This window comes from Akebia trifoliata, chromosome 8 (genome assembly GCF_017979445.1).
Source record: "Akebia trifoliata isolate Shusen 1 chromosome 8, ASM1797944v1, whole genome shotgun sequence".
NCBI classification, from domain to species: domain Eukaryota; kingdom Viridiplantae; phylum Streptophyta; class Magnoliopsida; order Ranunculales; family Lardizabalaceae; genus Akebia; species Akebia trifoliata.
The window spans coordinates 17670520-17742608 of record NC_141382.1 but is presented as its reverse complement, the minus strand read 5'-3'; the positions used below and the strand labels follow the sequence as shown (position 1 = coordinate 17742608).

Genomic DNA, 72089 nt, shown 5'->3' with positions numbered 1-72089 from the left:
CTCCATGGATATTTTAAGATTAGGGGTATTTTGATCATTTTTTACTTATTTTTATCATAAAGCTTTTTTTTGTCTGCAAGATGATGATTTCTGTTTTTTTTGGATTATATTTTCCTAGCGTGGCGTAGTTTCTAAGTTTTGTTAGTTTGAGATATCTTATCCGAATTTCTGAAACATATCTGGTAATAAGCAGAGCATTGGAATAACCATCCATCATTGGAAACCGTTGCGATCGAGTTGATAAGTTGATTAATTAGGCAAATGCGAAAATGGGGTGTTTACAACTGGGTTTTCTCTTTTTCCATCGGAAGGCCATGTAATACAAAAATGCCAATCCTACTAGAATAACGAAGGTTATTTGGAACACATTATACTTGTATAAATATTTAATACCTCAGAGATACTACAATATGTGGCCCTCATATCATAATTTGTGTGTGCAAAAGATACAAACTTCAGCCACATAATACAAGCAAAAAGCAATAATGTGATGCCAAATAGAACAACAGAATCAAACTTGAGAATTGTAAGTGTAAAACCCGAGTTTTCGATTCGTATTTCGAGAAAAAATAAATAATGAAATTTTGAAAAAATCCTGAAAAGTGGGACTTAGGGGTAAAACTTTAGGATGTTTTTTATTATTTTTAATGGAATCTGACCTCACCATTAGATTCAAAATGATCAAAAAATATATTTTAGCTTGCAAACAAACTCAAATGCGAGTCTGAGAAGAAAAGTTACAAAATCAACGATTATTGATTCGGACCAGGCTAAAATAGTGACTTTTTGCTATAACAAGAATTATTAAGATTAGATTACACCATTGGTTTCATAACGAAAAATGATTGAATATGGACTATTTACTTATCATTTTTTGAGCCCAAAAATTCGTATTATCGTTAAAAATGAAAATGACATCAATTTTAAGGGTCACCTCAGGTCAAAAATGTAAATTTTTGTTAGAGATAGAATTTGTAGAAATTGACCACACCATTAGATTCGAAATAAAAAATTAGACGAAATAGAGTATTCAATTGTTAATTTTAGAGTCCGGATGGTTAAGTTATCGTCGATTGAAACAGTAGGTAAAATACCGATTTCGTCCCAAGAATTTATATAAATAAATTCTTAATTTTTTTTCACTATTCATCTTCCCATTTCGTTAAAAACCAGCCGCGAACCGTTTACCGTCGACGTCCGACGTAGAAGGGAGAAACATCCGTAGTCTCGTTCTCTACAAAATCCACCCAAATTCATTCCGTTTTTTAATTTTTTTCACCCCATATCGTAAAAAAATAGCCGTATATATATATACGGGGGTTTCGTAACTTCGACCTCGGATTTCATCCATTTCGGGGTCAAACCGTCCTCCACCGTAGAAGGGAGAAAGGACGACGACATCGAGATCTTTGAAACCACTGGGTCGGTTTCGAAAATCAGCCACCTCGAAGTAAGAGTCACCACGATTTCTGTGCCGATCACCTTGATTTCTGCGCACGTGCTTCAATTTTGTCGCCTAGAGATTGTAAGGTCCCTCAATTTCTATTGATAACTATAGATTGTGAAAATTGCATTTAGGATTTTATTAAAAAAAATTGTGGTAAGTTTCCAAAAATATAGAATTCAATTGGTTATTTCAAATTCACGTCAAAACTTGCATATTTTATATGTTTAATTGTATTTTATAATAAATTATATGTGGGTGGGATATTTCAACGGGTTATTTTCATCAGTTGGGTCTTGTGCACTACTCGGACCCCATTTTGATCTCTATGTTATTGATAAAAATGAATTTCATAGTTTGTAAAATAATTTAATATTCAATGAAATTATATTGAGTTGATGAATATCAAAAAGTAGATATTTTTTTTGAAAGATTGAAAACTATAAAAATAATCGAAAAGAGAAAAAGGGTATGAAACGGTAAAATGTCAAAGTCACACCGAGGGGTGATGTCTGCATTTTACATTGTTGTGTTGTGTGTAGGTTGGTGAAAGGATATCCAGGGATAATATTACTGGTTACATGTTTATTTACTTTCTGTTAGCGCGAAACGCAGTTTACTTGTCCGTTCAGTCATATATTTTATGCCGAGTGGCCACAGTTGTATGGTAGGAAACTGGATATCCATTCTCAACCTTGTATTGTTAATTTCTCCTTTGTTTTCAAATGAAATAATATATATATATATATATATATATATATATATATATACATATATATATGTAGCTATTTTCTGAGCTGTTAAAGAGTTTGTGAATGCCTAAAAGGATAGTGCGTCATATCATCCGAAGTGGTGTACTATCCTGGGATATACGGTAGAGACCACCAAGCTCATACGTGGTGTGGGACGCATATGAGAGTGGAGTTACAATTGGAATCCGGGTTTATTCCTTTCTATCTTTACCAGTGAATTTGTAATGTAAAGGTAGTCGTATACGAATGGTTTGTATATTTGGGAATCACATGCACGCCTGATAGGCATAGACGATGATTAGTCAGTAATCACTAACAATCTATACTAGTCGAACGTTCTGACACATCGAAAAGAGACCCATTGCTTACGGTCACGTCAAACGGTCAGCCTGAGCCGGATAAATGGTCTCGCAAGTGTGGTAAATAGCGACCAACCACAAAATCAGGAACTAATACTTTATTATGAAAATCATGTCCCGACTGGGAGCGATCCAGCCGTGAATCTCAACTCTCTAATTTCACTACTCCACCATTATGTATTATGTATCTGTTGCCTTATTTTGATATCTAAAATGAAATGCATGTTTAATGTTTTCATTTGATTAATTAGATTAGTATAAAAAGAAAATGTTATAATGAGTACTGTTAATGATGTAATGTGAGTTTCAAAATGTTTAGTTGCTTATCCCTAGTTATATATACCAGTTAATCGTAGTTTCTTTTGTAAAATTTTACATATGTTAAAATGATTTAGTATGTTTATTCATTCATATTAGGAGAGGTTATTGACAAATATTATTTGCTTCCCTACTGGGTAACTATTGTTACTCACCATTTCCTTCTCCATTTTTTAGTTTCAGATTCAGAGCTTGGCGAAACAGGTGTAGAAAACGAGTGAAAATCATCTGGTGGGTCAAATAGACAGGCAGAGTTCGTCACTTGGTGAGTATTGGGATTATACTTCCTAGTGGTGTCAGTTCTTCCAAGTAGTCTTATGAATTTTTTTTTAGTGTTAGGACTTCTGTTAGAGTGATGAGTTTTGTATAATGTTGTATTTTGTTTATCCTTCCGCACTCTGATCTATTGTCCATTATTAGATATATATATATATATATATATATTATATATATATATATATATATATATATATATATCTATATATATATATATATATATATATATATATATATATATATATAGGCTTTCGCTGGTATTATATTTTGTATGTATATATGCAGGATTGTATGTCGTTTATCAGGTGCTGGTTGAACACCTTGAAATGCTAACATAAAGAAAGGAGACCATGCCGAAATTTCGAGGTGCCACCTTATACCTCGAGATTTGACATGGGACTTTGTGTTAGCGTTTGGCGGGGCCCCACAATAAGAATTAGATACAAGATTGTAGTTGTAGTAATCACTACATGAAGAAAAATAATCATTGGTTCAAAAATGAACTTATGATATGCTAGCTTTTTAACCGCAAAAGAATCAAGAGAAAGAATAGGTAGGGTGAGACAACAAATAAAAGGTGGCCAATCTCTCAATGATTTTGAACTAGACCAAAATCTAGATCTGATTAATAAGCCAAACCTCATTAAATTCTCAAGGATAAGCTTGCTATTCACCGCAACAAGCAAAACACTACAAAGGTTGAATATACCTGCATGACTTTGTTTGAAAATCAAGTCAAGATTGAGATGACTCTCCTTTACTCTACGATTAGCAGGAACAATGTTACGTACCTACATAAATCGGATCACAAAAAATAATAAAAAAGAAAAAAAGATTGAGATTGATCTCGTTCGAGGGAGATCGAACCTCTTAAGCCACCAATTCGAGATGGTGAATCTCCAAATCCCAAAGGACTTTTAATAATAATAATTCTCTACCCATTTTCATTAATATTACAATTAATTTAAATACAAGATATACACTACCATAACTACCCACTTCTTCATATTCATTGAAGGGCCTATCTGTAGACATCCCATTTTTACACTCACCTAATTAATCAACTCGTCAACTCGATCACGACGGTTCCCAATGACGGATAGTTATTCCAGTACTCTATTTTGTTCCTAGATATGTTTCAGAAATCCAGATGAGGTATCTCAAACTAACAAAACCTTAGAAAGCACGTTATGCTAGAAAAATATGACCCCAAAAACATAGAAATCATTTCGCACAATTTTTTTTATAAATGACACAAACTAATATTCCCATTGAATTCCTTACAAAAAATCGATTCCAAAATATCCTGAAACTTTGAAAAATGACTTAAAAGCAAAAAATCTTCTCCGAGTGCAAAACGGTAATTTTATAATTTTAATAATTAAAAATTTTAAAATTAATAATTAAAACATTAATTAATGTAAAGTGAAATCCTAATTAAAATTAATTTTTTTTTAAATCTAGTCAATCAAGACTTAGGTCAAAATCCTAAAATATAGTCAATCAAGTGAGACTTAAGTCAAAATCCTAATAGAATTCTAATTAAACTCTAAAACTATCTAAAAGAATTCTAATTAAACTCTAAACCTAATAGAATTTTAATTAAACTCTAAAACTATTTAAAATAATTTGAATTAAACTCTAAAACTATCTAAAAGAAACATAATTAAACTCTAAAATTATCTAAAAGAAACATAATCTAACTCTAACTCTATCTAAAAAGCTCTTAAAAATCTATAAATAGGGGTCGCTACAACCTATTTTGGTATTGAAGAGAAAACCCTAGAAAAAGTAGGTCACAAAGCCTCCCTAACCTTCTCAAAACTCTAATTTTGAAGTCCTAACCCCTTACTTATCATCCAACCCCCATCTTTTGCTCAAAAAACATCCAGAAATTCTTCAAAAACACCCAGAAATCTATAAAAAAATTAGGAAACACTTAGATCTAAGAAGAAGATACTTCATCTTGGAGATCCGAAGTAGATCCAGTAATGGAAACGAAACAAGAAATCACAAGCAAGAAATCTCTTCGCCAGCTCTGAGGGAACTATCGTTTATTTAGGTCTCTTAGAAATGTAGTTTTATTTGGGAAAAGTAAAAAAATCGACGTTTGCCAGACGGGGTTGGTGCCTAACACCTTCCAATCCCGTAATATGATCCCCGGACCTGTATTTTCTTTCATAGATTAGTGTTACTTTCCTTTTAGAGTCAATGTTCGATTCATAGACCGTAATAACTAGGTGGCGACTCCCAAACCTCAAAAATCAAAAGCGGATCTATGCACTCTGCGGATCGAGGGCGCTTTCAGTGGTGACTCTGCTGGGGATTATTGAGGATCAACTTGAAATGCCCCAAATATGGGAGCATTGTCATTTAGTCCTAATTTTGTTTATGTTTATTTTTAGTTTATTTGATTCGTTTATTTTTGGGATTGTATTATATTCTCTTGGCATCATTTTTAGCGTATTATTATGGAATATTATTTGCTATGATTCAATTTAGGGTCGTTTGAGATGAACCTAAATAATGTAGGATATTGAGAGGATGATGATGTGGAAAAATGGGTGTTGACTCATTTTTATTTGGATTCTTTTTTGAGTTTATATTATCCTTTATTGGTATCATTTGCTTTGATTTTGGATACTTTGATTTGACATATAATTTTTTTTTATGGTTTAATCTAGGGTTATTTGGGATGACCCTAAACAATGAAATATTCAAATTAATATATGAATTGAGGATGGGATGATGCTGAAATTAGTTATAAAAATTTGGAGAGCATATTCATAGATGTTTTTTTGTGGTCCCAATTAAAGGTTGATTTGGGAAACTCCCAAATAATGTAATGGTTTAAAGGAAAATAAAGAGACAAAATGGAATAAAGGTTGTTGGATCATAAAGATTTTTTTTTAAATAAAAAAACTTTTTATTTATTTATTTTTATTTTTAGTTTTAAGTTTTTTTTTAGGGTACATGCATTGATCTTTGATAGTAAATTAAAAAAAAAACGTTCAAAAAAAATGTTTAAAAAAATAAAAAAAAACGTTTAAAAAAATTAAAAAAAAAACTTCTAAAATTAAAAAAAAAAAGTTTTAAAAAAAAGTTTTAAAAAAAACGTTTTTCAAAAAATTAAAAAAAAAACGTTTAAAAAAAAAAAAGAAATTTCTTTGTTTCAAATTTTTTTTATTATAAACAATATTCAATTTTTCTCTTAAAAAAAGGGAACAATTTTTTTTAAAAATTGAATTTGGTTTTTTTTAATTAAAAAAAAAAGTCATAACTCTTCATCTCTACAATTATCAATCTACCTTCAATTCAATCTTCACAGAAATCTCAAATTATTTTGAGTCACCCAAAGTGATCAATGATTGATATTATTTTCATGCTATTCTAATTGATTGATCATCATTGCTCTTTGTTTCACTTTTCAGATTGATTGCTATTAGATATGCCATGATTCTGATTGTTATATACTTTGATGTGTATGTCTTGATGTGGATCTCGATGCTATAGATTTTATGTGATGTTCATATTTTGATTGGTTTGATCTGGCCTATGGGCCCATTTGTTTGAAAAAGGCCTCGGGTACACCCCACCTTATATTGCACACACCACAAGCACGTTTACTATTTTGCACGCTTGCATGTCCCAATATAACCAATGTGGCACTAGTGCGTGGCCCGATCTCTTCAGAGATGCGACGTCATTCATGAAAACCACAACTCCAGTAACGTGCCTTAGGGTATATAAAACTAGGGCATCAGTACCGTTTGATTATGTGATTCTAGAAGGTATATCGATGCACCCAGGCTGGAACGACCTAAGCCTTGGCTTATTGTGAGCCACACAGTCACATGTCCCGTTTGCCAACGTAGTACTAGTACGTGGTCGGTCCCCTTGTGGGATGCCAAACTATTTATGAAAGCTACAACCTTAGACTCGTACATATACGGTACATCAAAGATAATCCAAGTTTATCAATTGCACTTTTTTGTCAAAATCAGTGCTTAAGCAAGATCCTGCCTCGCTGTACCCTACTATACGAGGGGGATAAACTACGTCTATTCTAGAAAAGAGGTAATTTAAGAGTGCCTTTGCTCAAGCATCGCGCACCACCTTTGATCTGGGGATTAAACTGACTGCTTTTGACTTTAGAGAAGTGGATTGGAGTCTTAGATTATCACCTATACGGTATATCAAACCAAGTCACCACGTATCAAGAGGTATATAGGTGTACTTGGGTAAGGGTGGCCAGATAAATTGCATTGCACGTAGTAAACCTAGAGTCTAGAAACCTCCCTATAGGTCATGACTCGAACTTATCATTTGTGTTCTTGGGTTGGTTGTTGGAAATATACTTTACAAATGTTGAGATCAGGAAGTTATAGTTTTGTCATCAAGAGACCAAAATTTTGTTTAATTTAGCTCAAGGCTATCATATTGCTGGGTGCACCAACCCAATTAAGAATCTATTTTCATAATGACCTAGTCCATTTCGGTCCAACAATCATGATGGGTTAGACCATTCAAATCAAAATGGTATTCAAACTTTTTGCTGAATCTGGGTTTCAATCCATTTAAAAAAAAATGTTCTCCAAAAGAAAAATATTTTTCAAAGAAGAAAAATATTTTTTGGAAGAAGAATATTTTTTCAAAAAAAATGTTTTCTAAAAGAAGAATATTTTCCAGAAAAAATATTTTCTAAAAGAAAAGAAAATGAAGGAAAAATGATTTACAAAAGATCTATTTTTGCACGAAATTTTTTAAAATATGTTTTTTACAAAAATCTATTTTTTGCATGGACCTTGAAAAATTACTAAAATATGTTTTCCTAAAAAGAAAATGACTGTAAAAAATAATTAGATTTGTGAAGGTTTTTTATTCAATAAAAACATTATTCGTTAATAATTTTCAAGAGTGTAATAAAATTATTTTCCTTCTGAATAATCATTACATAAATGAATTGTTTAATGGATTAGTGCACAGAATTCGATAAAACCTTAAGATTCATTAAAATGTTATCAAGGGGGTAACACTGAAATTGACCTTCGATTAGATTTCAAGGTTATCATAGTACCTAAGCTCAACCGTCTATCATCTAGTTAGGGTTGTAAATCCGGTCAGGTAGAACAAACATCAATATCAAGTCAACAGTCAGAAATGACCTCAAAATTTCTCAACATTGTCCAGTTGTTCCCTAAAGATCATAGTGCTTCAGTCTTTTCGGTTGTAAGTAATATCTCGAGTTCGTAGTCAGTAATCAAGCCCATTGTGGGTACTTGTCTTGAGTTTTCATGAGTCATTTGGGTTAGTCTGAATCCAATTTATTTTTATCAATCCATCAATGACATGTTTTTTTTTAGATCGAGTCTATTCTTTCTTAGTTAAGTCGAGTTAGTTTATCAAGTTTATAGAGGTGTCTGTCACCCCATCTGAATTTGATTAGATAAAGAAACTTTTTAAATACCTCAAATGTATTAACGGATTAACTTCAAGGATAGATTTCTCTCCTGAAAAAGAAGATATGAGTTGGGCTCAACTTTTAATCAAGAAAGCAAAGGTCATTGACTTCGGTACAGAAAATAATTCCTAAAGAGATTCAAATAGAAATCCTTCTATCCGTAGAGGAACATGAGGGAATAATGAATTTACTCAGAAATTTTAAAAAACTTGTTCACGAGGTCTGATGAGGATATGTTAGGTGTAAGCTTAGGTGTTGTTCAACACGGAATAGATACTCGCCCGATAAGATAAAAATATCGATAGAGATGTTATAAAATGTATCAGTGCTATCCATACTACATCTTGAGTTGCAAATCACATATTATCAGTCAATATGGGGGTACCTTTTGAACTGATCTCTGATAATGGGTCGTACTTCAAAGCTTAAGTCATTACTCTGTGTTCAAAGTTGAAGATCCGGCATCACAAATCATCCCCCTACCGTCATCAGATTAATGGAACGGTTGAAGCAACTAGTAAGAGTCTTAAGATAATCATCGTGAAAATGTGTCAATCGAACCAAGATTGATCAAAAAAGCTACCATTCACACTATGGGGGTGTTGTACTTCAAATACAGTTTTTCATTAGAACTATTCCCCACTCCTTAGTATATGGCATGGAAACAGTCTTACTAGTTGAAAGGGAAATCCCATATCTCAAGGTATTGATGGAAAGTCAATCGATAGAAACATACTAAGTCCGTTATCGATACAAAGAACTGAACCTGATTGAAGAAAACAACCTAAAAGTTCTGTACCACGCGTAAACTTATCAGAGAAGGGTCACTCACACGTTTGACAAGTAGGTCAAAGTTTGTTATTCACAAGTCGAGGATTTAACCATCAGACTTCAAAGAAAATTAAGCACCCCTCCTCGACCATAAGAGGAAGTCTGAACCCAATTGGAAAGATTCATACTTCAAGATCATGATAGAATTGAACTACCAGAGTCAACCAACCTTGACCAGATCAAGCGGTACTACATTTAAGGAGACCATCTTTGACCAAATCAATTTTTCTTGCTACCCAGTTCAACATCTTCTTTCTCCGCCCTTTGCAGCCTTTTTCAAAAAAGAAAAAAAAAACTTTTTTTTCTCAACCCGATTACTTAATTTAGGGGAGGGAAAAATTCGAACTACGTTTTGGTTTGATCCCAAAATTCTAGGATACGTAGGCAACCTGAGAAGTTACTTCAGGCCCAACCACATCAAAATGAAAAAATAGATTCCCCTAAAAAAATTCAAATAAAGAAATATTGTCAAAGTGGGGAAGATAATTAAAAAAAGAAATTTTTTAAAAGAAATGCCATACAAGGGGTATTTGGGTTTTTGAGCCTCAAAATTCCTTTCTTTTTATGCCCAGTCCTAAGCCTACCTATAAAAGTCCTCCTAAGTACTGTGTGAAAAAGTCAAGGAATGTAGGAAAGCATGATCAGATAGTAACTCCAGAAGTTCAAAAAGAAAAGAAAATGAAAAAAAGGGGCCTGCTTGGTTGAAAACCCGAAAAGGCGATTTAGGAAAAAATTGAGGCAAGCTCGCAAGGTTGAAAATCCGAAAAGACGGCCTTGGCAACAATTAGAGCAAATAAAAAAGCCTAGGTTGAAAACTCCAAAAGGGTGACTTAGGCAAAAATTAAACAAGCTCGCAAGGTTGAAAATCTGAAATGACAACTTTGACAACAATCAGAGTAAAGTAAAAAAGAAAAATGCTCGTTAAATCGAAAATCTAAAAAGACGATCTAGGAAAAAGCTAGAACATGCTAGCTAAATTGAAAACCTGAAAGGGTAATCTAGACAAAAGTTAAGCAACAAAGAAAAATGGAAGGAAATCTCCATTGAGTTGAAAAGCTAAAAAGACGGTCCAAGCTGAAATATCAGAAGTTCAAATAACCAAATTCAGGACTCAGCTTAAACCAAGCAAAGTCTCAGAAGCCACAAATATCTTGTCTATGATTGATCTGAAAAAATTTTGCTTCCCTAAGTGAACCAAAGGGAGAAGGGTGAATTCGATGATGAATCTCAAAAGAAAATGTTTTGTTCTCTTGAGCCTGACTCAAAATCTTCAATATAAATAAATCAAAATTAAAAGTTAAATCTTTATTGCGCTTGTGGTAATCAAATATTTCAAAGAAATGGTATTTTTTTATAGCATGTAGTGTTCCCCTTTACACTAGGGGTATTTATTTTTCGAGTTGTGTTTAATTATCTTCAGTGCAATGTTTCCTATTAAACTAGGGGCATTTTGTTTCTAAGGTTGATCAATGATAATCCTAAAGGATAATGGGAACCCTGAATTCAAGGTTACCCTCTTAATGGAAATTTTATTTGAAAACCCTTGAGGTTCAAAAGAAGTTAAAATTCATAAAATTTTGAAAGACTTTGAGGTTCAAATAAAAGAGTTTCTAATTTCATATTTGATTTTGCCCAGAGATTAACTCATTATCCTTTCACCTAGAATAAGAGATAGGGCATTCTTTCTTTCTCAGATTCAATCATTCTTTCCCAGATCTATTCAGTCCCAGATTCAATCATTATTTCCCATATCTATTCATTCCCAGATTCAATCATTCTTTTCCAAATTCATATTCAGTCATTCTTTCCCAGATCTATTCATTCCCAGATTCAATAATTCTTTTTTCAAATCTATTCAATCCCAGATTCAATCATTTCTTTCCTAGACTCATTCATTCCTTCCCAGTTTTACTCAGTCATATGTCACCGAGGGTTTTCTTGAAATTATGCTCAGATGCTGTCGAGGCTTATCTCGGATTTTGTTCAATTACCGTCAAGGGTTATCTCGGATTTTGCTCAGATGCTGCCGAGTGTTATCTCAGATTTTACTTAGTAGCCGTTGAGGGTTATCTTGGGATTTTGTTTAGTTGCAGCCGAGGGTTATCTCAAATTTTACTTAGATGTTGCCGAGGGTTATCTCGAATTTTGTTCAATTGCCGCCGAGGGTTATCTCGGATTTTGCTCAGATGTTGTCAAAGGTTAACTTGGATTTTGTTCAGTTGCCGCCAAGGGTTTTCTTTGATTTTGCTCAGATGCCGCCGAGGGTTATCTCGGATTTTACTCAGTTGTTGCCAAGGATTTTCTTGGATTTTGCTTAGTTGTCGTCACGGATTTTCTTGGATTTTGCTCAAATGCCGTCGAGGGTTATCTCGAATTTTGCTCAGTCGCTGCCAAGGGTTTTCTTGGATTTTGCTCAGATGCCGCCGAGGGTTATCTCAGATTTTACTCAGTTGCCGCCTTGGGTTATCTCGGATTTTGCTCAGTTGCCACCAAGGGTTTTCTTAGATTTTGCTCAATTGTCGCCGAGAATTATCTCGGATTTTACTCAGTTGCCGCCAAGGGTTTTATTAGATTTTGTTCAGTCTTAGATTTTGCTCAATTGTCACCGAGGGCTATCTCAAATTTTGCTCAGATGCCGCCGAGGGTTATCTCGGATCTTGCTCAATTTCCACCAAGGGTTTTCTCGGATTATGCTCAGCCAGTTACTACCGAGGGTTTTCTCGAATTATGCTCAACCAGATACCGCCGAGGGTTTTTTTTTTATTTTGCTCAGATTTTACTCAGATACTTCATTACTCTTTCACCCCGAGTAGGTATAGTAGAACTTTTATTTCACCCCGAGTAAGTAGAGTAGAACTTCCAAAAAATTAGTTCATTACTCTTTCACCCCGAGTAAGTAGAGTAGAACTTCCAGAAAAATAGTTTATTACTTTTTCACCCCAAGTAGGTAGAGTAGAACTTCAAGAAAAATAGTTTATTACTCTATCACCCTGAGTAGGTAGAGTAGGACTCCCAGAAAATTAGTTCATTACTCTTTCACCCCAAGTAGGTAAATTAGGACTTGAAAAAAAAAAAAAAATTTATTACTCCTTCACCCAGGGTATGTAGAGTAAGATATTCAACTTTTACTCAGATAATGCTCAGATTATGCTCAGATATGCTTAGATTTTACTCAATTTTTGTATAAATTTCACTCAGATCCTCTGAGATTTATCTCAAATACATACGTGCACATTTGTTCCATTAGTCAAGGAGAATTTCCTAAAATCGAGGACCTGACAACTTTTAGTTCGAAGAGAGTTTTATGCTCAAGGATCTGATCCTGTAACGTGATTCTCGGACCATTTCTTTTCATAGATTAGTACTTTTGACTGATTTTGAGTCATGTTTCAGTTCTTCAACTATAAAATTAGGTGGCGATTCCCAAACACCAAAAAAAGAGGATCTGTAACCTGCGAATCGTGGGAGCTTTCAGTGGCAACTCCACTGGGGATATTTTTAAGATCAAATTCGAAAAAATCCCAAATTTTGGTGCATTGCCAAATCGACGTAATTTTATTTATTTATTTATTTTTATTTTTATTCTTTTGGCTTGATTGTAGATCATTTGTTTGGATTTTGGGTATGTTATTTTTAATTTCTTGTATGGTCCAATTGAGGGTCACTTTTGATGACCTTAAATAATTCAAGATTTCAAAGGTTAATGAAATAAGGATGGAATGATGGTGGTTGGGATGAGAAGCTATGGATATATTTTTTTTAAATAAATAAATAAATAAATTCTTTTCAGTCGGTGTTGCTATGCGTGGCATGCTGTTAGTAACAGCAAAAATAATTTTTTTTTTCTTTTCCAATTGATACAGTTTTGCTTAATAAAAAGACCTCAAAGAGAAATTTTTTTAATAAAAGGTCTTTTTCTCTCTGCGATTCTTCATTCCTCTTCTGAATTCTTTGACATTCTTGATTCTTCCTCCACTCTCCTTCTGTGATTTTTGATTATCCTCTCTTTCAATCATAAAGACTTGATGTTTTTCATGATTCTCTCCAATCACTTGGAATATCTTTTGGGGGCATGATCTTCTACACTCTAAACCCCAATGGATTTTAAGGAGAAACCACAGTTCAAAATTCAACTTTACACGGTGTAAGTTCTCGCATTCAGGCAAGTAATCTTGAAACTAAGAGAATTCTCATACAACTATTAGTTCTGATTTCAATTATGAAGAAACTTGTTTTCTAAGAAAGGTTTTCAAAGAGAAGACAAGTATCATGGAGGATGCTTATGAGCTCTTGATAATTGTTGTTCTTACAATGTTTGTGGAGGCTCGGTTTGTAGGTTTTGATTTTGAAACAAAAAAAGAGAATGAATGGGTTTCATCTTCCGAAACTTTGGGCCTCGAATTTTGTTATGATGTCTGTTAGGAATACGGTTCTTGGTCTTCTTGATTCTGATGGGATTGCCATTGAAACAATGGTTCTGAAGTTTCAAATTCTAGGGGGCGATATTTTTGCCAGATTCTCTTCTCTTAGGGCTTCTTCATCTTCGATTACAACTACTCATTCTCTTCGCCATCTCGAGCTTCGCATGGATAACTTTCTAGAAAAGGTGCTTCTCTCCAAGATCCTTTAAAGTTGGACTACATCGACTCTTCATGAGAACTTTTGGAGTCTTTGAGGCTCTGGGGTGTCCTCTTGATTCGTTCCCCTAACTGGGGTTCCTTCAAAAAGTTATGTAGTCTTGAAATTGTCAGGATGAGATTGAAGGATACTTCACTGTCTGATGCATTTCAAGCTTGCCCAAATCTTATGAACTTGTCTTTGCTTGGATATGATGGGTTACGATCTGTTTCGATTGAATTAGAATAGCTGGAGCAGTGTAGATTGGATTTTTAGGGGTTGGGTAATTGTTCTATCTTTTTAAATTCCCCCAAAATTCAAGTTCTTAAGGCCCAAGATTGTAATTGGATTCGAGTTAATCAGACCCATTGATTAAAAAAAATCTCTCAATCGCCAATAATACGGGTAGAATTTGCAAGGTTGATTTTGGGAAATTTGAGGCTCTAAAGTTCTTGGCCATCAGAGGGGTTCAATGGTTGTTGTGAGTGTTGTGGGTTGGAAACAATAAAAAAATAATAATAAGATGATGTCATGCACATTCGTTGTGTTGTGAGTGTTGTGCTGGCAGCAACACATTAAAAAAAAAGATTGCTTTCCTCACTAGTTAGTAAGATTTCAAATCTTGCTAAAGGTCATTGACCTCACCGCGTGGCATCCAAAAGTGATCCAATGCCACGTGCTTGTGGCAGATGAGATTCTAAGAACTTTTTTATAAAAAAAAAATTTAAAGAAAATTCTTAAAAATTAATCTTCATTTTGAATTTTGATTTAAAATTTGATTTCATAGCCACTCATTTTCAAAACATTGGATCAAAGTTAAAAAATGTGAATTTCACTTTTGGATCCAAGCTTTTCCATTAAATCTAGAAGGTTGAGACATTGGATTGCCGACATGATAAACCACGTTGGTTTAATGACCCTTAACAAAATTTTGAAATCTTATTGTGTTAGCCAAGCTAATTTGGTTCTCACCCAAAGTGTTCTTTGGTAACAAACTTGATTAAACGGGGGAGTTTTTGGGTTAAAAATGCAACAAGTCTGCTAGGTAAATATAAAAAAATTCTTTTCTTTGAAAAAATCAATTTTTTTTTTTAAATAAAAGAAGAGAAATCCTCACTCCCTATCTCCACAACTATCTATCTATCCTCAATTCAATATTCATTGAAATCTCGATTTGTTTTGGGTTGCCCAAAACGATTTTTGGTTGGACCACAAAAAAAAAGTTTTCCTTGTACTGATTGGTTGTTGATCAATTATTTTTAATGTTGTAATCTTTTGCCTATTTGATATGCCATGATCCTGATTGTTATACATTTTGATGCACATGCCTTAATCTTGATATTGATGCTTTGGATATTTATGTTGTATGATCATATTTTTTTAATATCCATATTTTAGTGATGTGATCTGGCCCACGGGCCCATTTATTTGAAAAATGCCCCAGGCCCAACCCACCCTATTTTACACACACCACTAGGATTTTTATTTTATTGCATGGTATGCTTGCATGTCCCTTATAGCCAATGTGGCACTAGTACGTGGCCAGGTCTCCTCATTAGACGCAACGTCATTCATGAAAATCACAACTCCAGTCATGTACCTTTATGGTATATAAAATTAGGGCATCAGTACCGTTCGATCAGGTAACTCTGAAAGGTATATCGATGCACCCACGTTGGAGCGACCTGAGCCTTTGTCCTATTGTAAGCCACAACGTCACATCTCCCGATTGCCAACATAGTAGTAGTACGTGGTCGGTCCCCTTGTGGGATGCTAAACTATTTATGAAAGCTACAACCCTAAATTTGTACTTATATGATATATCAAAGCTAATCTAAGTTACACTAATTGTACTTCTTGGTCAAAATCAGTGCCTAAGAGAGATCCTGTCCCGCTGTACTTCCTGTACTAGGGGGATAAACGACGTTTATTCTAGACGAGAAGTAGCTTAAGAGTGTTTTTGCTCAGCATCATGTGTCACCTCTTAATTGGGGATTAAACTGGTTGCTTTCGACTTTAGAGATTTGGGTTGGAGTCTTAGATTATCACCTATACAGTATATCAAATCAAGTTAACTCGTACTATCTGATTGATTATACTTGAGAGGTATATAGTTGCACTTGGACAAGGGTGGCTAGATAAATTGCATTGCATGTAGTAAACCTAGATTCTAGGAGCCTTCGTATAGATCACGACCCTAACTGATTATGGGTGTTCTCGGGTTGTTCTATTTAATCGAACCAACAGGTAAGTGGGCGGACTGGTCCAAACCATTCAAACTAAACCCGCAATATCGGTTCAACCCAATCGGTGAAATGTACCGATCAATTTGAACTAATTACACCAATTGGCCCCATCGACAAATGGATCAAATTGATCAACACCAAACTGGTTGGACCAATTGATTTTACTTTCAAAAATTCAAACTATTTTTTACCAAAAAGATTCAATCTTAAAGTCAAATTAATTTGTCTGATCAAAGATTTTATCCCAATCAGGGGTAGATCCGTGACTAATCTTTTTCATCTTCTTGGTAGTATAGACTTATAGTGCATTTTAATTCGATATTTTCTATCAAACTTGGGCTAATTTATATCAAAATATTAATCATATGGCTAAGAGTCAAACCTTTAGAATCAATGGTTAATCTTGGTTTATTTTCAATTAAGTAATAATTGCTCCTACACGTTCTAAATCGCCATCTGTGCCACTTTGGATCCGTCAAAAGAGTCGTCTTTCCAGAGTACCAATGCCAAGTCCAAGTAGTCTACTCTTACACCATAATATTATGCCCATCCGCCCAGAAGGACCTCCCTGCTTTATAGATAAACGTCCCTGAGTTTCCTTTTAGTTCCAGTTCAGTTTTCATCAGTCTTTAAATTCAGTTGGTCATTTCAGTTATGTTAATTTTTGAGTTTTAGTCGAGTTTGTCAGTTTATGTTTTTTTAATTCCAATAAAATAAAGAATCTTCTAATTATTATGTGTGTAATAACGATTTGAGCATATTAACAAACATGAAGAATGACTTAGAACTCACTAATCGTACTTGATAAATATTGAAATTGAAGAGTATACTTAAGAAGTACAAATTGGTACTACATTATTCTCAGGGGAACATGAGAGAATAATAAATTTACTTGAGAAATTCAACAACATTCCTACATGGCCTCATAAGGATATATATTGATAGATTGCATCAAATAGATCAAGACATAAAATCAAAAGGTGATTTTCAAAGTCAAAGTTTATCGATCAAGAATGATGTAGTTGAAACCATCTATAAGGGATTCATCATGTTTTTCACTCAAGAGGGAAGAGATCTCATTCGCAAAAGAATATGATTTTTTTTTTAAGTTTGGAAAGGGTTGAACGAGTCAATGTCAAATACAAAGAACCCAGTCATACTCAATTTCGTAAAAGAAGATTGAAGATTCCTCCTTCTCAGAAGAAGACTTTACTCGACAGAGTAATCAAAATATTGAGTTCGTAGGACCTTGACCAAATCAAGTAGCATTTCACCAAAAGGGCCCTTCTTTGATTGAACCATTTTTCTGTCTTACCAAGAAAAATATAATCTTTTTAGCCCCTCACAGCCTCTGAAAAATCAATAGCCTCTTTTTTCTAAACCACACCAACGAACCTCAAGAGAGAAGTCTAGGTATGAACTACGTTTTGACCTAATCCCAAAAGAGAAAAGAAATATTTTGAGTATGTATGCAACCTGAGAAGTCACTCGATGCCCGATTATGTAAAAAAAATATTCTCTTAAGAAAAGTATCATCCAAAATGAAAATCCCTTATGGAAAGGTTCGAAAGAAAATAATGTCAAACAAGGAGCATTAGAAAAAGAGAATTAACAAAATTGATAGAAAAGAAAAGAATGTCAAACTAGGGGTATTAGAAAAAAGAGTCAAAAGAATTTAGAGTAAAGAATGTCAAACTAGGGGTATTAGAAAAAAGAGTCAAAAAAATTTAGAGTAAAGAATGTCAAACTACGAGCATTCAAGGAAGTCGAGCTTTATACTTTTTCTTTCTACACCATGTCCTAAGCCCACCTATTAAGTCTTCTTGAATGCTAATTGACTTGGTTAAGGTCCAGGGAACCAAGAAGTTGTCGAGTTGAATATTCAAGATTATCAAGAAAAAAAGTAAAGCTTACTAAGTTGAAATCTGAAAGGATGACTTAGGCAAAAGTTAAGGCATAACCATTAAAAAAGAAGGCCTGCTAAGTTAAAAACTGGAAAAGACGGTTTAGGCAAAAATCAAGGTATCCTCAGAAAAAAAGAAAAACAAAACCCACTAGATTGAAAATCTATGAAGGCAACTTAGGCAAAATTAGGGTATACAAAAAAAATGAAAAATCTTATTGAGAAGAGAAATACAAAAGGAGGTTGTTGAGTTGGTTATTCAAGATCATCAAGAAAAAAAAAGCCCATTAAATTGAAAATTCGAAAAGACGACTTAGGCAAAAGTTAGGATATAATCATAAAAAAGAAAGCATGCTAAGTGGAAAACCTAAAAAGGTAACTTAGGCAAAAATCAAAACATCTTCAGAAAAAAAAAAACAAAATCCGCTAGGTTGAAAACCTAAAAATGCAACCTAGGCAAAAATTAAGGTACCAAAAAAGGGAAAGGAAAAATCCCATTGAGAAGAAAAATTCAGAAGAAATTTTACTAGAGAATGTAGAAAATTATTCAAGCCACAGCATTCGAGAGCTCACATCCAACGAAAATAATGTTGAATTTGACAAAACTCGAAAGTCATCTTGAGCATTTTTTATTTTTAAGAATTTGTTTACTTGTCTAAGTGTTCACTAAAGGAAAATGTAGAACCATTGACCACATTGAAGAAAAAATCTTCTATTCCAATAATTATCAAGATTTTAAGTCCAACTCAAATATTTCTCAAAAGAAATTTGAATGAAAATGATCAAATTCCTTATTGCACATATAATAATCTTAAGAGTCTTGAATTTAAAAGAATGTTGATTCTTCTATCACTCATTTATTAAAGTTCATGGTTGCTCGTTTTCAAGTGCAATCCATTCTATCAGTTTCATAGTCAAATTTTAGTTAGAAGGCAACCTTGAAATTAGGGGTATTTCTTAAGAATAATTGTGATTCCAAAGTTTTCATTATTAATCTCATGATTAAAAAGGAAAATCTTATTCAAAAGTCTAAAAGTTCAACGAAGCCTAATGATAATTATGAATTTAGATGCATGATAAGCTAATAACGGCCCAATCTCCCAATCTTTGAGTTCGATAATATCGAGTCTTTTGCTAATCCAAGCATGAGAAACGTAGTTCTAATAAGTTCAAGTCCGAGAAATGAGACTCCAACTTAAACATGATTTTTTAAGTTCCTACAAACCTTAGCCCGAGAAGTGTGGCCTCGATAAGGTCGAGTCCAAGAAACGAGACTCTGACTTTTTTGAATTATAGAATGAGTTGGATTTTTTAAGTTCCTACAAACCTTAGCCCGAGCAGCATAGCTCCATTAAGTTCAAGTCTACAAAACGAGACTCTAACTTGAATATGATTTTTTAAGTTCTTGTACACCTTAGCCCAAGAAGCATGGCTCCAATAAGTTCTAGTCTAAGAAACGAGACTCCAACTTGAATAGGATTTTTTAATTTCCTATACACCTTAGCTTGAGAAGAGTGACTCCAATAAGTTTGAGTCCGAGAAGCAAGACTCTAACTTGAATAGGATTTTTTAAGTTCTTGCAAATCTAAACCCGAGAAGAGTGGCTCTAGTAAGTTCGAATCCGAGAAATGAGACTTCAACTTTGGTAGGATTTTTTAAGTTCCTACAAATCTTAGCCTGAGAAGGTGGCTTCAGTAAGTTCGAATTCGAGAAACGAGTCTCCAACTTTGGTAGGATTTTTTAAGTTCTTGGAAATCTAAGCTCGAGAAGCGTGGCTCCAGTAAAACGAGAGTCAAACTCTTTCGAACTCTAAAAAAAAATTTCAAATAGGATTTAACGAAGTTCTTACATCACTTGATTTTGATAATGTTATGACTCTAATCTTGCTATAATTGCATTATTATTTTCATCGCATAAGTGTACTTTAATTTGAATCATTATTGTTAGTGAAAGAAGATCTCTAGGACCTAACACTTTTTAATCGATGAGAGTTTATTCTCAATGAGTCGATAGAATACTCCGCAGGCATCACATCATTACACACACGTGCACATTCATGACATTTGCCTCAATCAGGGAGAATTTTTAAAAATTCAAGGATCTGACATCGTCAGTGAGAGTTTAGGCTCGAGGACCTAACAAAATTTTAGTTCGAGGAGAGTTTTACCCTCCAATCTGAACGTCTCGATGAATTACTAAAACAAGCTACAAAATAAACTCTCATAGCTTTGACATTAGGATATCGCACTATCTACCAAAGTAGATTTGCACCCCATTTTTGCACTCGCCTAATTAATCAACTCATCAACCCGATTGCGACAGTTGCCAATGATGGATAAATATTCCTTTGTTTTTTATTTGTAACTAGATATGTTTCAAAAATTTGAATGAGGTATCTCAAGCAAGCAAAACTTTAAAAATCACGCTACACTAAGAAAGTATGACCCAAAATCTAAAAATCATCATTCCTTAGTAAAAAGAAGCTTTACGAGAAAAATCACTATAAATAATCAAATTACCAAAATACCCCTAATATCAAAACATACCTAGAGCCTACGTTATGCTTTGAAAAATTCTTTCGAACACATAAAACAATAAATTAAAACCAAATAAACTGTTTCTCCAATTTTTATAAAATTTGACAAAATTATGAAAACGTTCTAATAAAGTCCACGAACATTTCACGCAGAGAAAATCTATAAATGACACAAACAAATATTCCCATTGAATTCCTTACAAAAAATTAATTTTAAAACATCCCAAAATATTGAAAAATGACATCTCAACTCAAAAGTCTTCTTTGAGGGCAAAACGATAATTTTTCTAATCCTAAAAATTAAAAATAAAAAACGAATAATTAAAATATTAATGAACGTAAAGTGAAACCTTAATAAATTAAATTTAAAATTTTAAATAAATAAATTTAATTAATTAAGTCCACGGGCCAAATTTTAAGTGGTGGCCCACTTACTGAAGTGGAGCTCACATAATATTTTTTAAAAGACCTCTCCATTTAGGGGTCCCAAAGAATTAAAAATAAGGGTTCTCCAAAAAACTTAAAAATATTCATTGTACGTAAGATTCAAAATCCTAATTAAACATCTTAACTTTATCTTAAAGAAACCTAGTCAAATTGAAATTTTTTCAAAAAACTCTATAAAAAGGAGCTTCCACAACCTAATTTGGTAGGTCAAGAAAAACTCTAGGAAAACGAGGTCAAAAACTCTCTCCAACTTTTCCAAAATTCTAAATTTGAAGTTCCAAGTCCCTACCTAACACCCAAATACCTAAAAATCCTCAAAATACCCACAAATCCTCAAAACACCTAGAAACATCAAAAATATATTCAGATCAAGGAGGAGAATATCTCATCTCGAAAATCAAAAATGCAACTAGTGACAGAGACAAAAATAGAAAGATTCATATGAGGAATGCACTCCACCAGTTCTGAGGGAATCAACCTTTGTAATTATACAAAAAAACTATTTTATTTAATTATTTTATTCTTTTTAGGTCATTTTTTACAATGAAATATTTTAGGGTATAATAGAGATCGACGTTCATCAGACAGGATTGGTGCCTAACACTTTTCAATCTTGTAATGTGATCCCCGAACCTTTTTTTTCGTAGATTAGTACTTGTAATACCCCAGATTTTTGACTCGTATCTCGAAGAAGCCAAAAGGTGATATTTCGAGGAAAATGCCAAAGAAGAAAATTAAAGTAAAACACTCAGATATTGTTTCGATCATTTTTAATGAAAACCTACTCTGCCATTAGATTTAAATAGGTCGAAATATGTACTTTAGCCTGTAAGCAAGTTCCAATTCGAGTTCGGATGAAAAAGTTATAAAATCCTTGAATTTCGCGTTAAGTGGGACCAAAACAGTGAAATTTTGTTAGAGAGAGAATCAGGAAAATTTGACCTCACCGTTAGGTTTGTAACAAAAAATTATTCGAAATGGAATACTCACATGTTATTTTCGAGTTCGAATGGTCAGGATTTCGTCGAAAATAGAAATAAGTAGAAAAATACAAAAATGCCCTCCAACTTTTGTTATAAATAGAAACAACTCATTTCTTTTATTAACTTTCTACTCTCCAACTCACAAAAGGTCAACCCATTCTCCAAACTTAGGGTTTCAACCCTTCCCATCAAGATCTATTGCAAACGAGTTCGAGTTGAACCTCGACGAAAAATGAAAAATCGTCGGTGTTGTCGAGCTCCACGTTCTCACCCCATCCAACCTCCATTTTCTTTCATTTCTCTTAGACTCCCACTAAAAACCAGCAATAGGGGTTTTGATTTTACCCACTTGGAGTTCAACCTAGTTTGAAGAAGAGTGATCCATTGTTATTGAGGGAGGAGGGACACCTCTATTGAAGGTTTCACAACTAACCCGACCGTTGGACCCCGAAGTTCAACCTTGAGTCCTTGCTGCCAATCCTTGATTTTCGAGTTAGTTAAGTGTGTCCAACAACCACAACCAAGTAAGGGACTCTCGATTCTTATTAATAACCGTAGATTTTGAAAAATTGCATTTAGGGATGTTTCGAAACTTGTGTATGTTTTAAATTTATAGAATGTCACTTAAATTATTTCAAATTCATGCTAGAAATCGTTATGTTTGATGTGTTTTATCATATTTTAAGTATTTAATTTGTGGGTGGGTTATTAGAATCGAAAACAAGTGAAAAACGAAGAAAAAATAGAAAAATTCATGAATTTTCAACGTTCTGACGGTGCCGTCGTACTCTAGCCATGGTGCCACCGTGAGCCACTATGAAAATCAAAAAGTGCCCGAAAAATTTTTCTGATATTTTTTTTGGATTCTTCATGCTTTTAACATGCCAAAACGACTACTTATGGCCCTCGTAACTCTAAACGAAGCAGAAAAAAATAAACAAATTCGCGTGATATTTTTTGCATTACTTTTAATTAGGTTACAAAATTACATGGCCCTTCTTATGTTGTCGAGGGCCTCCATTTATGAAAATCCATTTTCAATTTCAACAATTTTGAAAAATTGAATTTCTGACACTTAACCAAATTTTCATTAATTTTTCTAGTTTTAGTTTTGGCAGTTTGCCTTCTCATACCTATTGGGACCTCATTTTGAATAAACCTTGATGGTTTTCGATGGAAAGACCAAAAATGACTTTGGAAGATTGAAAATGAATGGTTTGATTTGAAAAGACGAAAAGTGAGAATGTCGAGAGAATGAAAAAATGGATGAATCGGTAAAATGTCAGAGTCACACCCGAGAGGTGATGTTTGCATTTTACATTGTATGTTGTATGTGTAAGTTCCATGTTTTGTCAATCCCGAGACACATGTTGAGTATCGGATCGATTTGCCATTGAAGACATATGAAGACTCCATTAAAGCTGCTCAACCGTACATGCCTCGACAAAAAGCTTCCATGTGTGTGCACAAAGCCTAAGAGGTAATGAGACTACCTAATACCATTTTCCAACACTTAGATGATTGATAGGTCGACCCGTTGTAATTAGGAAAACTCTTTCCTCGACCCGTTCGCTCATCGGACCTTTTGGGAATCGAATATGGACATAGAGGGGACATTAAAGATTTGACCACCCTAAAACCATTTTCAGTCATTGGTGTTTTATAGGTGTCATTATATAGGTAAAATCTAGCACACCTTCGAACCGTTTCGACGTCGGACTTCCCGAAAGCTCGTTTTGACAAAAAATGATAAAAAGGGTATTTTGGTCATTTTATCCATTTTATCATGGCCCCACCCCTTGGTGAAAATTTGGGGATATTCTAAATAGTGATATCTATCAGCTCCCCGAACGGTATACAAATCGGAGCTACCATTTGAAAGTTATGGTCAAAACACTCTGCGGGGGCATTTTGGTAATTTACTGATGTGCCTTACTTGTGGCTGACGGTGCCACCGACAGTCCTGACGGTGCCACCGACAGCAAGCGCTCAAACGGTCATATTTATGACCGTTGAGCCTCGAATTTGCTCTCTTCTCATATATAACAACTCCAACTCTTTCATTTGGGTTGGTTGAAGCTTGAGAGAAGGAAACCCTCCATTTCTACATACTTTTAACCCTCTCTCTAGCCATGGAAGGGCTCAAACTTCATTGAAAATCCTTTTGACCCTTAGCCCTTCCTTTGGATCAATCCTAGAGAAGATTGCCTCTCCTTTCTTCACATTTTGAGAGTCTTCTCTACTTTCATGAGAGTCTAACTTAGGTGAACCCTTCAACATTCCTAGACTTCTCATTTGATCCCTCTCCGCCCATCAAACGTCACCTTGCACACACATTGGTACATTCATAGAGCAAGGAGCAAAAAGAAGATGATGGTAGGAGTAATTACAAGTAGCCGACAAACTCGAAAGCTTGATTGGAAGATTCAACCGTCGAGACGTACTTGTAAGCTCAAGGACTCCAAGAACTCAAGATCTCCATTGACAAATCTTTTGAAGTTGAGTGAGTCTTTGATTTTGTTTTTAATTTTAAAAATATATGTATGTGGTTACTTGGTTCAGCCCTCAAAAAACCAAGCTCTTGATTAGAATCGAGGATTCTTGACAAGAGTAGAGGTTTGTGAGTTTCCGAGGAGCAAAACTCACAATTTCGAGAGAATGCGTTCTTTCGATCTTAAGGTTTTAGAATTTAGCCTATGTATAAAAAATTCTATGTAAAAGGTTTGAGGTGAACCATAAACCCCTTTGATAGTGAACACCAAGTTCCTAGGTAGGAATCTTGAGAGTGGATGTAGGCACGTTGCCGAACCACTATAAAATGCTTGTCTCGTGTTGTGTGAAAATGCTTCTATTAGTTTATACTTAGATGAATGTATGCTATGAATGAATACTATGCTAAGTATGTCATACGATGAATGTTTATATTCTAAGAAAATTTCAATTGCATTACAAACTAGAGACTTGCCATAAGAATGGATGTAAGCACATTGTCGATCCATTAGATGACGTATGTTTTGTGCATGTGTTTATAATTCCGCAATTTACACTTGAATGTTTTGAATGTCATGCGATGCCATAAAATGCCGAATAGGTAAATCGTATATGAATGTGTCATTGAATGACATGATTAAATGAATGATTAAATTTCAAGTGTATTTTCATTAAATGCATCTTAGAGACATAGTTCCAATCGAGGCTAAGTGAATGACTTAGAACACATAGTCAAATTATCAATCTAAGTTAAAATTGGTGAGAAATCGAAAGAAATTTTAATTATCCTATGTCACCCCCCCTCTAGACTAGATATGGTACGAAGCACGTATTTTCAGTATGTAGGTTGGTGAAAGGATATCCAGGTTATTAATGAAAGGGTTGCATGTTTATTTAAATTTATGTTGACATAGAGGCTCCAAGTACTGTTGTTTATTTTAGACCGGGTGGCTACAGTTGCATGGTAGGAACTGGATATCCATTCTCAACCCTGTTCTGTTAATTTCTCTTTTGTTTTAAATGAAAAATAATATATAAATATATATATATATATATATATATATATATATATATATATATATATATATATATATATTGTGAGCTGTTAAAGGGTCTGTGAATGCCTGAAGGGATAGTGTGTCACATCATCCGGATGGATGTACTATCTTGGGATGTACGGTAGGGACCACCAAGCTCATACGTGGTATGGGACACGTATGAGAGTGGAGTCACAACTGGAATCCGGGTTCATTCATTTCTTATCTTTACTAGTGAACGTGTATTGTAAAGGTGGTCGTATACGAATTGAGTGTTTATTTTGGGAATCACATGCATGCCTGATAGGCATAGCCGAAGATGATTAGTTAGTTATCACTAACAATCTAGTAGTAGTCGAACGTTCCAACACATCGAAAAGAAATCCATTGCTTACGGTCACATCAAACGGCCAGCCTGAGCCAGATAAATGGTCTCGCAAACGTGGTAAACAGCAACCAACCACAAAATCAGGAACTACGATGTTATTGAGGAATATCATGTCCTGACTGGGAGCGATCCAGTCTTGAATCCCAACTCTTTAATTCCAATACTCCACCACTTGTACTATGTATCTGTTGTTATATTTCGAAGTATAAACAGAAAAGCATGTCTATTGTTCCAATGTTGTTATTTAAATTTGTATAAAAATGAAAATGTATAATGAGTATTGATGATTGATGTGATGTGAACTTTTAAATTGTTTAGCTGCTCATCCCTGGCTATATGTACCAGTTAATCGTATTTTTCTCTTGTAAAACTATACATATGTTGAACTGTTTAGCATGCTTACTCGATCATGTTTAGGGGAGGTTATTAATAGGAATTTGTTGTGGACTTACTAGGTAACCATCGTTACTCACCCTTTACTTCCATTTTTTTTAGTTTCAGAGGTTGCATTCGAAGAAGTAGCCATAGAGCCGTCGAGTGAGGATCATTTGGTGGGTCATACCAACGATCAGGGTTTGTTATCCGAGGAGCATTGGGACTACATTCACTAGGAGTCTGTTCATCTCAAGAGATGTATCTAGCTTTTTGGGGTTGAGTAATTAGTTTCATGTTAGGGCGAAAGTTTCTTTTTGTAATCCTATAAATTGTAAACTTCCGCACTCTGATCTAATTTCGTATTAGATATATTTAGTCTTCTGTTGTTATCTTGTGTATTTTTTTGGTGTACAGGATTTGTTATATTTAGACTATCAGGTTTTTGAGTTCCGTGGAACACTAACATAAATAGAGAGAGCCATGCCCAAATTTTGGGGTGCTACCTAGTACCTTGGGATTTGGCCTTGGGATTTGTGTTAGCATTTGGGGGGACGTCACAGTACTTTTGACCGATTTTGAGTCATGTTTCGGTTCCTAGATTGTAAAACTAGGCGGTGACTCCCAAACACCAAAAAAGTGGATCCGCAACCCACAGATGGATGACACTTTCAATTGTTTGTACATAGGTCTAACTGAGACCTATTGGAGTATGATAACATAGATAGTTGTAGATGCTTCCTTGACATATTGCCTCCTTCATTATTTGTTTGAGTAAATTGGACTTTATTTTCTTTTGAGAATACTTGGGGACCTTGATGCTGATTATGGACTTCCATATTTGATTTGTACGACTGGTGTTTCCAAGTCATATTATAGTTGGGAAGATAGTGTTAAGGATGTGAAGGATTTAATCTTGAACATGATTTATAGTGATTTTAAAGGGAATCCTAAGGAGGTTTGGCTGCCAAAAAGTGATAGAAGGATACGAACCCATAATGGTGATGACCTTTAAGATATTTAGGCTTTCATGACAAGTTATCATCCAAAATTTGTTATATTTCGTTGTGGTAATATTTGTGACATGAAAATGTACAGTTCTCATAGGTTTACGTATCAGTAAGGTTTTCGTCAACTCTGATTCCTTTTTCAAGATCTATGGATATATTAAAATTACATAGTTTGTTCTTTGACCTAGATAAAGAGCCAAGTCAAATTTTTTATTTCTCAAAAAATGAAAGACATGATTCAGCAATTTGATCAAAGTTATAAAGATTGGTGGGCGTAAGACGTAGTGCCTTATTTGGATGTACTTGATTTTTGTTTTCTTGAAGATAGTGTCTCTATTCAGAACTTTCATTTTGATGGGAAAGAAGGGGTTGAAATTTGTGATGCGCATCGTACATTGCTTGTGAAATTATGGGCTTTGTACCGTGTTTAAACCTAGAGGGGGTGAATAGGTAAATTAAAATTTATATTTTAATATCACCCCTCGAAGTTAGATTATGTCTCGATTATGCTACGATGATGGAAATGCACATGATTAATTTAATTTAAGGCATGAAATATTCTCAAATATTAGATATGCATGTCATGGCATCATGTAAATTCAGACATAGTGCATAATCGTAAATAAGATACGAGACTTATAGTGGTTCGACAACTTGACTACATCTACTACCAAATACCCTACTATCAAGTTCTGGGTTCCATTATGAAAATGGAGGTTTACAATTCACCTCGGTACCTTGCACATAATTTTTTAAGCCTAGGAAAAAATTTAAATCTTAAGATGGAGAGAATGACTTTCTCTCAAAATGAAATTTTTTTATTGGTAGAATCCCCAAACCGATTTGTTGAAATGAGGTACTACCTCATTCAAACTCTAAGTTTCGTTCTTTGGGAAACTTAGAACCTTGTTTTCTAGAGTAAAGTCCTTAACTCTTCTCCAGATTTTGATTTTGGGATGGAACCAAAAAACTCTTTTTGTTAAAGAAAATGAAATTTAATAAAAGATATACTCACAAGGACTAGACTCAATGGATTGATCTACTAAGATGTTGCGTTGAGTTCTTCACGTCCTTGAGAGAGTCATCTTCATCTTGATGTACTTCTTCCTTCAAATAGATGATCCAATCTTCTTTGGATTCACCAATGTGTGCATAAACAATGATGAAGTTGGATGAAGAGGTTCACCTTTGAAGAGGCTTGGGTTGAAGGTTATTCAACTAAGTGTAGAGCTTATTCAAACTTAAACAAAGCATGGGAAAATGGAAATGAGGTGTGGGCTTTCTCTAGAGGAATAGCCGTAAGAGAAATGAGCTAAAAATTACTTTTTTAAGCCATTTTCGAACTCCAAACGGCTATACCGGTAGAACCGATTTTTAAAAGCCTTCTACCAGTATTATTTGGTTGTTGCTGCCAGTGCTACCAGTTTTGGTAAACAATGTTATCGGGCATATTATAGAAATTCCTTTAGGAGGTATTTTGGCCATAACTTTCAAACGGTAATTTTGTTTTGCATGCCATTTACAGATATGATAGATATTACTATGTAGAACATCCCCAAACTGCCACCAAGGGGTGGATCATGGAAAAATAGGTAAAAAGATCAAAATACCCTTTTTGCCTTTTTTGATCAAATTGAGCTTTTGGGAAGGCCGGTGCCAAAATGATTTGGAGGTGTACTACATATTGCTAGATATTATCTATATAATTCCATCGAAAAGACACTAAGGACAAAAAATGGTTTTAGGGTGGTCAAATCTCTAATGTCCCCTCTATTACCATTTTCGATTCCTGAAAAGTACGATGAGAGAATAGGTCAAATAATGAGTTTTCCTAATCACTATGTGTCGTCCTATCACTCATCTAAATGCTGGAAAAATATCTTAGGTGGTCTTGTTACCTTTTGGGCTTCGTGGACACACATTAGAGGTTTTCATCAAGGCACGTGCAGTTGAGAAGCTTTACCGAAGTCTTTATTAATCTTCAATGGTAAATCGATCTGACACTCAACATATGTCTTAGAATTGACAAAATATAGAATTAACAGCTTGCTATACAAAACCACCTTGAAAAAAAATAATAGAATAAACATAAATTGAAGAAACGCAAAAGATTGTTACGAAGCCTACATTGAAATTATGTTTCAAAATAACGCTGTTAACTTCAACAACTATTCAAATATAACAAGGCAATATTCTTGGGGTTGATATTGTAAAATAGACTATTCATGATTCAAGCACTGCATTTCCATTGAAGCTGTTGTTCAAACTAAGCCTAATAGTACAAGAACGACTCTAGGTAGGTGATGTCGTCATCATCTCATTAGAAATTAATATATTTTTTACTCTCCTTATCTTGTGGGCAAGTAAGGAATCGAACCCAAGAGAAAAGGGGAATGTTACCAAGTTAGCAAAATGAAGTTAACCTAAGTTATAAATTTAAAATCTACTTTTGTATTTTTGTGAAGCAAAATGGAGAGTAGATGTTGCTAGAAAGTAAAGCAATAGAAAGGAGATTTATACTAAGAAAACAAGAGAAATAAAACCATTAATGATTATAGTAACCTATAATTAACAAATAAAATTGTAATTAAGTCTATCATTCTTTCCACTCAACCTCAAGAGTTTGGGGTGAACTCCTTGGTTGGAAGATATAGCATGAAGCTTAAAAAAATAATATAGTTTAGACTCATTTATTCATTAATGTGTGAAGTCCTTATCACCAAATATCTAGATTAAGCATATTCTATCTTGATCTTATCCAAGCATAAAATATCTAAGTTAAACATATGAGGTGTAGAGATTCATCTAAAGTTTTAATCTATTAGAGTTGGATAAAACCTTGAAAAGAATCCTATAAACATCATAAAAATATGGAAGGATAAATAAATATCACCGAATTAAATCTTTGTCCTAAGCTTCCTCCTCTCATTAATGGATGGAGTTTAGTCTATGGTCATTGTAAGGATACAAGAAGTAATGTGGTTACCAAGATACATTATTTCTTTAAGAAATTACAAAAGTTGTTGAAATAAAACCTAACTATAAAATGAAAATTATAGAAAAAATGACAAGGGCACTGGGGGAAAAAAAGAGAAGGGACAATGGCCCAATGATACTTTCCTAATTGGGAAAATATATTTATAGACTTGAGATGCTCTAAAAGGATCCAAAAATAGTCACCAACACTCTTGCGTATAATCTCACATGCAAAGCAAACTAGAGAATTGCTAAAGCGATCCATCCGAGGTGGACTACGCCACAATGCTTTGTGACTACGCCATATTTATCTAGAAGCATCCAGATCTCTATTTTTGTATGGTTGTTGGATTGGTCTTCTTGATAGATTGATTTGATATTCATTTCGATGGGTTGATCATTGACTTGTACAATAAACACACGCTATCAATTTTTTGAAAATTACAATTATTTTGTGTAATTAAACCTAATTAGAATAGTATAACATGAAATGTGATAAATTGAGGTTTAATATACTTAATTACCTAATTTAATGAAATAAGGATGAAAATCTAGATAAACGCCTGAGAAAAATATGGATAAATCAGTGTTTTGAGGCATTAATCACACCTCCAAACTTATCTTTTTCTAGTCCCTTAGAAAATAATTATGCCACTTTCACAATCATCTTGACTGCATTTAGCTAATGCAGCAAGCCCTTAAATCACTTGGTTGCCTCTAGTGGATGAGTTTGACTTGTAAGGATTTGTAGAGAATATACTCACAAAATTCAAAATAACTTTTAAAGTAATAATGGTAAAAATTAGTACTATATCCAAAAATACAAGTTCATTTAATATTTTTCAATCATTTGGAAGTAATTCCTAGTATAGAGTCTCAACTCTTATTTATCTAAATTGACCTTTAAGATATTGTAATTCTAACTTAGAAACTTTAGAGATTCGATTTCTTAGAGTAAGTTTCAACCTTCTAACTAGTTTAGAATAATTGGATCAACCTATCGACAAGTTGACCATTTATTTCTACTAAATTTTATGCAATCTTTAACATATGAGATCAATTATGGTTTTTCTTTTAGAACCTACCATTTTGGTTCCAAATCAGTAACTATTCCCAATGAGGGAGATAGCCAAGTTCTAGGCCTAATTAAAGCGAAAAACTATAGTATTCATCTAAAACTACTAAAATTACTAAAAACAAAAAAAAATAATGGATTGCCTCCTAGAAACGCTAAGTTTAACATTTTCAGCCAAACGAAAACTATATTAATTTTAAAAAATTAGTTCATCGAAGAGAAGAACTTCCTTTAGAGGTACATACTCGATATACGATTTGAGATTCTAGCCATTCATTTTGAAAGTAAATCCGACCTTAGGATTAAGAACTTCAACAACATCATGGTAGTAAACTATTTGAATAATAAAATGGCTAGTTTAGTGAGACTTAAAGTTTCTTGGAAAAAGGTGGAGTTTGTTGTTATACAACAAAACTATTTGACTAGATTTGAAATTTTATCGAAGAATATGCTTATCTTAATAAAAAATTTACGCTCTTTGTAGCATTTAGTACAATCATAAGAGTTATTTCTGATCTCTTCTAATTCATCGAGCTGTAATTTATGATTTTCACCAGCTTTATCGAGATTAAAGTTGAGGTACTTTATCGCCCAATATGCTCGATGCTCAAGTTGTATAGGGAGATGATTGGCCTTGCCAAAAACTAATCAGTAAGGGGACATCCCTATTGGTGTTTTGAAAGTAGTTTAATATGCCCATAATGTGTCATTTAATCTCAAAGACCAATTTTTTCATGAAGGATTGACTATTTTTTTAGAATGATCTTGATTTTCTTGTTAGAATCTCTACTTGTCCACATGTTCATGGATGGTAAAGTGTTGCAATTTTGTAAGTTATGAGGTATTTTCTCATCAACGATGTAAATATTTTATTATAGAAATACGAGTCACCGTCGCTTATGATAGTTCGTCGAGTACAAAATCTTAATAAGATGGTCTCCTTAACAAAGTTGATCATTACCTTGTAATCGTTCATTCTACATGCCACAATTTCTATCCATTTGAATGCATAATCAGCGACAACAATGATATATTGGTAACCCTAGGAGATAAGAAAGGTTCTTATAAAATTTATACCCCAAACGTTAAAAATCATGATGATCAGGATAGGATTAGGCATTTTATTTCTCTTGAAATTTTTTCCTAATTTTTGACATCGATTACAAGATTTGTTAAACTTGTAGGTAGTTCAAAAAATAGATGACTAGAAGAAACCGCATTACAAGATTTTCGCAGTGGTTTTCTTGCCACTAAAGTGCCTTTAGCAGGCATGATTATAACAAAATTCTAAGATATTGGCTTTCTTGTAGGTTGGAACACAACGTCTAAGGATTTAGTTGGGATAATACTTGAATAAGTATGGTTCGTCCCAAAAATACCATTTGATTTTTGAAAAGAGAAGAAGTTTCTCTTGCCTAGTCATTGAGTCTAGCAATTGACCTGTAACTACGTAGTTGACAATGTCAACATACCACAGAATATTGGAATTATAAACTTGCATAAGTTGCTCATTGGGAAATGATTCAGAAATGGGTAAATATTCCTTAGACGGCTCAATAACAATCCTAGATAGGTGATTAGCTACGACATTCTTTGTACCTTTTTTTATGTCAAATCCCGATATCAAACTCTTACAAGAGTATAATCCAAATAATTAACCTTGCTTCAGCATCCTTCTTATATAGAAGGTAGTTCAATGCAGCATAGTCTTTGTAGACCACGACTTTCGATCCTATTAGGTAGGAGTTGAATTTATCAACAACATAGACCACTTCTAGCATTTCCTTCTCTATTGTAGAGTAATTAAGTTGATTATCACTGAGTATTTTACTAGCATATTGGATAACGTGAGGATGTTTATTGATTCGTTGACCCAAAACAGCGCCTATTGCATAATTCGAAGTATTGTACATAACTTCCAATAGAATGTTCCAATTTGAAGGTTGAATGATAGGTGCCTAGCTTAACTCGGACTTAAGTTGTTTAAACGTAGAAAAACATGACTCTAAGAAGTTGAAAAGAACGTCCATGCCTAAGAGTTCACATAAAGGCTTCAAGATCTTCCCAAAATCTTTAATGAATGTATGATAGAAACTTGCATGGCTTAGGAATGACCTAATTTCTTTAACTATTCTAGGAGGTAGTAACTTTTCAATTAAACCTACATTTGTTTTATCTACTTTATTCCCTCTAGTAAAAATAATGTGCTCTAGAAAAATTCTAGATATTACCATAAAATGGCATTTTTCCCAATTGAGGATTAGGTTGACTTCTTTACAATGAACGAGAACCAAAGTCAAGTGATAGAGATATTCCTCAAAACTTGATTCGATTACTAAAAAATTGTCAATGAACACTTCGAGATATCTTTCTATCATGTCTAAAAATATACTCATCATACACCGTTGAAAAGTAGCTAGTACATTACACAACCCAAAGGGCATGCGACGATACACAAAAATTTCGAAAAGATAAGTAAAAGTTACTTGCTTTTAATTGGTGAGAGAAATGAGTATTTGATTGTACCTGGAGTATCCATCCAAGAAATAATAGTGGGAATGTCCTGCTAGACGCTTTAACATTTGGTCAATAAAAGGGAACAGAAAGTGATTTTTGGGATTTAATGAGTTTAGTTTCTTATAATCGATACACACACTCCATCTGATTTGAGCTCGAGCGAGAATTAACTCGTTGTCTTGTTCACTACCACAGTGATACCAGATTTCTTAGGTTCAACCTAAATGGGACTCACCCAATGACTATTAGAAATGGGGTAAATAATACTCACATCTAATAGTAGTTTCATTACTTCACTCCGGACTACATCTTCCATGATAGGATTTAGCTATCTCTGAGATTCTAAGAAAAACTTAGCAAAATCCTCTGGATGAATCTGGTGCATTATCATAGATAGCCTAATTCCCTTAATGTCAGTTATGGTCTAATCAATAACTTTTTATGTTCCGTAAAAATTTTTAACAACTTTTCCTCATAGACTATATTAAGGTGAGAGGAAATTATCACAAGCAAATTTTGATTTTTACCATGAAATTTGTATCTCAAAGTCTTTGGAAACACTTTGAGTTTTAATTTGTGAGGCTCGATTTAGGAAAGAACTAGAGTGGAAGTATGATCAGGAAGATTTTCAACTTTTGCGTGTCAACGCATAGAGTCTAAGTAAGAATCAAATTCAAGAAAAGCATTGAATTCGCTTATGGACTCTTCTATGTCAAAATCTTGACCAAAATGGGCTAAACATCTTTCTTGGGGATCAAAATATCATATATCTTGACACGTTCGATTGACAAATGTATTTAACATGTTCACTTCCTCCACATCATTATCTAGATCAATTCTTTGAAAATTGTGGAAGACGTTCAATTTGACTTTCATATCCTCGAATACTAAAGTCATAATCTCATTTGTACAATGAATGACTACGTTAGAAGTTATTAAAAATAGATATTCTAAGATTATAGGAACATAACTAGACGGATTGATAATTGGTTTTGTGTCTAAGACAACAAAGTCAACTGAGAAATAAAAATATTTGACTTTCATTATCACATCTTCAACTATAACCTTGAAAACCTTAATGCACCTATCGGTTAAACTCAACGTGATATCAATGGGTTCTAAAACCCCCAAACTTAGTTGTTTATTAATCGGGTAAGGTAAAAGATTCACACTTGCTCCTAAGTGTAAAAGATATTTTTCAACCACTTGATCTTCAATGTTAATGAAAATCGTATCCAAGATCTTTAAATTTTGGTGCAACCATTTCTTGGATAAGAGACGAAACTTAGACTACCATGATAGCTTTTCGAGAAAATGGTGTTTTCCTTTTAGTTGTTGTCAAATCTTTAAGGAATTTTACATAAGAAGGTATTTGCTTAATGACACACAAGAATAGAATATTGATATGCAAAATTTGGAAAACTCGAGGATACCATGAATTGCTTACTCTTCTTATTATCTTTAAAATGATGAGAAAATTGAGCTTTTGGAATTGGTGAGATAATAGGAAGTTTCTCCAAATCTTTTTCTTTGTCCTTAGAAGATTTTATTATTTCTTTTACTTGAATTTTATACTTTTCTGGGACATCATCTTTCTTGTCAATGGGTTGGACATTGTTGTCACCTTCTTTTCTAGTGTCAAGGTATGGATAGCTTTGATGTAGTCTTATAAATTTTCATAATGGCTTCCTACCTTGTATTAACCCTTCACTTTGTTGGGAACTGTAAGTTGACTTTTAGGGTTAGGAATAGTTTGATTGAGGAATTAACCTTTCCCTCTCCCTCTAAGGTAAAGAGCTAACTAATGCAACTGAACTTCCATCTTATCTATGGACTGAGTAGTGACCTGATTAATCTAAGATTGATTTTGATTGGTTTACTATTGAGTTTGGATAAGTTGGTGTTGCTACTTCATCAACTTACTATCATAGATCTAAAGATGACTATTGTTGGCTAGGTGGATTATAATTGGGCATGGAATATGAAATTATGGCTCTATATTTAGTAGATTGCAGAGATTGATATGGTATTTGTGGAACAATGGCTTGGTTAATTGTACAACCATTTTGTTTATTGTAACCTAGCAGACCACTAGATTGATAGGTTTGTTTTGTTTATACGAAAAATTAGGATAGAACCTATTATCCGGATAATATATTTGGCTATATGAATTCTGGGTGGACTTCTTAAAAATATTGTTGCTATTAACAACATTGGCTTATTCGGCCTTTGTGTATGATAAGTTGGGATAACATTCAACTAAATGGTCGTTATCGTTGCACAAGACACATAAAGAAGTTTGCTCGACCGAAACTTGTGCAGCTGAACAAGATTCATAGTGAGGGTTAGATGTTGAAATGGTGAAATCATCTAGCTTCTTTGTAAGACTATGCATACCACTCACAAAATTGGACATAAAATTTTTGAGATCAGAGTCTACCTTCATCTCATACATTCTTAACTTTTAACGGTATCTTGTCTATCAAACTCTCTGTTATTAATACTCTAATTTTGACCTTTCTCAGCTAGCTTAACTTGGAAAATCATAAGTTTGGTTGGGAATCTGGTTCTTTAATTGACCATTATGCATAGACCCAACTAAAGTACATTGATTCTCTGTTAATCTTCGATAGAAATATTGTACCAACTATATTTTGTCAATGCCATGGTGAGTGTATTTGACTAACAAATCATTGAATCTCTCCCAAGTTTGGGAGAATTCTTCATCCGGACGCCCTTTAAAATTTCTAATTACGTTATTCATTCTCTCAGTTTTGGCCACAGGATAAAATTTGGCCTTGAATTTCTTGGATAGAACATCCCATGAATTCATAGAATTGGGAGATAGGGAGCTCATCCACGTAGCTACGTGATCTTCCAAAGATAATGGAAACAACATGAGTTTAATACTCTCTTCATCTAAATTCTGATTTCTAAATGTTTGAGATATTGTTAAGAATTGATTGAGGTGGGTGTAAGGTAGTTCACCCTCTAAACCGTGAAATTTAATGACTATGTTTATGGTGGCTACCCTAATTTCAAATTGAGGTGTAGTCTTTAATGGTAGAACATTGTATGTAGGTGGGGTAGCGAAAGTAGGAACGAAGAACTCATTTAGAATTTGCTCTCGATCACCCATCATATTTAATGAAGATTTATTATGAATTCTAATGATGGTACACTTGATCTCGGGATCAAATAGTTTTAATGTGTTACTCCTAGATTATCTACCAAGCATGGAAATCACATAGTATTTCAATCAATCACAAAAAAAAAATGGACCTAGATAGGTTGCCTAACTCTAGATAGCTCCTAACTGGTTATGAATTCTACAACTAGCCTTTCAGCTTGGTTCTATGAAATCAAATTTGGATCTCCATATTAAAGGTAACGCATAATGCATAAGCAAGGGCACTCTTAAAACACATTAATTTTTTGAATAGGCTGAGTCTATCTGTAGACACCCCATTTTTGCATCCGCCTGATTAATCAACTCGTCAACCCGATTGCAACGGTTCCCAATGATAGATGATTATTCCAATGCTTTATTTGTTACTAGATATGTTTCAGAAATCCAGATGAGGTATCTCGAACTGACAAAACTATAGAAACCACACTACGCTAGAAAAATATAACCCCAAAAGCTTAGAAATCATCATTTTTCAGACAAAAAGAAGTTTCACGATAAAAATAACTAAAAAATGACCAAATTACTAAAATACCCCTAACCTTAAAACATCCCTAGAACATACGTTACACTTAGAAAAATCCATTCAAATACTAAAACAACAAATCGAAACCAAGTAAACCATTTTACCAATTTTTACAGCATTCGACAAAATTACAAAAATGCCCCTCATAAAGTTCACAACCATCTCGCACAAAAATTTCATAAATGATACAAACCAATATTCCCATTGAATTCCTTACAAAAAATTGATTCCAAAACATCCTAGAACATTGAAAAACGACTTAAAACGCAAAAAATCCTCTCCGAGGGTAAAACGAAAATTTTACAATTTTAATAATTAAAATTTTCAAAATTAATAAATAAAAAATTAAATAATGTAAAGTGAAACATTAATAAAGTTAATTTAAAATTTTGAACCAAAAAATCGATCAATCAGGCTTTTAGGAAAAATTGTTGATGGTTGTTAGGATATTTATTTAAGGACCCCTCCATCTAGGGGCCCAAAGAATTAAAGATATAACAAAACGGGGTTCTCTAAAAATTAAAGTCAATCAAATAAGACTAAAGTCAATTAAGTATGACTAAAGTCAATCAAGAAAGACTAAAGTCAAAGTATTAAAGTCAATCTCATAATACTAAAGTCAAAACCCTAATCTAAACTAATCAAGTCAATCTCATAAGACTAAAGTCAAAACCCTAATTAAAATCCTAATCAAGTCAATCTCATAAAACTAAAGTCAAAACCCTAATTAAAACCTTAATAAGACTAAGTCAATCTCATAAGACCAAAGTCAAAACCCTAATTAAAACCCTAAATGAAACGTAATTAAATATTAACTCTACCCAAAAAAATTTATAAATAGAAGCCTCCACACCCCATTTTCGTATCCAAGAAAAAAACCTAAGAGAAGTAGGTCAAAAAGCTTCCCTAGCCTCCCAAAAATCCCAATTTTGAAGTCCCAACTCCTTACCTAACACCCATACCTCAATTTTAACTCGAAATACACCTAGAAGCCCTTCAAAAACACCAAGAAATCCATAAACAAATTCGAAGAATTTAGATTTAAGAAAGAGATACCTTGCCTCAGAGATCAGAAATCAGATCCGGAGACAGAACGAAGCAAGGAGTACTATACAAGGAGTTACTCTATCAGATCTTAAGGAATAGAATCATTGCGTTCAAAGGTAAAATTCTTTTATTTTTTATCTAGGTCTTTTTGTTAGAAATGTAGTTTTATTTGGGATAAGTAGAGACCGGTATTTACCGGGCACCTTCCAATCCCATAATTTGATCCCCGAACTCAGTTATTTTTTTAAGTAGATTAATTATTTTTATCCATTTAGAGTCGATGTTTGATTCCTAGACCGTAATAACAAGGTGGTGACTCCCAAACCTCAAAGGTCAAAAGTGGATCCGCGCACCCCGCGGATCGAGGGCACTTTCAGTGGCGACTCCACTGGGGACCTTGAGGATCAGACATGCAAAATCCCAAGTATGGGAAGTGTTGCCAGTAAAGAACTTTTTATTTTTTTTATTTATTTCTTTAGTTTGTCTATTTATTTTTATGACTTATCTTTCTTTTGGCTTTATTATTGATCGTTATGTTGAATCTTTTGTTTGGTCCATTTTTTTTATGGTTTAATTTAAGATCATTTGGAATGACTCTAAACTATGCGATATTTCAAGATAGATGGTTTTATTAAGGAAAGGGTAGTGATTATTGGACCATTTTTTTTATTATTACGTATGTAGATTTTTCTTTTTTTTAGGTATGTTTGGTATGTTTGGCAATTTTTTTTTATTTAAAATTTATATATATATATATATATATATATATATATATATATATATATATATATATATATATATATATATATATATAATAAACTCTTGTTTTGTTTAGTTTTATAATAGGAAAGTTGTTCTGTCCTTCAAACAACAAATAAAAAAGAAACAAATTTTTTTTTTTAAGGTTCTGTTACAGCAATAACGTGCTGATGGGGGTTGGTGTGCCATGGAATAAAATTTTCTTTTTATGTTTACACCACCTTAACAGCAATAACATGATGATGTGTTTGGTGTGCCAAAAGTAGAATCATTTCTTTAAAATGTACACATCATCTCCTTCATGTTTTATACCCAGTTCCATCGTCATATCCAGTAGAGATTTGGAAACCTCTCAGCCCGATCGATTTTTCACCCATAAATCTAATCGGCTTTTGATTGTGAGTGAAATTTAAGATATCGATCGAAAAAAAAAATCCTTTTGATTTGTTTCGATATCTTCGCGAAAATCTGATTCGTAGGTTTCGAATCTGAACCAAGAACTATGCTGTGTTTCTATTAAACATGAAATTTGGCAATCGATAATAGAAGTGAACAAAAACCGTGGCCAATGGATTGGGTTCCATGAGTGTTTTTGCATCAATCTTGAGCTCTAACAGAGCGTTAATGGTGGCTGTTTTTTGTGTGGAGAGGAGGCAGCAGAGAGACGTTTTTTTATTTTCGTTTCTTGTTCACCAGTAAGGAAAAAAGGCAGCAAAGAGAGATAACTCTCTCTCTCTATCTCTTTGTGTGTATGCATGTTTGGAGAGATTTCTTGAATTGAGATCGATTAGGAATTTAGGATGTAAGTATTTTGTTTAATCTGTCTCAATTATTTGAATCTCTTAAAGATTGCGATTTCTTCATGATAGTGGTGGGAAGTGATGGAGTTTCATGTTATGATCATCGTGATCATTAAGGTTCTGTTTTGAGAAACTTGAAGAACAAAGGAGTAGAAAAGTTTGGATTCATCTATGTGGAGAAACAAAACCAACTTGTTGGTTTAGTTGAAAACCTTTAATCAGGCTATTCGAAGCCTCGGATGAACGATAAGAAATCTGGTTTGGACCTTTTGAGATTGAAAAGGAATTGTTTTTATTCGGCAAGTTTGTTTAAAAAAGAAAAAAAAAACTGATTTTATGCCAATTTGGACCAATGATTTCAATCTCACGGTTTCGGATTTCTATTAGGAACGTTGAACTCGACAGATTTTGGTGTTTGTTTTTTTTTTTTTTAAAAAAAATAAGAAAAGAAAGGGGGCTAGTTTTACTAATTTAGTAAGGTCTCTTCCTTACTAAGGGTTATCAACTTCGCCACGTGGCATCCAAAAGGGTGATCTAATGCCACGTGTTTGTGGCAAACAAAACCACAACATTTTTTTATCTACAACGACGATTTATAACGGCGGATAGTTTTATCCGCCTCTATAGATACATTTTTTGCAGTGGATAATTGTATCTGCTACTATAGGGACCTGCGCATACGCAAAAAAATTCACACTAAATAGTTTCATGTTTATTCATGTGCATATAGCAGCGAAAAAATATATCCGCCACTAAAAAAATCATTTTTTTTATATAAAATACTCGGTTCTCTCTATTAATTTTTTTTAATTGCATATAGCAGCGGATTATATTATCCGCAGCTATAGAATACAATTGTTCTATGTATAAAACTCGATTTAGTGTGTTCTCTCTATAAAATTTTTTTTAATTGAATATAGCAGCGGATTATATTTGTCGCCGCTATAAAGTAAAATTTTGACATAATTTTTTTTAATTAAATATAGCAGCGGATTATATTTTCCGCCGCTATAGAGTACAATTTTTCTATATAAAAAATTTGATTTAGTGAGTTCTCTCTATAAATTTTTTTTTTAATGAATATAGCAGCAGATTATATTTTCCGCTGCTATAGAGTATAATTTTCTATATAGAAAACTCGATTTAGTGAGTGTTCTCCATAAATTTTTTTTTTATTGATTATAGCAGCGGATTATATTATCTGTAGCCATAGAATATAATTTTCTATATATAAAACTCGATTTAGTGAGTTTTCTCTACTTTTTTTTTAATTAAATATAGTAGCGGATTATATTTTTCGCCGCTATAGAGTATAATTTTTCTATATATAAAATTTGATTTAGTAAGTTTTCTCTAATTTTTTTTATTAAATTAAATATAGCAGCGGATTAAATTTTCCGCTGTGATAGAGTATAATTTTTCAATATAAAAACTTGATTGAGGGAGTTCGCTCTCAAATTTATTTTTAAAATTTAATACAGTAGCGGATTATATTATCGGCCGCTTTAGGACCGTTCATACGCGCTAAAAATTGCGCAAAATAATTTCCCGCTCATTATGTACATAGAGCAGCGGAAAAACGTATCCGCTACTAAAGAAAATTCAATTTGTTTTTTACATGAAAAACTCAGACGTCTCTCTCTCTCTCTCTCACACACACACACACACACTCTGCCCTCTCTGCTCTCTGTTCTCTCTTAATGAAAAGTTCCAAGTTCGATGGCATGGTTTGTGTGTTATAAGCCGTCAAATTTTTGGAAGTTCAATTTGATGAGATCGATGCTTCGATCCTGTCACAACGCTTCAAAGAAATATGATTCGAAGGTTGATGAATAGAAGAGTTTGCTCTCTCTCTCTCTCCCTGGTTTTTCTCTTGGAGCTCTTACAAAGGGTATCATCGCCTCCATAGGGTATATTTCTCAATGATTTCAAGTAGAAACCCTTCAATTTCAAGATTTTTGATCAGAAACTCCACAATTTCTAAGGGTATCTTTCTATTGAAGGGATTTCTACGATTTCTAATGGTATTAAGCTCCTCCATAGAAATAAACCCTAGGGTTTTTCTCCTTTTTCCATCGAATTGCTTATAAAGGTTTGCTTTCTCCCATTTTTAATTTCATATTTGGATAAGATTTGGTCTTTTTAGTTTTGGAGGAATCTATTGTTGGTGATTGGGGATAAAGGTATTTCAAGCAAAATTCTCAATTTTTTTTTTTACATGAATCTCTGTTTTTGGTTAAAAAATATTAACTTGTTATATAAATTTGTTGCAAAATGCTTCATTTTCAGTAGAAATTCATCTGTTTCTCAATCAATTTTCTTTGTTTTTCAATTTTTATACAATTAAGTTGAAGAAGTAAGTTTTTGGTCAAAATTGGATTCAACTTTGTAGTTTTATCATTTTATAAGTGGACTGAATCATTGCTCAAGTTTGAAGATTGTTATATTTAAATCTCTAAGAGGTAAAGATCAAAATTGAATCTATTCTAGAATTTTATTTAGTCAAATTTGCTATAAAATTTATCAACTAAACTATTTTACAGAGCATGATCTACGTTGCTCAGCTGACATATATTATTTCTAGGTAATATAGCAATAGAACAATATATTTGATCAGTGAGAACAACATTATAAAATAGAAAAGAAAAGAGGAAGACATCATAATAACATAACCAAACTCCAATTACCTTATGGTTCATGAGACTAAACTCCAAGTGAGTACTTGGATGGGTTACTTTGCTTTATAAGGACTGTTTTTTATTTTCATATGTGCAATGATGCAAATTCTTGTGTCGGATTCTTATTTTCTAGATTTTTTACTTCCATTTCCTTAATATTGAGTTCCATTGCTTCTTTTTGGTGTGTTAGCAAAAAATTTCCATCAATGACCAAGTATTTCCAGTTTCCTTATTACATATTAAAAAAATGCAATATGTAATTAAAATCTGCCATGGAGAATTCAATTAGCAAGAAAATTAAAGAAGGTATTTTAAAGCTTAATCCCAAGTTGCAAGTTATTCCTAAAGAAATCACCATAAATGAGATTGCTTCTTTGAATGTCATATTTGTTAATGACCCTTTATTGGGTGATTCGTCCACTGGATTTGAGATTAATGGGTTATTCACACCAACAGATAAAGTTACAAATCCCAACTATTACCACAAGAGCTCCAACTTTCAATATCTTGCAAGTGTCAATCAAAGATGATTGTCATTTCATTAGATGAAGTTGTATTCAACTCCGGGTCTGTCGTATACTTCAATGTAAGTTTTCATATCTATTAGTCTCAGTTTTTTATTTTTATGTTGCTTTGGGTATTTACTTTAGTATTATTTATCAAAAACAGAAAAAGAAGTATTTACTGAATTACAATTATAGAAAATATTAAGTATGTCTACATCTGTACCTAACAAGTGCTTAATTACTTATTGAGTATTGAACTAAGAATGGAGTTTTTCTTCCTTATGATTTCTTTATCTGCTCTAAGTGTGGAAGTTGACTCCTCCCTTGCGAATTCAGATGGCCTCAAAGAAACAGCCTCTCGAAAACGGTATGTAGTTCTTTCACTCTCTTTAGCTACTTAGTCAGAAGTTCAACACATTGACCATTCAAGTGAGGCTGATAAAGGTCATTTTGAGAAGTAACTTGGGTTGCTTTCTCAGAACACCTTGGTCATCCTATTGGAACTTGGGATTCCTGTACTAGATTATTGGATTATGGGAAAAAATGGTTTTTAATTTGTTTTTAAAATATCCTATCATTGAAGAATGACATTAATGAGAACTGCCTTCTCAAGCTACTTTATTTACTGTCTTATGTAATGAATTTTGGCTTCAGTGGCAAACTGTATAGAAAAACTTTAAAGAGAGTTCTCATGGGATTCTACAAGTACTAAATTGTTGATTAGAGCTTAATCATTTTGAGAATTTTGGTTCATGAGATGTTCCATTATTAGTCATAATGGCCACAATCAGAAACCCATATCATAAAAGAAAAAAAAATTTCAAGTATTGCAAGATGATGTAGTGTTCATAATGGTCACAATCAGAAACCCACAAGCAACCCATATATATACTTTTATTTACGAAATCTGCCTCAAGGTGCATGAAAAAATTGCATCTATTACTATTTATAGAGGCTATTCTGGCATGGAGTCTGAACAGACTTGATAGGAGAAATGATTTTCATGTAACAAACATGTGGGCATACCATTTGCAAAAGGATTCCAACCTTACTAAGGGTACTTGGGCTCAATATGGTATGTGACAGCAGTATAACAAAAGTTGTATGTAGATTAATATTCTACTGAAGAATTTTCAAGGATGAGAACTTTGAAAATTTTATATCTAAGGAGACATAACAATATGCTTCAATTATTATGCTTGAAGTGTTCCACAAAAACAGTGAACTTGATTTAGCTGTACATATTTTTAAAAAAATATTTAGGCTGCCTGTTACTATTTATCAAAATATTCTACCACAAACTTGCATTTTATGCTGTCCATGAAGCACAAGGACTAGCCCTAGCAGTGCACAATTGAAGTTCTTGTGTGGTTGATTATCTTCCCCTTTTCTCCTTTATTGCTACCATTGTTATTAATAATGTGGATATCCCTTTACTACTCTGTTATTATTCTGTTGCATGTGGTTCTTTGGGCTTTCAATTTTATGACTTTAGATTGAAAAAAAAAAACAAAAAAAAAAAAAAACAAAGAAGAATGTGTTATAAAAAAAAAACAGCATATACAACACTCTCAAGAAGAGCTTCTCATACATATAGCTCAGTTGAAAAATTGGCCAATACCTTAAATAATTTAAGAAATTTGGGTGTAATAAGTAAACTTTGGGGTGCCAATAACGTCTTTCTTTCCCATTTGGTGGTCATTGAGATTTTTTGGGTGTGTATCCTTAGGATCTTCAGCGATCTGGTCTTTTATGAATGTTGCTGCCACAAAATCTGTCATGGGTGACATTCCTCTTTTGAGGGTATGCCAAGTTCCAACCATGGCAATTAAAAGTCATTTTGAGATTAATTTGGGTATGATGTGAGCAGACATTCAATGATTCATACATTTTTCTGAAATAGTTTGCATTTGTATAGAAAAAAGTCATTTGCCATTGGAAATTATTATATAAACAACTTCTAGAAGCTCATTGCATTACAGAAGGGATACTAGATTATGTTGGTTCTGTATATATTTTGACATGTAAATACTATCTATCTTTTTTGTTTTGGATGTCTATAAGTTTGGTTGAAATATTGCAATGCAAGGTGGTGGGTTCTAGTCATGGTTTGTGACATTGATATTGACATGAAGTGTCAGACACATGGGCAGCCACAAAACTGATAAGCCAACATCTCTATATAGTCTATTCCTTATGTTTGAGAGATACTCTTTAGAATAGTTTAGTTCAATTTAATTAGAAAATAAAGGAAATATAATCCCCCTATACCAGATATCTGGAAATGATTGCTTAAATCCTGGAATTACGTGCCACTTATGAACAAATGGGGAGATGAACTCGTGTTATTGATAGTTCCTATGATGATGATACATTTTTCAAACTGTCAACAGAGACCCTATTTTGACTATGAAATTTGTTTAAATGTTGTTTTCAAACTGTCAACAGAGACGCTAGTTTGACTATGAACTCATGTTATGGCTTTGATGATGATGAGTAAACTAATTCATTTGATGACTAATAATCTCTCTCTGATAAATGGTAAATTTACATGTCATCTAAGAATTTATTAGCACTCATAATTTTATTTATTTTTGTATAACCTACATATATTTGTGTGGTGTAAGAGAAAAGGGGATTGAGTTGGGTGTGTTTATTTTTTATTGGGTCCATTTGTTATATAGTAAAGATCGCTTAGGTGGGTCCATGGGTCCCATTAAATTTGGACTATTCGATCTTACCAAGCATCTCATGGATAAATATTCTCATAAATACACACTTCTGTAAGTAGAATGTATAACAGATCATAGGCATGTGCACACAAATTTTTCACTCTATGTCATGTTTTGTAATGGATCTAATCTTTTATAATGGTTTATTGATCTTTGTAGATCCTTGTTTGGTTAGAAATAATTGAATTGTATTTGGTATTTTGATTTGTAGAATCCTTGTAAAGGTCACCTTGATTAATCTAACAGACTGATTGAAAATTACAATAGCAAAGATCAATGAAGGAGAGACTATCTATCCACCTTACGCCTTGAAAACTTTTTGGGGTTTCTCTGCTTTTCAAAATCCAAGTAAGGGTGCTAAAGGATCATGGTAGCCAGCTTGGTAGGTCCTTGACATTTTCAATTCCTAGATATAAGTAGTAAATGTGAAAGAATTATTTACTTGAAACTTATGCGGTGTTTCGATGTCTTCTTGATGTTGAGGTTTTATAAGTAGTAAATGGGCAAATGAAGTTGTCGTGGGCATGTAATGGCATAATGAATGGGAAATAAGTGGGACAGTGATGTGGCAAGTGGCAAAGAAGAATTAACAGTATAGCTAGAGGTGGCAATGGAATGGGGATAGCAACTACTATTTCTTTGGCTTAATGCATTGATGGCAGGTTGATGGTTGCAAGGTGGCAAGCAAAATGGCAATAGAAGTGGGGACAACAGCTGTGCATGTAGGGCAGCAGCTGTGTGCTTTCTAGTATAGCTCATAATCGATGTTACCATGAGCAGCCATGTAAAAAAAATGGGGAGGGAAATGGTAGCTGCTGCTGTTTGTGAGAAAGAGGTGGCATTGTGAGGAATAATAGAGTTGCTACTGTTGTGGTATTAATAAGAGATGGCATTATGAAAGGGAAGCAACTGTTGGCTCATGGAGTCCAGCCACAGATTCGGACGTTCATCTGACTTATAAACAGAATTTACTTTCATTGTAACCAACTGGGTTGTGAAAATCTTGTGGATCCATTGGCCAGTTTCCGTGAAAAAGGGTTCTGTTGGCTTTAATCTTGAAAACTTCACCCTACATGATACACCGAGTACATGGAGAGCAATGGAGGAATTGTATGATTCTGGCAAGGTTCATGCTATTGGTGTAAGCAATTTTTCATCAAAAAAGTTGGGGGATTTGTTAGAGTAGCACGCATGCCTCTTGCCGTCAATCAGGTTGAATGCCACCCTACATGGCACCAGACGCAGCTACGTGCATTCTGAAAATCAAAGGGAGTGCACCTATCTATGTGTATACAAGCTTTAACAAGACTTTTGAGTTATTAAGTTTGTTTGTTATTTTATCCTTAATTGGGAAAATTTCTTTCAATGGTCTTTTATAGGGGTATTCACTGTTGGGTTCTCCAGGAACAACATGGCTCAAGAGCGATGTCTTTAAGCATCCAGTTCTTAATATGGTTGCAGGGAAATTGGGCAAGTCAACTGCACAGGTTGCTCTCCAATGGGGAATCCAAATGTGTCAGTGTACTGCCTAAGAGCACGAATTAGGTAAGACTCAAGGAAAATTTTGGCGTCTTTGGCTGGTCCATTCCCGATGAGTTGTTATTGAAGTTCTTTGAGATCGAACAGGCAAGTACTTTCTGTTGTTTTACTTCTTTGTTAGAAATGCATATAAATTATCTTCATTGAACATACTTGTTTAATTGTAAGAAGGCATATTCGCATTTTAATTATGGAGTCAGATCTGTTAGTGCATCATTATGCATGGAGTCTGACCAATGATGTCATTCAAGATAATATGGTTGCATCATCATGTCTGTTTTGATAGCAAAGCTAGACTTAATGAAATCTTATCAGGGATATACTGAAGTTATGGTTGTTAATCATGCAGGCAAGGCTACTTTTAATATACTGAAGTTTAGTTGATTTTTTAATATTTACTTTGCTTTTATTACCAATGAATATTCCAATAGTTAATGAGTCTTGTATAAAGATAAATTAGACGTGTATGAACCAATGTGATGACAACTGGTGGTTAGATTGATGATTTAGTTTGAGTGAGTGGATATTTGCATCTAATTCTTATGAGAAGTTAATGGGTTGAATCATACAGTCAGCTATTTATTAATTGTAGCAGTTGTGGCTAATGAGTGGAAGGATGACAATGATAAAGTCATGCCCGTTTAGCAATGGCTTGATGAGATAAGGTTCTTGCAGATATTCTTTTATCCAGAACTAGGTTGGATCCACATATAGATAGTCCTAATTATGAACCGTCTTGAATAAAGATGTTAGTTTAAACTATAAACATGTGCAGTTCTTTGGTGATTTACTTATGTATTTGTGCGGGATTAATAAAAGTTAGTGTGGCAATAGCAACTCTCTTATATTATTTATTTTAAAGTTTTCAATCTGTACAGGTTGGAGGACATAGGTTAAATGTATATATATATATATATATATATGAATCGGGTTCCGTAGACACATAAAGCTACTCATAAAGCTACAACGTTTTTGTCTTATATGGTTAAAAAGGCTCGAAATGGGCTGATTTTTCGTGAGGATGATCTCTATGGTGAGGGGATCATCCTTGCAAAAAATCATCCCATTTAAAAACTTCTAACCCCATCAAAAATGATTTACAAAAATTGGACGATCTAAAAATTTTCAACTTGTAAACATGGGGCTAGAAGTTTCATAATGGGCTGATTTTTGGCAAGGATGATCTCCTCACCATATAGATCATCCTCACAAAAAAAACAACCCATTCCAAACATTTTTTCCCATATAAGACAAAACACGTTGTAGCTTTATGAGTAGCTTTATATATGAAAAAAAATTACAGTAGTGGATACAAATTTCGTCTTTATATATTGTTTTTTAAGCATATATAATAATTTTTTTTTAAACAAAAAAGCGTATAGCAGCGGATTTTAATATCTGCCGCTATATGTGTTATATTTTTTTTAATAAAAATTGACCTATTGTAGCGGATCTTAATATCCGCCGCTATATGTGTTTATTTTTTTTTAAAAAAATTGATCTATTGCATCGGATCTTAATATCCGCCGCTATATGTGTTATATATATATATATATATATATATATATATATATATATATATATATTATCTATATATATCTATATATTTTTTTTTTTTAAATTAACCTATTGCAGTGGATCTTAATATCCGTTGCTATATGTATTATATTCTTTTTGTTAAAAATTTGACCTATTGCAGCGGATATTAATATCCGCCGCTAAAGGTACTACTTGCAATAGCGGAATACATTATCCGCTGCTATAGTTAGCAACGGAGGAAACAACGACGGATTTTTGGTTCCGCTGTGAAAGCGCCCTCGATCCACGGGGTACACGGATCCGCTTTTGACCCTTGAGGTTTGGGAGTCGCCACCTAGTTATTATGGTCTAGGAACCAAACTGACTCTAAAATGGATAAAAAAACTAATCTACTACAGAAAATCTGAATCCGGGGATCATGTTACGGGGTTGGAAGGTGTTAGGCACCAACCTCGTCAGGCCGATGCCGGTCTCTACTTATCCCAAGTAAGACTACATTGCTAATGATCAAAACCTAGATAAAAAAATAGAAAAATGTTACCTTCGATACGCAAAGGTTCTATTCCCTCAGATCTGATGAAACTGTTCCTTGTACCGTACTCCTTGCTTTGTTCTGTCTCCGGATCTGATTTCTGATCTCTGAGGCAAGGTATCTCCTTCTTGGATCTGGATGCTTTTAATTTATTATGGATTTTTGGAGTGTTTTTAAAAGGTTTCTAGGTATTTTTTAGGCTACAGTCGAAGTAGGGGTGTTAGGTAAGGAGTTGGGGCTCCAAAATTAGGGTTTTGGGGAGGTTGTGGAGGCTTCTTCACCTACTTTTTCTAGGGTTTTTTCTTTGATACGAAAATAGGGTGTGGAGGCTCCTATTTATAAAGTTTTTTAGGAGAATTAGGGTTTGATTAGGATTTCTTTTAGGGTTTCAATTAGGGTTTAGACTTTGGTCTCATGAGATGGACTTAATCTTTAGGGTTTTAATTTAGGGTTTTGACTTTGGTCGTATGAGATTGACTTGATTAGTTTAGATTAGGATTTTGACTTTAGTCTCATGAGATTGACTTGATTAGTTTAGATTAGGGTTTTGATTTAGGGTTTTGACTTTAGTCTTATGAGATTGACTTTAATATTTTGACTTTAGTCTTTCTTGGTTGGCTTTTAATATCTTGACTTTAGTCTTTCTTGGTGGCTTTTAATATCTTGACTTTAGTCTTACTTGATTGACTTTAATGTTTCAATTTACGTTATTTAATGATTTATTTATTAATTTTAAAATTTTTAATTATTAAAGTTGTAAAATTACCGTTTTGCCCTCGGAGAGGATTTTTTACGTTTTAAGTCATTTTTCAATGGTCCAGGATGTTTTGGAATCAGTTTTTCATAAGGAATTCAATGGGAATGTTGGTTTTTGTCATTTATGAAATTTTTTGTGTGAAATGGTCGTGAATTTTATGAGGGGTATTTTCGTAATTTTGTCAAATTCTGTGAAAATTAGCGAAATGATTTATTTGATTTCGATTTGTTGTTTTATGTGTTTGAATGGGTTTTCCTAAGCGTAATGTAGGCTCTAGGGTTGTTTTGATGTTAGGGGTATTTTGGTAATTTGGTCATTTTTAGTGATTTTTATCGTAAAGCTTCTTTTTGATCTGCAAGATTATGATTTCTATGTTCCTGGGGTCGTATTTTCCTAGCATAGCGTGGTTTCTAAGTTTTGTCTATTCGAGATACCTCATCCGGATTTCTGAAACATATCTAATAACAAAATAAAGCATTGGAATAAACATCCATCATTGGGAACCGTTGCGATCGGGTTGACGAGTTGATTAATCAGGCGAGTACAAAAATGGGGTGTCTACAGATGCCCCTCTTTGGCAGAGGGTTGAAGCAAACTATATAGCAAATCTATTTCGGTAGATAGTGCGATATCCGAATGCCAAAGCTAGTGACAGTTCATTTTTGCAGCCTGATTTGGTGGTTCGTCAGGGCGTCCAGATCCTTGAAGGTAAGTTCTCCCTGGACTAAAAATGTCAAATCCTCGAATTTTGAAAAATTCTCCTTGACTTATGCTAACATGCACGTGTGTGCAATGGTGTGATGCTCACGAAATAATCTATCGGATCATTGAGATTAATCCCTCCTCGATAACAACAAATGTCAGGTCCTGGAGATCTTCTCTCGCCGACAATGATGATTCAAACTGGAATGTATATATGCAATGAAATCAATCATACGATATTTGAATTATGACAAGTTTGAAAAAATGAGATAATCATAACACAATCAGAATCAGGTGATGTAGGAACTTCATTAAATCCTATCAAAATTCTTTTTTTTTTTAGAGTAAGAAAAAGTTTGAGTCTCGTTTATCGGACTCGCGTTAAGGTTGATAGGAACTTAAAAAACCTGTTAAAAATTGGAGTCTCGTTTCTCGGACTCGAACTGAGGTTTATAGGAACTTAAACAATCCTATTTCAAATGGTTGGAGTCTCGTTTTTCGGACTCGAACTGAGGTTTACAGGAACTTAAACAATCCTGTTAATTCATTCTATGATTCAAACAAAGCTGGGGTCTCGTTTCTCGGACTCTGGCTAAGGTTTATAGGAACTTAAAAAATCCTGTTAATTCACAGTTGGAGTCTCGCTTGTCGAACTCGAACTTTGCTGGAGCCACGTTTTTCGGGCTAAGGTTTGCAGGAACTTAAACAATCCTGTTAACTCATTTTATGATTCAAAAACGGTTAGAGTCTCGTTTCTCAGACTCGAACTTGCTGGAGCCACGTTTCTCAGGCTTGGGTTCGAAGGAACTTAAACAATCCTATTAACTCATTTTATGATTCAAAGGAGCTGGAGTCTTGTTTCTCGGGCTCGAACTCAATGGAGCCACGCTTCTCGGGCTTGGATCAATTAAAGATTCAGTATTATCGAACTCAACGATTAAGAAATTGACCTTTTATTGGCTTATCATGCATCTGGATTCATAATTATGATTAGGCTTCGCCGGACTTTTAAGCTTTTGAATAAGATTTTTCCTTTTGATCATGGGATCAAGAATGCAAATTTCATAATCGAAGTTAGTCTCAAAAATGCCCTTAGTTTCAAGGTTGACTTACATCTGAAACTTGACTGTGACACTGATGGGTTGGATTACATTTGAAAAGTATGGAAAAGGGACTACGAACTCCAATAAATGAAAGACAAAAGAATTGACATTCCTTTAAATTCAAGACTCTTGAGATTATCATATGTGCAATAAGGAAATGATCATTCTCTTTCGAATTTCTTTTTGAAAAATGCTTGAGCTGGGCTTTGATAAATATTGAAATATAAGATCTTCCTCTTTAAAGTGGTCAATGAATCTACATTTCCCATTAGCAGACGCTACTAAAGATCTTGCAATGTTCAAAAGAAAGGCTTCTGAGTTTCTTCAACTTCAACATTGTCTTGAACATTTTCTACATTCTCTAACTTCTGTGTAAGCTTTTATTCTGAATTTTCTTTCTTGGTGGGATCTTTCCTTCGATTTGATGATGCCCTAATTTTTGCCTAGATCGCCTCTTCAGGTTTTCAATCTAGCGGGCTTTGTTTTTCTTTTTTCTAAGATGCCTTGATTTTTGCCTAGATCGCCTTTTCAGGTTTTCAACCTAGCAGTCTTGGTTTTTTTTTTTTTTGTTATGCCCTAACTTTTGCCTAAGTCGTCTTTTCGGATTTTCAACTTAGCGGGCTTCTTTGTTTTTGATGATCTTGGATACTCAACTTGACAACCTTTGGTTCTCTGGACCTTAACCAAATCAATTAACATTCAGGAAGACTTAGTAGGTGGGCTTAGGACATGGTTTAGAAAGAAAATGTATAAGGCTCAACTTCCCAAAATACCCCTAGTATGACATTATCTTTTTTAGACAACTCTCTTAAGTCTCTTTCTTTCTAATGCCCCTAGTTAGGCATTTTTGTCATCATTTTTTTATTCTTTTTTTTCAATGCCCCTAGTTTGGGTTTCTTTTCTTTTCCTTCAATTCTTTTGATTCTCTTCTTCTAATACCCCTTTTTTGGTATTATTTTCTTTTACACATTTCAACAGGGGGTTTTCCCTTTCGATGACACTTTCCTTAAGAGAATGTATATTTTATTTTTTTGTTGTGACCGGGCCTGAAGTAACTTCTCAGGTTGCCTACGTACCCCAAATCATTTTTTTTTCTTTTTGGGATCAGGTCAAAACGTAGTTCATACAAGATTTCCCTCCCAAGGTTAGTTGGTATGGTTTAGAAAGAGAAAGACTATTGAATTTTTTTAGAGGCTGCAAGGGGCTAAAGAGGGTCATTTTTCTTTCTTGGCAAGATAAGAGAATAGTTTGGCCAAAGAAGGCCTCCTTTAGTGAAAGTTACTTGATCTGGTCAAGGTTCTGGGAACTCAATGTCTTGATTACTTTGTCGAGCGAGATCTTCTTTTGAGAATAAACCGCTTTCAATCTTCTTTTGAGAATGAACTGCTTTCAATCTTCTTTTGTAAAATATGATTAAATTTTTCGCATTCGACTGTTCACTTCTTCTATAACTCCGAGAAAATCCTTTATCCTTTATGAGGGATTCCTTGTTGCAAATCTTGGCATCTTTGTCGACGGTTTCAATTACATCATTCCTGATAATCTTTGGCTTTGATGTTCACTCTTGACAGTAAGTTCTGATCCATTTTGGTGCAATCCGAAAGGTAAAATAGTATTCGCATTTACCATATCCTCATGAGATCATGCGAAAATACTGTTGAATTTCTTAAATGAATTCATCATTTTCTCATGTTCTTTTGAGGATAATGTAGTACCAATATGCACTTCTTGAGTGTACTCTCTCTCCTATTCCAATATTTATCAAGTTCAATTAGTGAGCTCTGAGTCATTCTTCATGTTAGATTTTATGTTCACATTATTATTGCACGCATGATAATCAAAAGCTTCTTTACTTTATTGGAATAAAAAGACATAGACCTACCAACTTGACTAAAAAATAAATCTTAACATAATGGAACTGACCGATTGAATTTAAAGACTGACGCAACTGACACTTTAGGAAAAAAAAATTGAAAATAGGGATATGATTCTGAATGGAAGGACACAGCGCTAGGGTTTATGCCACTTTGGATATCTTCATGAGGGATGATTCAGGCTCGTCCGCTTTTGCCATACCTTCATGTTCTGATTCAAGCTTGTTTGACACTAAATAACCCATTACTTTCATATTGTCCTTTCTTTTCAGTTCTGTCATTGTCTCAGGGCAGATGAACCCATTCTGGCATGATAAAGATGCACTATCAAGACCAATCAAGCGGATAAAAAAAGCTGGGTCAACTGATTCAGGTTTGGACATGGATATTAGATTCAGAGTAGGAGGGGGTTGATTTTGAAAAGTAGGCAAAGGGTTAGTTTTGACATTAGGCGCGGTAGGAGCAGGTATGATAACTTTCCCTTGTTCGATAAGGTCTTGGATAGCATGGCGGAGGGTAACGCACCTATCCAGAACATGGCCGGGCATTTGATGGAATTCACAGAATTGCTCATTGTCCAAGTTTGGAGGGAGAGGGTTAGGTAATAGCTTGGGTTGTAACGGTGTCAACAGTCCCCTTTTCATTAGTTTTTGGTAGGCAAACTAAGGGACATCCCGAGATTGGAGAATTGTCTCCTAGGCTTGGCTTGTGAGGATTGAGTAGCTTGAGGAGCTAGGGCAAAAGAGGTATGGGCCACTTGCAAGGAATTTGTACTGGGTTTGAAGTGTTTGGGTTTTGACTCAGACGAGTTGCCAAAAAGTCCCGAAGAATAGGCATCCTCGACTTGGTTTCCGGCTTCAAGAAGAGATTGAAATGTAGGCAAGTATTGAGGCATCAAGTACTTGGCATAATTGGGAGTAAGATTCCTGAGGATGATCTTAACTTGCTCTTTTTCTTGAGGTTGGTCCCATAACTGAGCGGCTTTAGCTCTCCATCGAGCAATGAATTCTGTGAAGGTTTCCCCAGGCTTCTACTTAGTTGTTTCTAGATCTCTTCTTGTGAGTTCAATGTCCGTGTTAAAGGAGTATCAACCAATGACCTCTTTCATCAATTCATGCCATGTTCTTACTCGAGACGAGTCTAGTGACATTAACCAGCGTAAGGCAGGACCTATAAGGGTTCTTTGAAAAAGTTGGGCCATCTGTTCTTCACTCAGACCCTGAGACTGCATGACGCCGACATATATTTTCAAGTGAGTCCTAGGGCATCCAGTCCCATCAAATTTATCCACATCTGGCATTGTGAACTTTTCTGGCAGACGGACTGTAGGAAATAATGTCATTGCCCCTAATCCAAGGGCGAGATCGTCAGGATCCTTGATATTCTTCAATGCAGTTTCTACTTGAGTTATTCGATGAGCTAATACAAGGTCAAAGGACACTTGATCATCTTCAAAATCTTCAACTAGATTAAACACGGCCTGAGGTTCTACAACTTTATCTTTTTTCTTTTTAGTCTTCAGGACCTCAATTTGTGTCTGGACAGAAGCAATAATCTACGTTTGAAAGGAGTCCAAAATCTGACGGAGTGTTGCTTCATCCATCGTACTTGTTTCTTCTTGTGGAGAGTGTTGACTACTTGGGCTTGACAAAGGTACTCTGGTGAGACGATTGATTTGATGTTGTTCAGTTAGATCCATTTGTCAATTGGGCCAACTGGTTTAATTGGTTCAAATTGATTAATGCATTTTACCAGTTGGGTCGGACCGATATTACGGGTTTAATTTGAACGGTGTGGATCGGTCCGCCCACTTACCTTTTGGTTAGATTAAATGGAATAACCCAGGAACACCCACGATAAGTTCGAGTCGTGGCCTACAGGGAAGGTTTCTAGACTCTAAGCTTACTACGTGCAATGCATTTTATCTAGCCACCCCTGCCCAAATACACCTATATACCTCTCGATACGTGGTGACTTGGTTTGATATACCGTATAGGTGATAATCTAAAACCTCAACTCACTTCTCTGAAGCCAAAACAGCCAGTTTGATCTCCAGTTGAGAGGTGGCGCACAATGCTGAGCAAGGGCCCACTTAAATACTTTCGTCTAGAATAGACGTAGTCTATCCCCCTCGTACAGTAGGGTACAGCGGGGCAAGATCTCGCTTAGGCACCGGTTTTGACCAAGAAGTGCAATTGATATACTTAGATTATTTTTTATACCTACGGGTATGAGTCAAGAGTTGTAGCTTTCATAAATGGTTTGACATCCCACGAGGGGACCGATCACGTATTAGTACTACGTTGGCAATCGGGACATGTGACTGTGTTGCTTACAATAGATCAAAGGCTCATGTCGCTCCAGCCTGGGTGCATCAATATATCTCTCAGAATCACTTGATCAGACGGTATTGATGCCCCAGTTTAATATACCCTAAGGTACGTGACTGGAGTTGTGGTTTTCATGAATGACGTCACATCTCTGAAGAGACCGGACCACGCACTAGTGCAACGTTGGCTGTATGGGACGTGTAAGTGGGTAAAACAGTAAACGTGCATGTGGTGTGTGCAAACAGGGTGGGGTGTGCCCGGGGCCTTTTCAAATAAATGGGTCCATAGGCCTAATCAAACCATCACAACATGAATATCATATGAATATTACCCACATAATTCATCATATCAAGATTAAGATCAAAGCATGCATATCAAAAAATATCTATCAAGATCATGGCAAATCAATTAATGAGCATGACATATAATAATTAATCAAACAAATATTGCAATAGGCATAATTTTTATAATTTTTAAGGTCCAATCAATGATCACTTTTGGGTGATCCAAAATTAAAGGAGATTCTAATAGATGTTACATTGCTGATAGAATGACAATGGTTGAGATGAGCTCACTCTTAGGAACATTAATTGTGCTAACATTAGATAAATTCGGATTTTCTGTGAATTAGGAAAATACAATCTGAACTTGCATCGATGATATCTAAGGCTTCCGATAACAAAATCGAGTGAACTCAGATTCTAAATTAATCTACTCGATGAGATCTACATTTTATTAAAGATGCCTAGACTTAGTTCTTACTAGAATATTCTGTAAAAACGTTTTAACATTGCTGTCCCAACCTTCATTCAGAAACAATTCCAGATTTACAGATTGAATTTGCATCGATGATATCTAAGGCTTCCGATAACGAAATTGAGTGAACTCAGATTCTAAATTAATCTACTCGATGAGATCTACGTTTTATTAATAGGTTCCCAGACTTAATTCTCACTAGAATATTCTGTAAAAATATTTTAACATTGTTGTCCCAACCTTCATTCAGCAACAATTCCAGATTTTCAGATTAAACTTGCATCGATGATATCTAAGGCTTCCGATAACGAAATCGAATGAACTCAGATTCTAAATTAATCTACTCGATGAGATCTACGTTTTATTAAAAGTTCCCAGACTTAATTCTCACTAGAATATTTTGTAAAAACCTTTTAACATTACTGTCCCAACCTTCATCATTCCATTATTTTCATATGTCAATTTGAATCTTTCATTATTTAGGGGTCATCAAAAAGTGATCCTTAATTGGAAAAAAAATGCAATACCCAAAATCATCTACAATCAAGTCACAAAAATAAATAAACAGAAAAAATAAATAAAATAAATCGAACTGAATAAAAAAAAAAAACTAGGTTATCTTGGCAATGCTCCCATACTTGGGATTTTTCAAGTTTGATCCTCAATAGTCCCCAGTGGAGTCGCCACTGAAAGCGCCCTCGATCCACGGGGTACACGGATAAACTTTTGACCCTTGAGGTTTGGGAGTCGCCACCTAGTTATTATGGTCTAGGAACCGAACTGACTCTAAAATGGATAAAAAAACTAATCTACTACAGAAAATCTGAATCCGGGGATCATGTTACGGGGTTGGAAGGTGTTAGGCACCAATCCCGTCCGGTCGATGCCAGTCTCTACTTATCCTAAGTAAGACTACATTGTTAATGATAAAAACCTAGACAAAAAAATAGAAAAATGTTACCTTTGATACGCAAAGGTTCTATTCCCTCAGATCTAGTGAAACTGCTCCTTGTACCGTACTCCTTGCTTTGTTCTGTCTCCGGATCTGATTTCTGATCTCTGAGGCAAGGTATCTCCTTCTTGGATCTGGATGCTTTTAATTTATTATGAAATTTTGGGGTGTTTTTAAAAGGTTTCTAGGTATTTTTTAGGTTAAAATCGAAGTAGGGGTGTTAGGTAAGGAGTTGGGACTCCAAAATTAGGATTTTGGGGAGGTTGTGGAGGCTTCTTCACCTACTTTTTCTAGGGTTTTTTCTTTGATACGAAAATAGGGTGTGGAGGCTCCTATTTATAAATTTTTTTAGGAGAATTAGGGTTTGATTAGGATTTCTTTTAGGGTTTCAATTAGGGTTTAGATTTTGGTCTCATGAGATGGATTTAATCTTTAGGGTTTTAATTCAGGGTTTTGACTTTTAGTCTTATGAGATTGACTTGATTAGTTTAGATTAGGGTTTTGACTTTAGTCTCATGAGATTGACTTGATTAGTTTAGATTAGGATTTTTATTTAGGGTTTTGACTTTAGTTTTATGAGATTGACTTTAATATTTTGACTTTAGTCTTTCTTGGTTGGCTTTTAATATCTTGACTTTAGTCTTTCTTAGTTGGCTTTTAATATCTTGACTTTAGTCTTACTTGATTGACTTTAATGTTTCAATTTACGTTATTTAATGATTTATTTATTAATTTTAAAAATTTTAATTATTAAAGTTGTAAAATTACCGTTTTGCCCTCGGAGAGGATTTTTTACATTTTAAGTCATTTTTCAATGGTCCAGGATGTTTTGGAATCAGTTTTTCATAAGGAATTCAATGGGAATGTTGGTTTTTGTCATTTATAAAAAAATTTGTGTGAAATGATCGTGAATTTTATGAGGGGTATTTTCGTAATTTTGTCAAATTCTGTGAAAATTAGCGAAATGATTTATTTGATTTCGATTTGTTGTTTTATGTATTTGAATGGGTTTTCCTAAGCATAATGTAGGCTCTAGGATTATTTTGATGTTAGGGGTATTTTGGTAATTTGGTCATTTTTAGTGATTTTTATCGTAAAGCTTCTTTTTGGTCTGCAAGATGATGATTTCTTTGTTCCTGGGGTTGTATTTTCCTAGCGTAGCGTGGTTTCTAAGTTTTGTCAGTTCGAGATACCTCATCCAGATTTCTGAAACATATCTGGTAACAAAATAAAGCATTGGAATAAACATCCATCATTGGGAACCGTTGCGATCGGGTTGACGAGTTGATTAATCAGGCGAGTACAAAAATGGGGTGTCTACACGCTGCTCATCGCCGCAATAGCTTTTACCGACGGAAAAATTACGTTGTAGCGGTGGAAAAATCCGTCGCTGTAGATCAAAAATGTTGTAGTGAAAATTCCATGAACTTTTAAAAGAAATTTTCACTTTTTAAAAAAAAAAATTAAAAAAATAATTTTAAATGTCATCTTAAACTTTATTTTGAGATTTCATAATCACCCATTTTCAAAATCTTGGACTTAAATTTCTCATTTTTAAAGTTGATTTTTTTTTTCTCATTTTGGATCCAAATCTTTTCCAATCAAAATTGTGAAGGCCATGGAATTAGATTATCAATGAGGGAGCCACGTGGCCTAATGACCCTTAGTAATTTTTAAATCTTAAGGTGTTAGTCGAGATAACCCAAGTTCTCATTGAGAAATTTCTTGAGTCCTAAATTAAAAATGCAAAAAAATTCCTAAAATTCTAAGAAAAAAATAAAATAAAATAAAAAGATTTTTTTGTGCATGTTTCAATATTGAATCTGATCGATTATTCTGTGTTATTGATTGATTATCTGAAATGCCATGATCTTAATTGATATATACATGCTTTGATTTCGAATTGGGTATTTTTGATATTTCTGTATTTTTGATCAATATTTATTCAATATCCATATGTTGATGATTTGATTGGTTTGATCTGGCCCATGGCCCCATTTATTCGAGAAAAGGCCCCGGGCAAACCCCACCCTGTTGTGCACACACCATTAGCATGTTTACTGCTTTGCACACTTGCACGTCCCATATAACCAACGTGGTACTAGTGCGTGGCCCGATCTCTTCGGAGATGCGACATCATTCATGAAAATCACAACTCCAGTCACGTACCTTAGGGTATATCAAATTGGGGCATCAGTACCGTCTGATTAGGTGACTCTGAAAGATATATCGATGCACCCAGGCTGGAGCGACTTGAGCCTTTGACCTATTGTAAGCCACACAGTCACATGTCCCGATTACCAACGTAGTACTAATACATGGTCGATCCCTTTGTGGGATGCCAAACCATTTATGAAAACTATAACTCTTGACTCGTACCCATAGGTATATCAAGGATAATATAAGTACATCAATTACACTTCTTTGTCAAAATCAGTGCCTAAGCGAGATCCTATTCCGATATACTACGGTACAAGGAGGATAGACTACGTCTATTCTAGAAAAAAAGGTGATTTAAGAGTGCCTTTGCTCAAGCATCGCGCACCACCTTTGATCTGGGGATTAAACTGGCTATTTTTGACTTCAGAGAAGTGAGTTGAAGTTTTAGATTATCACCTATACGGTATATCAAACCAAGTCACCACGTACCGTTTGATTGAGCACGCTCGAGAGGTATATAAGTGTACTTGGACAATGGTGGCAAGATAAGAATGCATTGCACATAGTAAGCTTAGAGTCTAGAAACCTCCCCTATAGGTCACGACTCGAACTTATTGGGTGTTCTCGGGTTGTTTATTGTGATTGATGAATGTATGTGATGATGTGAATAATGAGATCAAAATGTATGGTTGTCCTCAATGATTAAAGTTTTGTTTTACTTGATTAAAATGGGTGCACTGACCCAATAAAAAATCCATTTGTTGCAATAATCCATAATGACCCAGTCCATCTCGACCCAACAATCGTGATGGGCCGAGCCATTTAAATCAAAATGGAAATCAAATTTTTTTCTAAATTCGGGTTCAACTTATTTTCAAAGAAGAAAAATGGTTTAATTTTTCAAAAAAAATATTTTCCAAAAGAAATATTCTCTAGAAAAAATGTTTTCCAAGAAAAAATATTTTTCATAAGAACAGGATTTTTCAATAAAACATTGATATTTTACATGGACTTTGGAAGAATACTAAAATACCCTTTTGTGTCAAATCAGGATGCTAGTCGCAGGCAATAACCCGATCGATCAGTTTGTCAAAACAACCATCATAGGGATGCACCTTGTAGAGAAGATCAATTTTGGGATATTCATGTTAAGGAGTGCTCTCTACTTTCACGAGTTTGAAATGGACTGGAATCTGTTACGTGTTATGGCTACGCGCTGGAACCCCTACCTTCATATATTCCATATTGGATATATGCACTTGTGCCCCACTCACGATGATTATTGTGGCATCATGGGGATATCTACTTCAGGACCCTTACTCAGGCCCTCATTGAAGACAGGATATTCTGGTGCCCTCGCCACAGGACTGAACATTTCTAAGGAAGAAGCCAAGGCCCTAGTCCATAACGTGAGATTGGACTTAGTACCTTTACTAAGTCCGTATCGCTCCCGTAGTCATCCCGTCAATGTAAAACCTGAAGCCTGGCGAGCCACTAGAGATTATCGTTTATGCCTAGGAATCCTAGCCCAATACATATTGACCTCCAATAGTGATAGCCAAACTATCCCTAAGTCATTCATCGATATAGCCTCTCAACTCTCAAGGAAAACCAACCCTATACCTCTCATCCTAGCTGAAACTTTCTCAGATTTAAATGCCATAAAGAATGGTGAGAGGGAAAACTTCAAAAGAAGCCCCCACTTACTCTACATGTGGCTGTGCGATCGTTTCAAAATTGTAGATGTCCCTTCAAACCTCGAGTATGGGCCAGAACACTTTTCCAAAAGAAACATGTTAGTGCACCACAACTCAGTCAAGGCTTGGAGCAAGTGGTTAGACTCTCGCCTTGCCCATCATATCAGTTTAAGATGTCCTTGGTGGATGACTGATCCCACTATTCTAAGAAGCAAAGGATCCTACTATGTCCGTCTAACCGATTTAGAAGAAACCTCTTTCTACCAACCTGCATTGATCCCAGAGCAGTACGACATACCCATAGAATTATCTTTACCTCGGCACAAAGCTTTCTTCCCTCCCGAGCCATTGACTGAAAAGCTAGTGCATCTCATTGAGAAAGCTTGGAACAAATGCTCCTTAGGGTATCCAGACGGACCAGTAGAATTCAAAGGGCCAGTTGTTAGAGCCAAGAGGGTCAAGCCTGACAGCAATCCTGATGACTATCTAAACAAAGCCAAACGTCCATGTAAAAAATAGTTTAAGTCAAATTTATTGAAAGATGTTTCAATGAGAACGTTTCTTTGTCAATCATTTTCAATAAAACTATTTTTCTTTTGAATAAATATTTATTTCCCTTTTGAATGATCATTGCGTAAATGGATTAATTAATGGATTGGTGCACAAACCTCAATAAAATCACTCCTTAAAATGTTATCAAGGGGGTAATACTGAAATTGACTAAATCTACCTTTGATGGGGTCATATAAGATTATCATTGCGCCCAAACTCAAGCGTCCACCTCCTAGTTGGAGTCATAAGTTCAGTCGGTTAGACTGAGCTACAGTACCAAGTCAACAAGCAGAGATTGCTTCAGAATCTAAGCTTACAAAGATCCGTAAGATCTTGGCAACCTTTGCCAATGATATCAACAATATAAAAGGCAAAGTGGAAGTGTTAAAACAGATCTCAGAATCAACGGGCAATCCCCTAGATAACCCAAAAGGAAAGAAGGTAGAAGAGAAACGTCCACATGAAGTCTTTGACCTCGACATAGACGAAGAGTATGTTGATGAAAATTCGGTGTTAGCTAACAGAATGTCTCAACTAGAGTTAGCTATAAAGAGTATAAAGGGTATCGATGAAAATACAGCAGGCATTGAAGCTCTGAACCGCATCCCTAGAATCCATTTGCCAGAGAAGTTTGTGATACCTGAAATGGACAAGTTCAGTGGGATAGGGTGTGCGAAAACACATCTTAAAGTGTATGTTACCAACATGCGCACTATGGGGCTCAGCGACGAACATATGACATTGTTGTTTCAGATAACTCTATCAGGATCAGCACTACGTTGGCTGATGTCTCAAGATCCAATTACTGTGGGTATCTTGGAGAGCATGTCAAAGGCCTTCTAGCATTAGTATAAGTACAGTACCGAGATTGATACTTCAAGAAGGGATTTGGAGGCAACTAAATAGAAAAATGGGGAGACATTCACTGATTTCATTGGTCGCTGGAGGGCCAAGGCTACCCAAATGTGGGATAGACCTTCGGAGAACGAATAAGTAGCGATTATCCTAAAGAATCTCTCACAAGGATATGCTCAGCACCTAGTGGCCCAATATCTCCCTACTTTTGAGTCCTTATTACAAGTCGGAAGCCAACTTGAGGATGCTTTTGCCTCTAGGGTCCTTTATAACCCCTTGGATAATAAGTCCAAGAAACCTTATAATCCTAAACCCAATACCAACCATGTCTACATAGCCGACACGTAAGCTACCCCAGCCCGGACTAATAACCAGGTTCACCCAAGTCAACCTCAAACTCCCCGTCAGTTTACCAATCTAGGGATGAGTCTCACTGTAGCTTTTCATAAATTGATGAAAAAAGGGCTTCTTACCCCTATCCAATCCCAACCTTTGCCTAATTCCTTGCCAACTGGACACAACTCTAACTTGTTCTACGAGTTCCATCAAAACTCTGGCCATCACACGGATCGATGTATCACCTTGCACCATGCCATTCAAAATCTTATTTACAACTAAAAGGTCACAATCCCTAGCCCACCAAATGTCACCACTAATCTACTACCGTTACTATTTGATCCCTTCTCTTTCATCAATCCAGTCCAAGTCAAATCGCCTAGTTACCCCCCTTGTCGGGATAGCTTTCACTGATGAGGTTTTTACCACAAACTATGAACCATTTGATTTAACCTTGGATGATACGTATTGTTTATCCCCACCTCGCTACAGTAGCCCCGCATTCACTAGTTACCTGTTGGCTCAGATGAACCCAAAAATTCTAGTATCTTTGACAAATGAAGATTCATATTTGTTAACTGAAGAAGATGAGCCTTTCTCCCTCTCTTGTGATGAAGTTAGACATATGACTCGAAGATGAAGAGTTTTTTAGCCACAAGAACTTTGTATTGATAATCCTGCAGCCTTGGCAAGAAAAAAAGAGAAGATCCCATCAAAGAAAATATCGAAGAAGATAACTTTGTGATCAAGCAGTTGAAGAAATCAGGGGCCAATATCTCAGTATGGGGTTTACTCATGGCTTACACTGCTCATAGAGAAGTCGTTCTCTAAGCATTAAGTACGTCCCAAGTCTCCCTTAATACTTCTCCAGATCAGCTAGCCAGTATAGTAAGGGCAACTTACGTAGAGAATATTCTATCCTTCTCAGACTCAGATCTCCCAAAAGAGGAAGCAAGCCACATTAAGCCGTTGTACATCACAGTTGACTATAACGGGATGAGGGTACCTCTGGTATTGATTGATAATGGGAGTGTATTGAATGTTTGTCTTTTGAAGACTGCTACTTGCCTTAGGTTTAAAGCTGAAGATCTCATACCCACAAATCAAGGGGTTAGGGCCTATGATAAAACCAAGAGGGATGTACTGGGGATTTTGCACCTTCGATTATCCACAGGCATAGCTAAATTTCCTGTGGAATTTCAGGTTATCGATATCCAGTCTTCTTTCAATTTACTGTTAGGGAGACCATGGTTACACCAGATCAAAGCCATCCCTTCCACACTACACCAGAAGGTCAAGTTTATCAAGGATGGGCTAGTGATTACTCTCCATAGAGATGTTGAGATTGTAGGAATTGTAAACAAGGCTGAAGCTAAGGATGAGCCATTACTTGAGATTCAGCCAGAACAATAGGGGATAGAGCTTAGCGGATTTGAATTTGAGAAGATCTACTCAATTCAATGGGATCACTCCATGAAAGAATATTTTCCTATTGAGAACACCTCTAACTGCTACATGGCCAATATGTTAAAAAAAATGAGATTTTTCCCTGGTATGGGCCTAGGTCGCAAGAAACAAGGTATTAAAGAGGCATCGGTGATTAAAGAAGTTATCGGCACATTCTAGCTAGGATATAAGCCTACTAAGGAAGATTAGGCCCAATATTGGAAGACAAAGCGGGACAAGGCAATTGCAAAAAGGCAAAGGCGCACCACGGATCTCATTAAAATAAAGCCCTATCGTAAGACCCTTAATGGCTATTTCATGAAGGAAGGAGAATATTTTCGGTACTGTAGGTTCCCAGAGCCGTTCATTAACCATATCATAGGTACTCGTCTATCGGGGTTTGAAATCTTCTTTGGTATGGATTGGCCTGAAAAGGAAGCAAGCACAGAAGCTAAAGAGAAAGAAGTTGAAGACTGACAGCTCAATCTGGACTCCCTCAATATTAACCAGTTATTCATTGAAGATCACAGTGTCCTGGTGTTGTCAATTGAGAAGGGGATCCCAAATCCTTAGTATGTAATTAAACCCGCTGTAGGTTGTCTCTTTAGCTATCATGTAATTAGTTCTGTGTTGCATGTCAAGACTGGGTCTATCAGTCCCATTAGTCCTGTTCAGTCTGACATGTCAAATGAATCCTTTATTTCTGTTGAGTCAAGTAAGTCCGTTATTTTTGCTGAGTTAAATGAGTCGGTCAAATCTGCAATGAGTGTTGTTACCCCATCTCTTTTCAATGAAATGAAAGAAATTTTTGATTACCCTGAATGCAATAATAATTTAACTAATAATTTGGCTTCGGATGGAGAATCTTCTGACGAAGAACTTCCCCCTAAAATAATCAAATTACTTGAACAAGAAAATGAACGTCGGGCTCAACCTCTAATAATGGAAGTAGAGGTTATCAACCTCGGAACAAAAGAAAGTCCTCAAGAGATTCGGATTGGAATCACCTTATCTCCTAATGAATGCAAAGGGATAGTAGATTTGCTCAGGAAGTTCAAAGACGTGTTCACGTGGTCTTACGGGGATATGCCGGGAGTAAAAACAGACATTGTTCAACATCAGATTCCGTTATATCCTGATGCTCGACCAATCAAACAGAAACTTCGACGTGTGAAGCTGAAATGGATTCTAAAAATTAAAGAAGTTACGAAGCAGATTAACGCTGAATTTTTTGAATTAGTAGAATACCCTGAGTGGATTGCCAATGTCATCCCGGTACCTAAAAAGGATGGAAATGTCAGAATGTGTGTAGACTTCAAAGACCTAAACAAAGCAAGTCCAAAAGATAATTTTCCTTTACCACACATAGATGTTCTAGTAGATAGTACGGCAGGATATGCTTTGTTGTTCTTCATGGATGGTTTTTTGGGATACAATCAGATAAAAATAGATCCTCGAGATATACAAAAAATGTCGTTCATCACACAGTGGGGAACTTTTTGTTACAAGGTTATGCCTTTTGGTTTGAAGAATGCCGGAGCCACCTATCAAAGAGCAGCCACTACTTTACTACATGACATGATACATAAGGAAGTCGCAGTCTATGTAAATGATATGGTAATCAAATTCAAAGAACGACTAGGGCACGTTGCTGCGTTAGAAAATTTTCTCACAAGGATTCAAAAGTACCAACTCCGCCTCAACCCGCAGAAATGCGTATTTGGAGTAATTTCGAGAAAATTGTTGGGATTTGTGGTCAGTCAAAGAGGGATCAAAGTAAACCCTGTGAAGATTGAAGCTATCCAAGAGATGCCACCGCCTAAGATTGAAAAGCAAATTAGAAGTTTTTTAAGCAGAATACAGTATGTCAGCAGATTCATCGCTCAACTCACCAACGTCTGCGAACCTATTTTCAAGCTTTTCAAGAAGAATGAACCAACTGTTTGGGATGAGCAATGTTAAAAGGCTTTCGACCAAGTCAAGGAGTATCTCTTGAACCTACCTATTTTGGTTCCACCTATACCAGATAAACCACTTCTTCTTTATCTATCAGTCATAGAAGAAGCTATGGGATGCATGCTTACACAGTATGACAAAGATACTCGCATATAAAGGGCTATATACTACATCAGCAAAAAGATGTTAGAGTATGAACGAAAGTATTCGACCTCGAAAAAACTTACTTAGCACTGGTATGGGCTACTCAAAGACTTCAGCATTATATGTTATCTCATTCAATTATCTTGTTATCTCGGATGGTGTAGATACCCCATTTTTGCACTCTCCTGATTAATCAACTCGTCAACCCGATCACAAAGGTTCCCAATGATGGATGTTTATTCCAATGCTTCATTTTGTTATCAGATATGTTTCAAAAATCCGGATGAGGTATCTCGAACTGACAAAACTTAGAAACCACGCTACACTAGGTAAATACGACCCTAGAAACATAGAAATCATCATCTTGCAAACCAAAAAGAAGCTTCACGATAAAAATCACTAAAAATGACCAAATTACCAAAATACCCCTAACATCAAAACAACCCTAGAGCCTACATTACGCTTAGGAAAACCCATTCAAACACATAAAATAACAAATCGAAACCAAATAAATCATTTCAACAATTTTCACAAAATTCGACAAAAATTACGAAAATACCCCTCATAAAATCCACGATCATTTCACACAAAAAATTTCATAAATGATAAAAATCAACTTTTTCATTGAATTCCTTATGAGAAACTGATTTCAAAACATCCTGGAACATTGAAAAACGACTTAAAACGTAAAAAATCCTCTTCGAGGGCAAAACGGTAATTTCACAATTTTAATAATTAAAAATTTTAAAATTAATAAATAAATCATTAAATAATGTAAAGTGAAACATTAATAAAATTAATTATAAAATTTAAACCAAAAAATTGATCAATCAGGCTTTCAAGAAAAATTGTTGATGGTTCGTAAGATATTTCTTTAAGGACCCCTCCATTTGGGGGTCCAAAGAATCAAAGATATAATAGAGGGGGGTTCTCCAAAAATTTAAAGTCAATCAAGCAAGACTAAAGTCAAGATATTAAAGTCAATCAAATAAGGCTAAAGTCAAAATTAAAGTCAATTAAGTAAGACTAGAGTCAAGTATTAAAGTCAATCTCATAAGACTAAGGTCAAAAACCTAAATCAAAACCCTAATCTAAACTAATCACGTCAATCTCATAAGATTAAGGTCAAAACCCTAAATCAAAACCCTAATCTAAACTAATTAAGTCAATCTCATAAGACTAAAGTCAAAACCCTAATTGAAACCCTAAAAGAAATCCTAATCAAACCCTTATGCTTCTAAAAACTTTATAAATAGGAGCCTCCACACCCTATTTTCGTATCAAAGAAAAAACCTTAGGAAAAGTAGGTGAAGAAGCCTCCACAACCTCTCCAAAACCCTAATTTTGGAGCCTCAACTCCTTACCTAACACCCCTACTCTGATTTTAGCCTAAAAAACACCTAAAAATCTATCAAAAACATCCTAAAAATCCACAACAAATTCGAAGCACCCAGATCCAAGAAGGAGATACCTTACCTCGAAGATCAGGAATCAGATCCGGAGATAGAACGAAGTAAGGAATACGGTACAAGGAGCCGTTTTCACCAGATCTGAGGGAATAGCACTTTTGGAGATCGAAGGTAAGATTTTTCATTATTTTTTAATCTAGGTTTGTCATTAGCGATGTAGATTTATTTGGGATAAGTAGAGACCGGCATTGGCCGGGCGGGGTTGGTGCCTAACACCTTCCAACCCCGTAACATGATTCCCGAATTCAAATTTCTGTAGTAGATTAGTTCTTTTTTATCCATTGTAGAGTCAGTTTGGTTCCTAGACCAAAATAACTAGGTGGCGACTCCCAAACCTTAAGGGTCAAAAGCGGATCCGCGCACCCCGCGAATCGAGGGCCCTTTCAGTGGCGACTCCACTGGGGACATTGAGGATCAAACTTGAAAAACCCCAAGTATGGAGGCATCGCTAAAATAACCTAGAATGTTTTTATTTGTTTATTTATTTAGTTTTTTTTGTTTATTGGTTTATTCATGATTATATTTGCATCTCCGTCTTTTTGTTTGATTATTCGGCATGTGTTTTTGAATATTAGAGATCTCGGCATGTTATTTTTATGGATTAATCAAGCATTATCTTTGTGGTTCAATTGAGGGTCGTTTATGATGACCTTAAATAATACAAAATTTTAAAGGTCGGTGTTATCAAGGATGAATTAATGGTTATTGGAGCAGAGAGATTGTTGTCTTGTTTCTCCTTAAATTTTTTTTTTTTTAAATTTTTAGGGGTACTTTGATCAACCCTTGGACGTTTTTAGGGAGGGGGAAAAGCTTTTGATTTACTTGTAGGCGTGGTCGATCTTTTGGTTGACAGTTTTTATTTTTATTTTTATTTTTATTTTTATTTTTTAAATTTTTATGATTGGATTGTTCTAGTAAAGATAATGGTGCTGTCCATTGACAGCAAACATGAAGCAAATAGTAAAAAAGAAAAAAAAAATTTCTAGGTTCTATCAACAGCAAGTGCTGTTTGGGTCGCTGTGCAATGAGTAATAACATTTTTTCTCAGTTTTCACACTCCCTTAACACCAAGAACAACGCTGGTATAAGTGGTGTGTTTTAAATAAAATTACTGTTTTCTTTTTATCACATCATCTTCTTAAGAGAACCAAATGAGTTCGTTCTTTCCAACAGAGAATAATCCAAACCGATCGGCTGGAATCTCAGATCGAATTCGTTGTTTGAAAGAGAGTAATCACTCTCAAAATCGATTTGATCTTGGGGTTTTAATCTGTTTATTACTTCACCGTCCTCAACTGAACCAAACCAGAAACCGATCTGGTTCATCTTCTCCAACCGAACCATATCTAAAACCAATCTAGTTCCAACGACTTCAATCCGAATCGGCTGATTCAAGATCGATCGGTTCAATCGATTTTTTTTTTTAAAAAAAAAAAGGAAACTGATCTCTGTCCATCTAGTTCCATCGTCTTCAACAAGGGACAGTCGGTTTAGCTTTCTTTATCAATCATGACGATCGGTTTGAGATCATTAATTGAAATTCTTTTGATCCATTCTAAGAGAGAAGTGCAAAGCTCGGATTTGTCGAGGTCACCCGATCTTGAAAAAGACTATTGTCTCTTTCATCTGTCAAGGAGAACTTGAAGGTTGTTGGATATTGTCAATCCCGCCCAAAGAAATCGAGTGTAAAAAAAAAAGAGAAACTAAATCTGTTCTAGTTTGTTTTTTAAAATAAAAAAAAAACTAATTCGACCAAACTTTTATGTAGATTCAAACCTCGTACATCACTGCCGATTTTGGTTGATCTTGTTGGCTGTTTATGTGCTTCAACTCACATATATCAGATTGGTATGATGAACATAAATCGAACTGTAGAAACGTTGAAATTCTGGGTTTGGTCTCGGTTGCTTTTAAACGGTAGATCGGATAGGTGCAAAAAAAATCTCTTGGATTTGGAATGGGTCGATCTCAGTTGATCTATTTTCACAAAATTAGTTTCTATTTTTTGTTGAACTTTTTTTTTTGTTTAGGAATTTGCCGAGAACATCGACATGCTATGGAAATTGATGACAACTTCAAAGTCAATCCGTTTAGTTTTGAACCCTTTTAATTTTTGATGTTTACTTCTTAAAAATTCTGGGATCAGAATCATTAGATTAGATGAGAAATTACAACTAAATAAGCATATTTTTTATGAAATAATTGCTTAATTTAACTAATGAAGATTGTGGTTGTTTAGTTTATCTCAAGCTTTTATTTGTAATACACCGATCCACGTGTGGGCAATTATTTATTTTTTCTAAAGGATTGATGTGTTATAAATTAATAATGGATTGCTAATACACCCCAATGTTGTTCTAATTGTTGGCAACCCTCTTTGCGACTGAATGATTTGTTATTTTGACACACCAATTGTTCTAATGACACCTTAATGATTTACGTGGAAATTGGGGTGACACTAGTAAAAGATGGTTTGTCGACAACGATCCATTTGTTGGCTAAATTTTTATTGGGATTTTGTTTTGATTCAAAAAAAAAAAATGTTATTTGATTTTAAAATCTCCATCCTAACGAATATCCAGTCATCCTCGATGCAATATGATTTTCTAAATTATTTTGGGCCATCCGAAATAACCCTCGATTGGAATACATAAGGAAATAATGTTGGATTAAGTGCTTGCTATATGCTTGATATCCTCATCTTTAATCATGTGATTTGAATGGTTTTGATCTTGATTAAGTATTCATGTGATTAGGATAGTGTTTATTTCAATTAAATATTCATGTTATTCCTTTTGTAATGATTGGTTTGATTGGATCCATGGGTCCACGTGTTTGAAAAAGGCCCCGGGCACACCCCACCCTGTTTTGCACACACCACATGCACGTTTACTGTTTTGTGCACTTACACGTCCCATATAGCCAACGTGGCACTAGTGCGTGGCCCGGTCTCTTCGGAGATGCGATGTCATTCATGAAAACCACAACTCCAGTCACGTACCTTAGGGTATATCAAACTGGGGGCATCAATACCGTCTGATCAGGTGATTCTGAGAAGTATATTGATGCACCCAGGCTGGAGCAACCTGAGCCTTTCACCTATTGTAAGCCACACAG

At 34.7% G+C, this 72089-nt stretch overlaps 1 long non-coding RNA gene across 1 annotated transcript; it reads left to right on the top strand.

Annotated features, from left to right (window-relative positions):
* Nucleotides 1-42067: 42067 nt before the first annotated feature.
* On the top strand, nt 42068-48015 carry LOC147396326 (uncharacterized). The gene is made up of 4 exons (XR_015180691.1): nt 42068-42449; nt 43492-43621; nt 43846-43908; nt 46485-48015. It is a non-coding gene; the product is annotated as an uncharacterized LOC147396326 (long non-coding RNA).
* Nucleotides 48016-72089: the final 24074 nt, after the last annotated feature.